Here is a 72,089-nt window from a genome sequence, read left to right as displayed (position 1 = left end):
AGTAATATTCTGCTGTTGTCTTTATTCAGGAATATTCTGCTGTAGTCTTTACACATTAATATTCTGCTGTTCTCTTTAGACAGTAAAATTCTGCTGTTGTCTTCAGACAGTAATATTCTGCTACTCTCTTTAGACAGTAATATTCTGCTGTTGTCTTTAGACAGTAATATTCTGCTGTTGTGTTCAGACATTAATATTCTGCTGTTGTCTTCAGATAGTAATATTCTGCTGTTGTCTTCAGACAATAATATTTTGCTGTTGTCTTCAGACAGTAATATTCTGCTGTTGTCTTTAGACAGTAATATTCTGCTGTTGTCTTTAGTTACTAATATTCTGTTGTTGTCTTCAGACAGTAATATTCTGCTGTTGTCTTTAGACATTAATATTCTGCTGTTGTCTACAGACAGTAATATGTTGCTGTTGTCTGTATTCAGCAATATTTTTCTGTTGTCTTCAGACAATAATATTCTGCTGTTGTCTTTAGTTACTAATATTCTGCTGTTGTCTTTAGTTACTAATATTCTGCTGTTGTCTTTAGTTACCGATATTCTGCTGTTGTCTTTAAACAGTAATATTCTGCTGTTGTCTTTAGTTACCAATATTCTGCTGTTGTCTTCAGACAGTAATATTCTGCTGTTGTCTTTATTCAGCAATATTTTTCTGTTGTCTTCATTCAGTAATATTCTGCTGTTGTCTTTAGACAGTAATATTCTGCTGTTGTCTATATACAGTAATATTCTGCTGTTGTCTTCAGAGAGTAATATTCTGCTGTTGTCTTTAGACAATAATATTCTGCTGTTGTCTATATACAGTAATATTCTGCTACTCTCTTTAGACAGTAATATTCTGCTGTTAACTTCAGACAGTAATATTCTGCTGTTGTCTTTATTCAGTAATATTCTGCTGTTGTCTTTAAACAGTAATATTCTGCTGTTGTCTTTAGACAGCAATATTCTGCTGTTGTCTTTAGACATTAAAATTCTCTGTTGTCTTTTATTCAGGAATATTCTGCTGTTGTCTTTACACATGAATATTCTGCTGTTGTCTTCAGACAGTAATCTTCTGCTGTTGTCTTTAGACAGTAATATTCTGCTGTTGTCTTTAGTTACTAATATTCTGCTGTTGTGTTCAGACATTACTATTCTGCTGATGTCTACAGACAGTAATATTCTGCTGTTGTCTTCAGACAATAATATTTTGCTGTTGTCTTCAGACAGTAATATTCTGCTGTTGTCTTCAGACAGTAATATTTTGCTGTTGTCTTTACACATTGATATTCTGCTGTTGTCTTCAGACAGTAATATTCTGCTGTTGTCTTTAGTTACTAATATTCTGCTGTTGTCTTCAGACAGTAATATTCTGCTGTTGTCTTTAGTTACTAATATTCTGCTGTTGTCTTCAGACAGTAATATTCTGCTGTTGTCTTTAGTTACTAATATTCTGCTGTTGTCTTCAGACAGTAATATTCTACTGTTGTCTTTAGTTGCTAATATTCTGCTGTTGTCTTTAGTTACTAATATTCTGCTGTTGTCTTTAGTTACCAATATTCTGCTGTTGTCTTCAGACAGTAATATTCTGCTGTTGTCTTTATTCAGCAATATTCTGCTGTTGTCTTTATTCAGTAATATTCTGCTGTTGTCTATATACAGTAATATTCTGCTGTTGTCTTAAGACAATAATATTCTGCTGTTGTCTTTACACATTAATATTCTGCTGTTGTCTTTAGACCGTAATATTCTGCTGTTGTCTTTTTTCAGGAATATTCTGCTGTTGTCTTTACACATTAATATTCTGCTGTTGTCTTTAGACAGTAAAATTCTGCTGTTGTCTTCAGACAGTAATATTCTGCTACTCTCTTTAGACAGTAATATTCTGCTGTTAACTTCAGACAGTAATATTCTGCTGTTGTCTTTATTCAGTAATATTCTGCTGTTGTCTTTAAACAGTAATATTCTGCTGTTGTCTTTAGACAGTAATATTCTGCTGTTGTCTTTAGTTACTAATATTCTGCTGTTGTGTTCAGACATTAATATTCTGCTGATGTCTACAGACAGTAATATTCTGCTGTTGTCTTCAGACAATAATATTTTGCTGTTGTCTTCAGACAGTAATATTCTGCTGTTGTCTTCAGACAGTAATATTTTGCTGTTGTCTTTACACATTGATATTCTGCTGTTGTCTTCAGACAGTAATATTCTGCTGTTGTCTTCAGACAGTAATATTCTGCTGTTGTCTTCAGATAGTAATATTCTGCTGTTGTCTTCAGACAATAATATTTTGCTGTTGTCTTCAGACAGTAATATTCTGCTGTTGTCTTCAGACAGTAATATTCTGCTGTTGTCTTTAGACAGTAATATTCTGCTGTTGTCTTCAGACAGTAATATTATGCTGTTGTCTTCAGACAGTAATATTCTGCTGTTGTCTTCAGACAGTAATATTCTGCTGTTGTCTTTAGACAGTAATATTCTGCTGTTGTCTTCAGACAGTATTATTCTGCTGTTGTCTTTAGACAGTAATATTCTGCTGTTGTCTTTAGACAGTAATATTCTGCTGTTGTCTTTATTCAGTAATATTCTGCTGTTGTCTTTAGACAGTAATATTCTGCTGTTGTCTTTATTCAGTAATATTCTGCTGTTGTCTTCAGACAGTATTATTCTGCTGTTGTCTTTAGACAGTAATATTCTGCTGTTGTCTTTAGACAGTAATATTCTGCTGTTGTCTTTATTCAGTAATATTCTGCTGTTGTCTTCAGACAGTAATATTCTGCTGTTGTCTTTACACATTAATGTTCTGCTGTTGTCTATAAACAGTAATATTCTGCTGTTGTCTTTATTCATTAATATTCTGCTGTTGTCTTCAGACAGTAATATTCTGCTGTTGTCTTTACACATTAATATTCTGCTGTTGTCTTTACACATTAATATTCTGCTGTTGTCTTTACACAGTAATATTCTGCTGTTGTCTATATACATTAATATTCTGCTGTTGTCTTCAGACAGTAATATTCTGCTGTTGTCTTCAGACAGTAATATTTTGCTGTTGTCTTTAGACAGTAATATTCTGGTGTTGTCTTTAAACAGTAATATTCTGCTGTTGTCTTTAGTTACCAATATTCTGCTGTTGTCTTTAAACAGCAATATTCTGCTGTTGTCTTTAGTTACCAATATTCTGCTGTTGTCTTTAAACAGCAATATTCTGCTGTTGTCTTCAGACAGTAATATTCTGCTGTTGTCTTCAGACAGTAATATTCTGCTGTTGTCTTTAGACAGTAATATTCTGCTGTTGTCTTTAGACAGTAATATTCTGCTGTTGTCTTCAGACTTTAATATTCTGCTGTTGTCTTTAGACAGTAATATTCTGCTGTTGTCTTTATTCAGAAATATTTTGCTGTTGTCTTTAGACCGTAATATTCTGCTGTTGTCTTTAGTGACCAATATTCTGCTGTTTTCTTTAGAGTCTGACACTCCTCTGCCTCTAACACAACACACTGTCTTTCCTTCTGTCGCATCTGTCTGAGAAAGTGCTGTTGGTTTGTGTCTCCAGCCACAGGAAGTTAGTTAGCAGACAGACATTCAGACCAGATCACATATCTCTTATCTTAACAGCCATCTTTGATGTTTATATAGTTCTGCTGTTTGTGGCTCCTTCTGCATTTCTGTTCGTCTTCATGCATGTCTGTCTGTTTCTCAATGTAACATGAATCCTGCCCTAGGCTGTTACTTCCTTTATGGACAGATAGCTCCTCAGTCAATACCATGGAACTCCTTTCATTCCACTGTTTAAACATGAAACTTGTTTTGTTACTAAATGTAATGAAGATGATACCTGTCAGTCCTGTTGGTTCACTCTACTGTGAACAGTACCTCTGATGGTGTTTAGTTTATGAATTAGAGTGTTTCATTTAGTTTCTGAGTTTCTCCCCTGCAGGTCATCTCTCTTTAGACTTCCTGCATTTGAGTGCAACTGAACAAAGATATTGTGCTTAAAAGTGTATATGATGTGACTATGTGTCTTGTATTAACTTGACTCAGATTCATGTCCTCAATGTGGAAATCCATTTTCCAGCAATCACAATACTTAGACAAAATGAAATATTAAAAAACAACATCACAATAGCAAAGGCTATTTACAAGCAAGAAAGCTGAATAAGTGCAATTTCATACAACGTTGGAGGGAGTGTATGATGGAGTGTATTGAGATTACAATATACATCTCTATCCTTACAGGGAGATGGGTAGACCAGAGAGCTACAGGAATGACAACGAAGATTTTCAGGGGAATCATGATGACTTCCAGTACACAACGCTCTGTAGTGACCAGATGGTCTGAACATGGATAGGCTGGGCTGGGATTCAATTCATAGCATAGTGCACTGGACAATGACAATACGCGTTTTTAAAAGGCATTTTCCCTGACTTTCATGGAGACGGCTTTCACGATAAACATTGTGGATGTCGGCTCAAATCGAAATAGCCTTTGTCAAGCACGCTGTAACAAATTTAGCTAATGCAAATGGTACTGAATCGCAGCCTAGAAGAGGTCATATTCAGGGATGGTAAATAAATGACGATACTGAATCCCAGCCTAGGAGAGGTCATATTAAGGGATGGCGTTTAATTAGACTTTCCTTCCTTACTCGCTCATCATTATGTAAATTACATTTACAAGGATGGAATCCCAAAATAAATGTGTAAAGTAGTCAAAATAAATGTAGCTAGTTTAATATGTTCAGATAAAGGATAAGTAGTGGATGGTTTAATATGTTCAGATAAAGGATAAGTAGTGGATGGTTTAATATGTTCAGATAAAGGATAAGTAGTGGATGGTTTAATATGTTCAGATAAAGGATAAGTAGTGGATGGTTTAATATGTTCAGATAAAGGATAAGTAGTGGATGGTTTAATATGTTCAGATAAAGGATAAGTAGTGGATGGTTTAATATGTTCAGATAAAGGATAAGTAGTGGATGATTTAATATGTTCAGATAAAGGATAAGTAGTGGATGGTTTAATATGTTCAGATAAAGGATAAGTAGTGGATGGTTTAATATGTTCAGATAAAGGATAAGTAGTGGATGGTTTAATATGTTCAGATAAACGATAAGTAGTGGATGGTTTAATATGTTTAGATAAAGGATAAGTAGTGGATGGTTTTAGTAGGTACCTGCTTTTCTCTTCCGAGTAAACAGCTGATTCAAAATGGGTTTTCAAAAACTCCACGGTAAAGGACTCATATTCTTGTGCTTCCTGGCAAGGAGGCGGCAAGAACACTCCTCCGTCCGCCTACTAACTAAATGGAACTCTCCTCGACCACGGTTCCAGTTAAGGGAGGAGAAGATGGAGGAGTTGAGAAGAGGACAGACTTTTGTGCAATTGAGAATCTCCCATAGCTCCCGCTAGAGATCCACAGAGACCTATAACACACTGTCTTCCGATGGAGTAAACCATTTCTACACTAATGATGTTAGTATAATAATTCTCATTACTGTAATGTTGCTGTTGGTCCTGGGTGCCAGTCAGCCTGAGTGTTAAGGCTCTCTCTCCCTACCTCAACCTCCCTGGGGTGTATAACGGTATAACATTTGTCGCTCTGTAAAACTGAGTTGTAACTGAATTACACTTTTCCTCTACAGGAAACTTTAATCTGGTTTCTCATTTCCTCTGTATATGCTACTCGGTTACCAACATCCTCTAACTACTGTAGCGAACAAAAAGCAACTCATTAAGAGAAATAGACAAAAAGAGGACAGAAGGTTGTGCTGGACCAAGCCCAGACGAGAAGGTTGTGTTGAACACACCAGGCCAGAAGATTGCGCTGTACCCGGCTCTGTCCAGAAGGTTGTGTTGCACAAGGCCAGGCGGTTGTGTTGCACAAGGCCAGGCGGTTGTGTTGCACAAGGCCAGAAGGTTGTGTTGCACAAGGCCAGAAGGTTGTGTTGCACAAGGCCAGAAGGTTGTGTTGCACAAGGCCAGAAGGTTGTGTTGTACCAGGTGTTACGCACGCCTCTGAAGAGGGAACACAACACCCTGCTACAACTCAACTCTCCGTGAAGTGAAAGAGGTATGGATTGTAGGTGTGAGTAAGGATGACAAAAGGCAGAGAATTTACTGTTTACTAGGAATTTATTCCTTTACACGGTAATATGGGGAAAAGGGGCTGGACAGAACCAAAGCAAAGAAAGTACATCCCAAAGCCCCCTCTCCTACCTTACCTTCCTACCCACTACTTACCTAACTAGCACAACCTGGTGCCCTAACCAAAATACAGGGGGTGATCCGCCCAGATCTTACCTAGTGTGCCTAGACAGTGAATATACTACGAGTATATGTATGCCCGCGGGCCTCTTGCCTAAGCACTCCCTGGTGCCTTCCCCTTCCCCCCTGGGAACAAATGAAACAGAATATAACAGAATATATATACTTCACAACAAAACTGAGAAAAAACTCAGGCCATTAAAGAAGCTCTGACAAAGCAACAAACACAGAACATACCAAAGCTGCTACCAACAACAACTAACATAGTACATACCAACGACCAACATGCTATACCCCTCAGCCATCAACCTTCTCTCTCAGCAATGATCTATATGACAATCAATCTCTCGCCTGAACAACAGAACACTGGCTTTTATAGATTCAGAAGGCCTTGGAAATTGGAGACAGCTGCGTCCTGACGAGGGGGCAGGGTCAGCTCTCCAATTAATCGTGGAGTTGACCAATCAGCTGCTGGGGGATTTCAGGAAGCCATCTCCTGAAACACACTCAAATACACAAACTACAACACAGAAACGTAACACCAGGTCAGAAGGTTGTGTTGTACCCGGACCAGGTCCGAAGGTTGTGTTGTACCCGGACCAGGCCCGACGGTTGTGTTGTACCCGGACCAGGCCCGAAGGTTGTGTTGTACCCGGACCAGGCCCGAAGGTTGTGTTGTACCCGGACCAGGCCAGAAGGTAAGTAGGATAAATACCATCTGAGCACAACACCATGTCAACAACATCACAGTCCTACAACGGCAAAGTGCAATAACTGCAAATCAAATCGTATTTGTCAAACACAACTGGTGTAGATCTTACTTTGAAATGATTCATTACAACCCCTTAACCAACAATGCAGTTCAAAAAAGAGCTAAGAAAATGTTTACTAAATAAGCTAAAGTAAAAAATGTACTTAAAAAGTAAGACAAAATACAACTTGTCTACTGTATACATGGGGTGCAGATTAGTCAATGTGCGGGTTACATGTTAGTCGAGGTAATTTGTACATGTAGGTAGGGGTGAAGTGAGTAGCAGCAGTGTAAAAACAAATGGGGATGGGGTCAATGTAAATTGTTGGGGTGGCCATTTGAATTGTTCAGCAGTTCTTATGGCTTTGTGGTAGAAGCTGTTAAGGAGCCTTTTTGGACCTAGACTTGGAGCTCTGGTATCGCTTGCTGTGTAGTAGCAGAGAGAATAGTCTATGACTTAGGTGGCTGGAGTCTGATAATTTTTTGGGCCTTCCCTCTGACACCGCCTGGTACAGAGGTCCTGGATGGCAGTGTTAGTTCTTACTCTGCTTATTTAGAACTCAACGGACTACTGGTAAAATCTCAAACCAAGTTTATTCACCCACAGGGTCAAACAGCTGTTACTGGCCCAACACTAACCACATCAATTATATTTATACCTTCCACTGGGCAGAGTCGACTCATTGCATATCTCGACATCCAATACATCTCCGTTGCTAGGCAGAAACTTAAGTTGTGTGTGTGACAAAATGTGGTGTGTGTTTCTCCCTTCATGTGACCTGACCTGATCTGACCTCGGCCCCCATTCCTCACTAATCCACAGCTATCCACCCTTATCTGTGATCTCAACCATGTGATTTCCTTTTCCCTTATTTAGTAACTTTTAGGCTCCTGGTTCTTTTCCAACCTCAATTGGCCCCAACATATATTCCTCATACAAGTATTTCAAACTAAAACCCAACAGCAGGAAGTTTGGCCCCAGTGATGTACTGGGACGTACACACTACCCTCTGTAGTACCTTACGGTTGGATGCCGAGCAGTTTCCATACCAAGCGGTGATGTAACTGGTCAGGATGCTCTCGATGGGTTTGATGTTCTTTGAAACAGGGCGGTATGACAGGGTGAAGTTGAATCTGTTAAAGAAAAGTGTCACGTAGAGTAGGCCAGAAGGCTATACTGGAAAACCTAACCTCTATCAAAATAAAAAGATGGCGGAGCCGCAAAAGTTCTTCACTTTTTATATACAAAGTGATTCTGGAACAAAAACCACAGTACTGCCATCAAACATATACCTTATGGGCCAGCTAAAAACAATGCTACCCCATCCACAGCTCAATCCAAAATGCCTCTCCATGAACCGAAAGAGAGGCACCTTTTGTAGGGCTAGGGCTTTTGTAGGGCTAGCCCCTCCCCTCAGAACAATTAACACTAATTAATTAAGCAATTACCTAGTCAAACCTACATTTTCCATTAACTAAACATACTGAAGGATATATATTGCAACACGTTTTTTATGAAACAATGTCCCAAGATAACATTTACAACATTACATCACTACTGACAGTGTATTTCAATATGACCATTTACATTAATGAACCATTCGGGACAGGCACTACAAAGTCAGCCCAATTCCCTTAGCTCGGGTCCTTATCCAGCATACCCGGAAGCTACAGAGATGGAGAGAGAGAGAGGAACAGAACAAACAAGCAACACGCTCATCCACAACATCGATAAGTATAATAAACATTGCTTAAATTAAATATGAACACTGACGTAAGTGTGAAATGTATGTACTAAGACAGAGTTAATTTGTATGTCGACCCACATTGTTATCTTATAAAGGAGCAGGGAGGAGTGATGAATGTGTGGGTGCGTTAAAGTACCAAATGCTGCCCGCGGCCAGTGACGGACTTCTACGTCACAAAAAGGAACCACCATGCTTGGTACAGGTTCAGCCACCTCACTTTCCGTGTGTACTCCAGGTTCCGATGGTCGGTAAGAATAAGAAAACTGGTCAGTCTCCACTCCTCTAATGCCAACTTCACCTCCATAGTTTCTTTCTGCAGGAGACAGTTTTTCAGGGTAGTATGCAGATGGCTAAAATTTTTGTGGATTGCCTTGACATTGTGACAGGATGGCCCCCACACCCACTTCTGAGGCATCCACCTCCACGATGAAGGGCAGCATAAGATCTGGGTGTTTCATCAATGGAGCGGTGGTGAAACACCCCTTGAGTAGGCGGAAGGCCTCATCGGCTGCAGAACTTGTAGTCCGTTTATGGTAGTTGGGACTGGCCATGACCTGACTGCTTCGACCTTCCTCTCCTCCAGAACCACTCACTTCAGGCTGATCCGATATCCCAAGGAGACGATGGCCTGATGAAACTGGCACTTCTTCTCCACTTTGACGTTCAGATGGTTCTCCAGGAAGTGTCCCAGGACTACCCGGATGTGGGCGACGTGCTCCTCCAAGATGGCCGAGTAGACCAGGATGTCATCGACGTCCACCTGACACTCAAGCATGTCCCAGAACTCCTCGAATGTTGAATGTCTGGAACACTGATGGAGCATTTGCTAATCCATAAGGCATCACCTAGTTCTCGTAAGGCCCAGACATTGTGCTGAAGGCCTTCTTCCATTCGTCCCCCTCCCAGGATGTGGATCAAATTGTAGGCACTCTGCAGGTCCAGCTTAGTAAAAAAGTGGAGCTGTTCGATGGAGGCCAGACACCAACTGGAGGGAGTAGTGGTACTTGGTGGTGATTGCATTGAGACCTCTGTAGTCAATACATGGGCGAAGACCCCACTCCCTCTTGGCGACAAAGAAGAAACCTGCCTACGCAGGGGAGGTGGATGGGCGAATTATACTCTGTTGGAGAGCCTCCTGGATGTACTTCTCCATAGGTTTCAGCCACCAACAGTCTTTTAGCAGGTCAATGGCACAGTCCCACGGCCGATGAGAAGGAAGCCAGGTGGCACAGGTCTTGGAGAAAGCCTCCCGGAGATCCTGGTAAACCTGTGGGATGTCAACCTGGAGGGCAACCACAGGACCCTCAACCAAAGTGGAACCAAAGGTAAAGGAAAGCAGTTCTTCCGACATCTGGGTGCCCAGGCAGTGATCTCAATCCTTGACCAGGAGATGGTGGGGTCGTGGCGCTGGAGCCACAGGAGGCAGAGGATGACGTTGTGTATTGGTGTCTGGATGATGAGGAATGGAAGGCTTTCTTGGTACAGGGGTCCTACGGTGATGGTGTGTGTGATTGTCCCAGATCCCAGTGGTTGGTTATCCAGCACTTCATCTGGAAACGGAGAGGAGAACTGGTATCATGTTATGTTCAAGGAAGAGGCAAGGGCCTGGTCAATAAACTTCCCAGCGGCACCGACCCCAGGAGAGGAATGATCATGTGGCTGTACCTCGAGTGACTCCTGGGTTGGGATGTAGCTGACCCTAATGACCACAACAGGGATCAGCTGTCTCCAACGGCGTCACTCAGCCACGGGGAGGCATGTGGCCCCTACCTGCATGGGTTCAGGCTCAGAACGGTCAACAAAGGATGGAGAGAGCAAAGCAGGTTATTCCGAAAGATGGCCAACGCGATGAGAGCGTCCAATGAGAGAGTGTCGTCTCGGCATGCCAACTCCGTCTGTACCTTCTCGTGCAATCCTCTTCTGAATAAGGTGCGGAGCGCTGGCTCATTCCATCCGCTGGATGCTGCCACTGTACAGAAGGTGAGGGCGACCACTGCAGCAGTCTGATACTCCTACCATAGTTGGAGTAGGCTCTCACCCCCCTCTCTGCCACCACTGATCGTGGCAACCTTGGACCTCTCGTGGTGGGGGCTCCCGTTTGATGAGAAAAACAGAGTGAGCACTGGAGGATGAAGCCACGGTATTTGGATGGAGTCCCGTCATATTTGTCTGGAAGGGACAAACAGGCATCGCTAACCTGGGTGGACTGCTGAATGGGCTGGGGTGCTGGCTCGCTGTGTCGACTTATGGTAGAGGATCCTCGCTCATTGGAGGTGACGCTCCTTGAAGAAGATCTTAAAGTTGAAGAATGCAGAGAACCTCCATCGCAGGCCACAGTTGCGCCAGCTGGTCGTGGTGTCAACCATCTGCGAGATGTCTCTGTTTGTCACGCCCTGATCTTTTTCACCTGTTCCTGTGATTGTCTCCCTCCAGGTGTCGCTTATTTTCCCCAGTGTATTTATTCTTGTATATGGCTTTCTCCTATAGAGCTCAATTTTTATGGAATGGTCTGCCTACCCATGTGAGAGACTCAGACTCTGTCTCAACCTTTAAGTCTATATTGAAGACTCAGCTCTTCAGTTTTTTCAGTCTAAAAAAGTTAACAGGGAAAGACCATAGTAACACTGCAAAAAGACTAGAAATCATGGTGAATAACAATCTAACACAGGATGCAGTCGAAATAGCAATAGCCTTCAATTCCTACTTTATTGACTCTGTCAGGGCACTGACACAGAACCCCTCCACTTGTTTCCTGGGCCCAGTGCTAGTAAATGACACTCAACCTGTCTTCATCATAAGGGAGGTTTCTGAGTCAAAGGTGAACAAGGTGATTAGCTCACTAAAGAACTCTAAAGCCAAAGATGTGTTTGGGATGGACTCTACCTTTCTTAAAAACTACAAAGAGTCACTCATTGGCCCCATTACTAAGGTCACCAACACATCTATTGGTCTCGGTGTGTTTCCAAGGGTATGGAAGTCGGCCATAATAACGGCCATCTTTAAATCAGGCGACCCTGCTGACGTGAGTAACTACAGGCCCATTAGTATACTACCTGTGGTGTCAAAGGTTGTTGAAAAGTGTGTAGCAGAACAACTGATTGCCCACCTCAACAACAGCCCCTTCACATTACACTCCATGCAGTTTGGCTTCAGAGCGAAACACTCCACAGAAACGGCCAACTGCTTTCTTCTGGAAAATGTGAAGTCCAAGATGGACAAAGGGGGTGTTGTGGGGGCTGTGTTTCTGGACCTAAGGAAGGTTTTTGATACTGTTAACCATGAGATTCTCATCACAAAATTGTCCAAGTTCAACTTTTCCCCTGATGCCTTGAGATGGATGAAATCATACCTTGAAGGCAGAACTCAGTGTGTCAGAGTGAGCAATGAGCTGTCGCCCACTCGTAGCTATGATGTGGGCGTGCCCCAAGGGTCAATACTGGGGCCCCTCCTGTTCAGCCTGTACATTAATGATCTGCCTTCTGTCTGTACTGGGTCTGAAGTTCAAATGTATGCAGATGATACAGTGATATATGTGCATGCAAAGAGCAAACAACAAGCTGCACAAGAACTCACTACTGTAATGGTCCAGGTTACAAAGTGGCTCAGTGACTCGTGTTTGCATCTCAATGTGAAAAAAACTGTTTGCATGTTCTTCACAAAGAGGGCAACAGATGCTACTGAGCCAGATGTCTATGTGTCAGGGGAGAAGCTCCAGGTGGTATCCGATTTTAAGTACCTTGGCATCATACTTGATTCCAACCTCTCTTTTTAAAAAGCATGTGAAAAAAGTAATTCAAATAACCAAATTCAACCTAGCTAATTTCCGATTTGTACGAAATTGTTTGACTACAGAGGTAGCAAAACTGTACTTCGAAACTATGATACTCCCCCACTTAACATACTGCTTGACTAGTTGGGCCCAAGCTTGCTGTACAACATTAAAACCTATTCAGTCTGTCTACAAACAGGCTCTCAAAGTGCTTGATAGGAAGCCCAATAGCCATCATCATTGTCACATTCTTAGAAAGCATGAGCTCTTGAGTTGGGAAAATCTTGTGCAATACACCGACGCATGTCTTGTATTCAAGATCCTTAATGGCCTGGCTCCCCATCCACTCAATATTTTTGTTAAACAGAAAACCCAGACATATGGCAGCAGATCCACAAGGTCTGCCATGAGAGGTGACTGTATAGTTCCCTTAAGGAAAAGCACCTTTAGTAAATCTGCATTCTCTGTGAGAGCTTCCCATGTCTGGAATACACTGCCATCAGACACACATAACTGCACCACATATCACACTTTCACAAAATGCTTGAAGACATGGCTAAAGGTCAATCAGATTTGTGAACATGGTCCCTAGCTGTGTGTTGCCGCTTTCCATGTTGTCTGTTGTCTGTAGCTTGTGAGGTGTGGAAACACTTTATTGCTTTTATGAATTTTGTCTTGCTGCTTTTTGTTTTATGTTGCTCTGTCTGTATGCTACGTCTTGCTTGTCCTATGTTGCTCTGTATGCTATGTCTTGCTTGTCCTATGTTGCTATGTCTTGCTTGTTCTATGCTGCTATTGTCTATATTGTAATTGTTTTTAATAACCTGCCCAGGGACTGCGGTTGAAAATTAGCCGGCTGGCTAAAACCGGCACTTTTACTGAAACGTTGATTAATGTGCACTGTCCCTGTAAAAATAAAAAAAAACTCAAACTCAGTAGGTCATATGATTGAGTGTAGTCTGGCCCAGGAGTGTGAAGGTGAACGGAAAGGCACTGGAGCAACGAACCGCCCCTGCTGTCTCTGCCTGGCCGGTTCCCCTCTTTCCACTGGGATTCTCTGCCTCTAACCCTATTACAGGGGCTGAGTCATTGGCTTACTGGTTGGTGCTCTTCCATGCCATCCCTAGGAGGGGTGCGTCACTTGAGTGGGTTGAGTCACTGACGTGATCTTCCTGTCTGGGTTGGTGACCCCCCCTTGGGTTGTGCTGTGTCGGAGATCTTTGTGGGCTATACTCGGCCTTGTCTCAGGATGGTAAGTTGGTGGTTGAAGATATTCCTCTAGTGGTGTGGGGGCTGTGCTTTGGCAAAGTGGGTGGGGTTATATCCTGCCTGTTTGGCCCTGTCCGGGGGTATCATCGGATGGGTCCACAGTGTCTCCTGACCCCTCCTGTCTCAGCCTCCAGTATTTATGCTGCAGTAGTTTATGTGTCGGGGGACTAGGGTCAGTCTGTTATATCTGGAGTACTTCTCCTGTCTTATTCAGTGTCCTGTGTGAATTTAACCTCTTGAATCTAGGGGGCAGTATTTTCATTTTTGGAAAAATAACGTCCCAAAGTAAACGGCTATTTTGTCAGGACAAGATGCTAGAATATGCATATAATTGACAGCTTAGGATAGAAAAGACTAAAGTTTCCAAAACTGTAGAAATATTGTCTGTGAGTATAACAGAACTGATATTGCATGCGAAAGCCTGAGAAAAATCCAAACAGGAAGGGACTCTTATTTAGAAGGCTCTGCGTTCCTATGCGTCCCTATTGAGCAGTGAATGAGATATCAACCAGATTCCTTTTTCTATGGCTTCCCTAATGTGTCTAGTGTCACAATACATAGTTTCAGGCTTTTATTTTGAAAAATGAGCCTGAACGTCAACATTGCGTCAGTGGTCAGCTGAAGTCTCTCAGAGTGTTTTGTGCGTAAAGGACAAATGCGGCCATTGTTTCTCTATCCTACTAAGAAGCCACCAGTTCCAGTTGATATATTATCGAATAGATATTTGAAAAACACCTTGAGGTTTGATTATAAACCATGTTTGCCATGTTTCTGTCGATATTATGGAGCTAATTTGGAATATTTTTCGACGTCAAACGTGAAGAACAAATGGAGCTATTTCGCTTACAAAAAATATTATTTTTAGAAAAAAGGAACATTTGCTACCTAACTGGGAGTCTCTTGAGTGGAAACATCCGAAGCTCATCAAAGGTAAACGATTTAATTTGATTGCTTTTCTGATTTTCGTAACCAGGTTGCCTGCTGCTAGCTAGTCATAATGCTATGCTAGACTATCGATAAACTTACACAAATAATTGTCTTGCTTTGGCTGTAAAGCATATTTTCAACATCTGAGATGACAGGGTGATTAACAAAAGGCTAAGCTGTGTTTCAATATATTTCACTTGTGATTTCATGAATAGGAATATTTTCTAGTAATATTTATGTCCGTTAAGTTATGCTAATTAGTGTCAGTTGATGATTACGCTCCCGGACCCGGGATGGGAAGTATAAGTATGCTCTCTCTAATTCTTTCTTTCTCTTTCCTTCTTTTGGAGGACCTGAGCCCTAGGACCATGCCTCAGTACTACCTGGCATGATGACTCCTTGCTGTCCCCAGTCCACCTTGCCGTGCTGCTGCTCCAGTTTCAACTGTTCTGCCTGCGGCTATGGAACCCTGACCTGTTCACCGGACGTGCTACCTGTCCCAGACCTGCTGTTTTCAACTCTCTTAATATACTCTTAAGATACTCTTAAGATCAGCGTCAACTCACCATCAGTACGACCAAGAATATGTTTTTCGCGACGCGGATCCTGTCCTGCCTTACAAACAGGACAACGGAGTGGATCCCATGCAGCGACCCAAAAAAACGACTCCGAAAAAGAGGGAAACGAGGCGGTCTTCTGGTCAGACTCCGGAGACGGGCACACCGTGCACCACTCCCTAGCATTGTTCTTGCCAATGTCCAGTCTCTTGACAACAAGGTTGATGAAATCCGAGCAAGGGTAGCATTCCGGAGGGACATCAGAGACTGTAACGTTCTTTGCTTCACGGAAACGTGGCTCACTGGAGAGACGCTATCCGAGGCGGTGCAGCCAACGGGTTTCTCCACGCATCGCGCAGACAGAAACAAACATCTTCCAGACTGTTAAACAGCCACCACTAACATTGAGTGGCTGCTGCCAACACACTGACACTGACTCAACTCCAGCCACTTTAATAATGGGAATTGATGGGAAATGATGTAAATATATCACTAGCCACTTTAAACAATGCTACCTTATATAATGTTACTTAACCTACATTATTCATCTCATATGTATACGTATATACTGTACTCTATATCATCTACTGCATCTTTATGTAATACATGTATCACTAGCCACTTTAAACTATGCCACTTTGTTTACATACTCATCTCAAATGTATATACTGCACTCAATACCATCTACTGTATCTTGCCTATGCTGCTCTGTACCATCACTCATTCATATATCCTTATGTACATATTATTTATCCCCTTACACTGTGTACAAGACAGTAGTTTTGGAATTGTTAGTTAGATTACTTGTTGGTTATTACTGCATTGTCGGAACTAGAAGCACAAGCATTTCGCTACACTCGCATTAACATCTGCTAACCATGTGTATGTGACAAATAAAATTTGATTTGATGATCGGCTATGAAAAGCCAACTGACATTTAGTCCTGAGGTGCTGACTTGTTGCACCCTCAACAACTACTGCGATTATCATTATTTGACCATGCTGGTCATTTATGAACATTTGAACATCTTGGCCATGTTCTGTTATAATCTCCACCCGGCACAGCCAGAAGAGGACTGGCCACCCCTCATAGCCTGGTTCCTCTCTACGTTTCTTGCTAGGTTTTGGCCTTTCTAGGGAGTTTTTCTTAGCCACCGTGCTTCTACACCTGCATTGCTTGCTGTTTGGGGTTTTAGGCTGGGTTTCTGTACAGCACTTTGAGATATCAGCTGATGTAAGAAGGGCTATATAAATACATTTGCTTTGATTAGTTTCCTGTCTCTCTGTGCCAGTTCGTCTTGTATGTTTGTCAAGTCGACTTGCGTGTTCTTCCCGTACTCCTTTTGCTATTCTCTTTTTGATAGTCTTCCCGGTTTTGACCCCTGCCAGACTCTGGACTACTTTCCCGCCTGCCTGGTCATCCTGCCTGCCCTGACCTTGATTCTGCCTACCCTTCGGTACTTTTGCCCGTCCACGACCAATCTCTTGCTTTACCCCATTGTATTAATAAATATTGTACGACTCCAACCATCTGCCTCCTGTGTCTGCATCTGGGTCTCGCATTGTGTCATGATATTGTTGACTGCTGCTTCCATTTTTTTTCCTTGTATTGCCACTGATATATCATCAAATGAATTATCTAAGTGAGTCTCAGAAATGGCTAATATATAAATGTTATCTTAAATTAGCAAGTTATTGATTTCATGAACCTTATTTCAAAGGCTACATATATTAATATGGGCTATTTTCAGCCCTTTCCTGGGTAGCTTATCAGAGATAGACATAATATGGAAAAGAGCAAACAAAGCAAGGGAAAGACATATACATTCAGCAGTCCATTAATCAGTTGGTGTGTGTGTGTGTGTGTGTGTGTGTGTGTGTGTGTGTGTGTGTGATGCAAGGGTTGAAGCTACAAACTCATAGAGAGGGAGAGAGAGAGAGAGAGAGAAGGTATGAGTAAGAGAGGGAGAGAGTAAGAAAAAGAGGGAGAGTAAGATAAATATTAAGAGAGCGATAGAGAATAAGAGAGGGAGAAAGGTAAAGAGAGAGTAAGAGATAGAAAGTGTGTGTGTGTGAGAGAAAGAGTCAGAGAGGAAGTGGAAGAGAGAGAGACCTAGGAGGTGCAGCAGAAGTTGTGTGATTGTATCAGTGTGTCCCAAAGCAACAGTACTCTGAGGCTGAAGCAGAGCAGCAGGTTCTATCATCTGTCAGGCAACAGTCTGCAGGTTACGGTAAGAAACTCTATGTATATATGAACAAACCTCTGGATACTGAATGGTATTAAATTAGTTACTTTATATTTACCATTGATTTAGCTGCCCTTCTTGAACAGGGCTCCCTTGTGGTCTGCTGACTTCAATAGGAAACCCTTAATCTACTGTTTGATAATGCCATCCCTCAGTCACTGTTTAAACTGGAACAACTTCTTATTAGGTAAAGTGTCTGAGCAAAGATGACATGTCTAAGGCCATAAATATGTCAACACCTAGGGAGCAATGCTTACTGGTTCACACTGTGTTAGTAAATCAATAGGTTTGGATTTTTTTTATTTAAATAGGCTAAGTCAGTTAAGAACAAATTCTTATTTACAATGACAGCCTACAGGGGACTGCCTTGTTCAGGGGCAGAACAACAGATTGTTTTACCTGGTCAGCTCGGGATTCAATCCAGCAACCTTTCAGTTTCTGGCCCAACACTCCAACCACTAGGCTACCTGCCACCCCAGGTGTTTGGCTGAGCTGCGTGTGTGAGATTAGAAACTTAAGGTGTGTGAGTCTGACCTAGGACAGACAGACAGGCCGGCACACCTATATAGAGATAGGCAGACAGACAGACTGCTAAGTTGCAGAACTGAGATGTGTTCAGATGATGATATCTGATTGGTGGTTTTACAGCAGTGTAGAAACCTATCATTTTAATGTCATATGTTGAACAATGTTGAACATCCTTTTACCCTCTGTATATAATGCTGAACTGTTATGGACTACGGAGTTTCTCTAAGCTCTCAATTCGGGGCGGCATGATGAGTTTCATGCCAAAATTTTCATACAAGGGACTTCCGCACCAAAAATTATTTTATGATGCTGCATAAATGATGTAATATGCCTGGGAGATATGTATACTGTAGCTAAGAAAGTAATACTAAGTGTATGTTGTGTAGTAAGCTTGTCACGCCCTGACCTTAGTATTCTTTGTTTTCTTTATTATTTTGGTTAGGTCAGGGTGTGACATGGGTGATATGTGTGTTTTTGTCTCATCTAGGGTGTTTGCACTGTCCAGGTTTTTTTTAGATTTATTGGGTTGTTTCCATCTAGGTGTTTATGTAGGTCTATGGTTGCCTAGATTGGTTCTCAATTAGAGGCAGGTGTTTATCGTTGTCTCTGATTGGGAACCATATTTAGGCAGCCTTCCTCTTTGGGTATTTTGTGGGTTATTGTCTATGTTATGTTGCACCTTAGCACATTGTTTATATAGTGGTCACGCTCGTCTTATCGTTTTGTTGTTTTTGTTTAAGTGTTCTTCGTGTTCTTCCTACAATAAAGAGGAATGTATTCTAATCACGCTGCGCTTTGGTCCACTCCATACGACGATCGTGACAGAACAACCCACCAACCAAGGACCAAACAGCGTGGTAACGGACAGCAACAACTTCCGGCGCCGACAGAGATGGCCGCCTCGCTTCGCGTTCCTAGGAAACTATGCAGTGTTTTGTTTTTTTACGTGTTATTTCTTACATTGGTACCCCAGGTCATCTTAGGTTTCATTACATACAGTCGAGAAGAACTACTGAACATAAGAGCAGCGTCAACTCACCATCAGTACTACCAAGAATATGACTTTCGCGAAGCGAATCCTGTGCTCTGCCTTTCACCCAGGACAACGGAATGGATCCCAGCCGGCGACCCAAAAAAACGAAGCGGTCTTCTGGTCAGACTCCGGAGACGGGCACATCGTGTACCACTCCCTAGCATTCTTCTCGCCAATGTCCAGTCTCTTGACAACAAGGTTGATGAAATCCGAGCAAGGGTAGCATTCCAGAGGGACATCAGAGACTGTAATGTTCTTTGCTTCACGGAAACATGGCTCACTGGAGAGACGCTATCGGAGTCGGTGCAGCCAACTGGTTTCTCCACGCATCGCGCCGACAGAAACAAACATCTTCCTGGTAAGAAGAGGGGCTATGCTTCATGGTTAACGTGACGTGGTGTGATCATAACAACATAGAGGTACTCAAGTCCTTCTGTTCACCTGATTTAGAATTCCTCACAATCAAATGTCGACCGCATTATCTACCAAGGGAATTCTCTTCGATTATAATCACAGCCGTATATATTCCCCCCCCAAGCAGACACATCGATGGCTCTGAACAAACTTTATTTGACTCTTTGGAAACTGGAATCCATTTATCCGGAGGCTGCATTCATTGTAGCTGGGGATTTTAACAAGGCTAATCTGAAAACAAGACTCCCTAAATTTTATCAGCATATCAATTGCGCAACCAGGGCTGGAAAAAACTTGGATCATTGCTATTCTAACTTCCGCGACGCATATAAGGCCCTGCCCCGCCCTCCTTTCGGAAAAGCTGACCACGACTCCATTTTGTTGATCCCTGCCTACAGACAGAAACTAAAACAAGAAGCTCCCGCGCTGAGGTCTGTTCAACGCTGGTCCGACCAATCTGATTCCACACTCCAAGACTGCTTCCATCACGTGGACTGGGATATGTTTCGTATTCCGTCAGACAACAACATTGACGAATACGCTGATTCGGTGAGCGAGTTCATTAGAACGTGCGTTGAAGATGTCGTTCCCATAGCAACGATTAAAACATTCCCAAACCAGAAACCGTGGATTGATGGCAGCATTCGCGTGAAACTGAAAGCCCGAACCACTGCTTTTCATCAGGGCAAGGTGACTGGAAACATGACCGAATACAAACAGTGTAACTATTCCCTCCGCAAGGCAATCAAACAAGCTAAGCGTCAGTATAGAGACAAAGTAGAATCTCAATTCAACGGCTCAGACACAAGAGGTATGTGGCAGGGTCTACCGTCAACCACGAATTACAAAAAGAAAACCAGCCCTGTCACGGACCAGGATGTCTTGTTCCCAGGCAGACTAAATCACTTTTTTGCCCGCTTTGAGGACAATACAGTGCCACTGACACGGCCCGCAACTAAAACATCCGGACTCTCCTTCACTGCAGCCGACGTGAGGAAAACATTTAAACGTGTCAACCCTCTGAAGGCTGCAGGCCCAGACGGCATCCCCAGCCGCGCCCTCGGAGCATGCGCAGACCAGCTGGCTGGTGTGTTTACGGACATATTCAATCAATCCCTATCCTAGTCTGTTGTTCCCACATGCTTCAAGAGGGCCTCCATTGTTCCTGTTCCCAAGAAAGCTAAGGTAACTGAGCTAAACGACTACCACCCCGTAGCACTCACTTCCGTCATCATGAAGTGCTTTGAGAGGCTAGTCAAGGACCATATCACCTCCACCCTACCTGACACGCTAGACCCACTCCAATTTGCTTACCGCCCAAATAGGTCCACAGACGATGCAATCTCAACCACACTGCACACTGCCCTAACCCATCTGGACAAGAGGAATACCTATGTGAGAATGCTGTTCATCGACTACAGCTCGGCATTTAACACCATAGTGCCCTCCAAGATCGTCATCAAGCTCAAGACACTGGGTCTCGACCCCGCCCTGTGCAACTGGGTACTGGACTTCCTGACGGGCCGCCCCCAGGTGGTGAGGGTAGGCAACAACATTTCCACCCCGCTGATCCTCAACACTGGGGCCCCACAAGGGTGCGTTCTGAGCCCTCTCCTGTACCTCCTATTCACCCACGACTGCGTGGCCATGCACGCCTCCAACTCAATCATCAAGTTTGCGGACGACACAACAGTGGTAGGCTTGATTACCAACAACGACGAGACGGCTTACAGGGAGGAGGTGAGGGCCCTCGGAGTGTGGTGTCAGGAAAATAACCTCACACTCAACGTCAACAAAATTAAGGAGATGATTGTGGACTTCAGGAAACAGCAGAGGGAACACCCCCCTATCCACATCGATGGAACAGTAGTGGAGAGGGTAGTAAGTTTTAAGTTCCTCGGCGTACACATCACAGACAAACTGAAATGGTCCACCCACACAGACAGCATCGTGAAGAATGCGCAGCAGTGCCTCTTCAACCTCAGGAGGCTGAAGAAATTTGGCTTGTCACCAAAAGCACTCACAAACTTCTACAGATGCACAATCGAGAACATCCTGTCGGGCTGTATCACCGCCTGGTACGGCAACTGCTCCGCCCACAACCGTAAGGCTCTCCAGAGGTTAGTGAGGTCTGCACAACGCATCACCGGGGGCAAACTACCTGTCCTCCAGGATACCTACACCACCCGATGTCACAGGAAGGCCATAAAGATCATCAAGGACAACAACCACCCGAGCAACTGCCTGTTCACCCCGCTATCATCCAGAAGGCGAGGTCAGTACAGGTGCATCAAAGCTGGGACCGAGAGACTGAAAACAGCTTCTATCTCAAGGCCATCAGACTGTTAAACAGCCACCACTAACATTGAGTGGCTGCTGCCAACACACTCAACTCCAGCCACTTTAATAATGGGAATTGATGGGAAATTATATAAAATATATCACTAGCCACTTTATACAATGCTACCTAATATAAGGTTTACATAACCTACATTATTAATCTCATATGTATATGTATATACTGTACTCTATATCATCTACTGCATCTTTATGTAATACATGTATCACTAGCCACTTTAACTATGCCACTTTGTTTACATACTCATCTCATATGTATATACTGCACTCAATACCATCTACTGTATCTTGCCTATGCCGCTCTGTACCATCACTCATTCATATATCTTTATGTACATATTCTTTATCCCCTTACACTTGTTTCTATAAGGTAGTAGTTTTGGAATTGTTAGCTAGATTACTTGTTGGTTATTACTGCATTGTCGGAACTAGAAGCACAAGCATTTCACTACACTCGCATTAACATCTGCCAACCATGTGTATGTGACAAATAAAATTTGATTTGATTTGATCAAAGGACTTCTGGACTTGGGAGGACATTCTGGACGGCAAAGGACCCTGGGCACAGCCAGGGGAATATCGTCATCCCAAAGCAGAGCTTGAGGCAGCGAAAGCAGAGAGGCGCCGGTATGAGGAGGCAGCATGGCGGCGCGGCTGAAAGCCCGAGTGGCAGCCCCAAAAATGTATTGGGGGAGGGCGAAGTCAGGTAGGAGACCTGCTCCAGCTCCCCATGTTTACCTTAGAGAGAGAGGGCATTGTACCGGGCAGGCAACGTGTTATGCGGTGGAGCGCACGGTGTGCATAGCCCGGTGCGGTACATTCCAGCTCCTCGTATCGGCAAGGCTAGAGTGGGCATCGAGCCAGGTGCCATAAAGCCGGCTCTACGCATCTGGTCTCCAGTGCGTCTCGGACAAGCATACATGGCACCAGCCTTATGCATGGGGTCCCCGGTTTGCCTGCACAGCCCAGTGCGGGCTATTCCACCTCGCCGCACTGGCCTGACTACGGGGAGCATTCAACCAGGTAAAGTTGGGCAGGCTTGGTGCTTCAGATCTCCAGTGCGCCTTCTTGGTCCGGTCTATCCGGTGCCATCTCCACGCCAAGCCCTCCAGAGGCAGCCCCCCGTACCGGGCTTCCTGTGCGTCGCCAGAGCCCAGTTCCTCCTGTTCTTCCTCGCCGCACTCGCCCTGAGGTGCGTGTCCTCGGCCCAGTACCACAAGTGCCGGCTGTCCTGAGCTGCCAGAGTCTCCCGTCTGTCCTGAGCCGCCAGAGTCTCCCGTCTGTCCTGAGCCGCCAGAGTCTCCCGTCTGTCCTGAGCCGCCAGAGTCTCCCGTCTGTCCTGAGCCGCCAGAGTCTCCCGTCTGTCCTGAGCCGCCAGAGTCTCCCGTCTGTCCTGAGCCGCCAGAGTCTCCCGTCTGTCCTGAGCCGCCAGAGTCTCCCGTCTGTCCTGAGCCGCCAGAGTCTCCCGTCTGTCCTGAGCCGCCAGAGTCTCCCGTCTGTCCTGAGCCGCCAGAGTCTCCCGTCTGTCCTGAGCCGCCAGAGTCTCCCGTCTGTCCTGAGCCGCCAGAGTCTCCCGTCTGTCCTGAGCCGCCAGAGTCTCCCGTCTGTCCTGAGCCGCCAGAGTCTCCCGTCTGTCCTGAGCCGCCAGAGTCTCCCGTCTGCCCTGAGCCGCCATAGTCTCCCGTCTGCCCTGAGCCGCCATAGTCTCCCAGTCAGCCCTGAGCCGCCAGAGTCTCCCAGTCAGCCCTGAGCCGCCAGAGTCTCCCAGTCAGCCCTGAGCCGCCAGAGTCTCCAAGTCAGCCCTGAGCCGCCAGAGTCTCCCAGTCAGCCGTGAGCCGCCAGAGTCTCCCAGTCAGCCGTGAGTCGCCAGAGTCTCCCAGTCAGCCCTGAGCCGCCAGAGTCTCCCAGTCAGCCCTGAGCCGCCAGAGTCTCCCAGTCAGCCCTGAGCCGCCAGAGTCTCCCAGTCAGCCCTGAGCCGCCAGAGTCTCCCAGTCAGCCCTGAGCCGCCAGAGTCTCCCGTCTGCCCTGAGCCGCCAGAGTCTCCCAGTATTTACCCCTCTTAATTTCGCATACTGTTCTAGCTTGGTGGTGCACATGTAGCCTATAACCTGTTTTAGAGAAATGTAATCATTGAATATTGTAAGAGCTTTAATTTTCTGCTTATATGCCCCCTTTATTTATCCTACGGTTCTGACTTGGTGTACAGGGAGAACACTGTAAGAATGGCCCATGTTCTGAATTCTGTCACTATACATTTCAAAAGTGCTGAACAAATAGCTATATTGACTACGTCCGTTCTCGCTTGCTCATTAATGTCTTAATCGAAATTTCGGATTGCCTCTTATCCGTTTGTCGTAGCCTTATGCCATAGTTTGTACATCTCAATTGTCAGTAGAAACCACATTTGTTAAAGCAAGTCAGCCATATCAGCTATTTTTTTAAGGCAGTAAATGAGGCTGAATGAAGTGTTTGGCTGCCAGACAAGGATCCGCTGAAAGCCAGGTGTGACAGTGATAAGGTGTTGGGACTCTGCTGTTGGGACTCTGCTGATAGCCAGGTGTAGCAGTGGTAAGGTGTTGGGACTCTGCTGTTGGGACTTTATGTTGGCCCTAACAGTTTGTGGGCTTTGCTGGCATGCATCCCAAATTTTTTTTTTTGGGGGGGGGGGCGCACCAAGATATACATGCTAAAATTACCACTGCTCTGATTTCAGATCTCCACATAGTTTTGCCAGCAGGTGTGAGCACGCTGGATGTGGTTTGATGTAGTTTACAATCAAAGTTACCTGCTGCAGTAGATCTGAGTTCTGTGCTCAGCTCTTTTGCCGCCAGTTGCTCTCGGTTTATCATACAATGCATCCAGTCTGGGGTCAGTCTGGGGTCAGGTGTATCATACAATGTATCCATTCTGGGGTCAAGTTTATCATACAATGCATCCAGTCTGGGGTCAGTCTGGGGTCAGATTTATCATACAATGCATCCAGTCTGGGGTCAGGTGTATCATACAATGCATCCAGTCTGGGGTCAGGTTTATCATACAATGCATCCAGTCTGGGGTCAGTCTGGGGTCAGGTTTATCATACAATGCATCCAGTCTGGGGTCAGTCTGGGGTCAGGTGTATCATACAATGCATCCAGTCTGGGGTCAGTCTGGGGTCAGGTTTATCATACAATGCTTCCAGTATGGGGTCAGTCTGGGGTCAGATTTATCATACAATGCATCCAGTCTGGGGTCAGGTTTATCATACAATGCATCCATATGGCAGAGGGAGACAAATTCATAACTAGAGTGCAGAACAACACCACAAAAGGATTTACTATAACACTACAGGTGTTATTTAACTACAAGTTAAATAAAATAAAACAATTCAAAGGACTTTATTGGCATGGTGATCATGTTGACATTGTCAAACCAAGAGAAAGTGTCATAAATCTTAATCTTACTGCCATATCAGCTATTTTTTAAGGCAGTAAATGAGGCTGAATGAAGTGTTTGGCTGCCAGACAAGGATCCGCTGAAAGCCAGGTGTGACAGTGGTAAGGTGTTGGGACTCTGCTGTTGGGACTCTGCTGATAGCCAGGTGTAGCAGTGGTAAGGTGTTGGGACTCTGCTGTTGGGACTTTATGTTGGCCCTAACAGTTTGTGGGCTTTGCTGGCATGCATCCCAAAATTTTTTTTTTTGGGGGGGGGGGGGGCGCACCAAGATATACATGCTAAAATTACCACTGCTCTGATTTCAGATCTCCACATAGTTTTGCCAGCAGGTGTGAGCACGCTGGATGTGGTTTGATGTAGTTTACAATCAAAGTTACCTGCTGCAGTAGATCTGAGTTCTGTGCTCAGCTCTTTTGCCGCCAGTTGCTCTCGGTTTATCATACAATGCATCCAGTCTGGGGTCAGTCTGGGGTCAGGTGTATCATACAATGCATCCATTCTGGGGTCAGGTTTATCATACAATGCATCCAGTCTGGGGTCAGTCTGGGGTCAGGTGTATCATACAATGCATCCAGTCTGGGGTCAGTCTGGGGTCAGTCTGGGGTCAGATTTATCATACAATGCATCCAGTCTGGGGTCAGGTTTATCATACAATGCATCCAGTCTGGGGTCAGTCTGGGGTCAGGTGTATCATACAATGCATCCAGTCTGGGGTCAGTCTGGGGTCAGGTTTATCATACAATGCTTCCAGTATGGGGTCAGTCTGGGGTCAGATTTATCATACAATGCATCCAGTCTGGGGTCAGGTTTATCATACAATGCATCCATAAGGCAGAGGGAGACAAATTCATAACTAGAGTGCAGAAAAACACCACAAAAGGATTTATAACACTACAGGTGTTCATTTAATATTTTTGGGGCGGCAGGTAGCCTGGTGGTTAGAGCGTTGGGCCAGTAACCAGAAGGTTGCTGGATCGAATCCCCCAGTGCTGACAAGGTAAAAATATGTTGTACTGCCCCTGAACAAGGCAGTTAACCCACTGTTCCTAGGCCGTCATTGTAAATAAAAATGTATTCTTAACTGACTTGCCAAGTTAAATAAAACAATTCAAAGGACTTTATTGGCATGGTGATCATGTTGACATTGTCAAACGAAGAGAAAGTGTCATAAATCTTAATCTTACTGCCTTTGCTGTACATAGATTTTTCTATTGTGTTATTGATTTGTTTGTTTATCCAATGTGTAACTCTGTGTTGTTTTTGTCGCACTGCTTTGCTTTATCTTGGTCAGGTCGCAGTTGCAAATGATAACCTGTTCTCAACTGGCCTACCTGGTTAAATAAAGGTGAAATAAAATAATAATAAAAGTGGCCCTTCACACGATACCATCTGACCTCACTGGACTAGAAAATCACGTCTCTCTCTCTCTCCCTCTCTCTCGCTCTCTCCCTCTGTATCTCTCTCTCTCTCTCTCTCTCTCTCTCTCTCTCTCTCTCCCCCATCTAGCTTCAGAGTTTGTTATGTTAGGTGACCTAAACTGGGATATGCTTAACACCCCGGCAGTCCTACAATCTAAGCTAGATGCCCTCAATCTCACACAAATCATCAAGGAACCCACCAGGTACAACCCTAAATCTGTAAACAAGGGCACCCTCATAGACATTATACTGACCAACTGGCCCTCCAAATAAACCTCTGCTGTCTTCAACCAGGATCTCAGCGATCACTGCCTCATTGCCTGTATCCGCTACGGATCCGCAGTCAAACGACCACCCCTCATCACTGTCAAACGCTCCCTAAAACACCTGGCCCGGGTATCCTGGAAGGATATTGACCTCATCCCGTCAGTTGAGGATGCCTGGTAATTCTTTAAAAGTAACTTCCTCACCATCTTAGATAAGCATGCTCCGTTCAAAAAATGCAGAACGAAGAACAGATATAGCCCTTGGTTCACTCCAGACCTGATCGAAAACTTCAAGTATTTCTCTCGATTGTGCATCTGTAAAAGTTTGTGAGGGTTTTAGGTGACAGGCCAAATTTCTTCAGCCTCCTGAGGTCGAAGAGGCGCTATTGCGCCTTCTTCACCACGATATCTGTGTGGGTGGACCATTTCAGTTTGTCCGTGATGTGTACGCCAAGGAACTTAAAACTTTACACCTTCTCCACTACTGTCCCGCCAATGTGTATAGGAGGGGGTGGACCCTCTGCTGTTTCCTGAAGTCCACGATCATCTCCTTTGTTTTGTTGACATTGGGTGAGAGGTTATTTTCCTGACCCTCACCTCCTCCTGTCTCGTTGTTGGTAATCAAGCCTATCACTGTAGTGTAATCTGCAAACTTGATGATTTGAGTTGGAGGTGTGCATGGCCACGCAGTCATGGTTGAACAGGGAGTACAGGAGATGGCTGAGAACGCACCCTTGTGGGGCCCCAGTGTTGAGGATCAGTGGGGTGGAGATGTTGTTTCCTACCTTCACCACCTGGGAGTGGTCCGTCGAAAAAGTCCAGGACCCAGTTGCACATGGCGGGGCCAAGACCCAGGGACTCAAGCTTGATGAGTTTGGAGGGTACTATGGTTTTAAATACTGAGCTGTGGTCAATGAACAGCATTCTTACATAGGTATTCTTCTTGTCCAGATGGGATAGGGCAGTGTGCAGCCGATTGCATCGTCTGTGGACCTTTTGGGGCGGTAATCAAATTGGAGTGGGTCGAGGGTATCAGGTAGGGTGGAGGTGATATGATCCTTGACTAGTCTCTCAAAGCACTTCATGATGACAGAAGTGAGTGCTATCCCCATAGCACACGATAGTCATTTAGTTCAGTTACGTTTGCTTTCTGGGAACAGGAACAATGGTGGCCCTCTTGAAGCATGTGGGGACAACAGACCGGGATAGCGATTGATTGAAAATGTCCATAAACACACCAGCCAGCTGGTCTGCGCATGCTCTGAGGACGCGGTTAGGGATGCCGTCTTCCCCGGCAGCCTTCAGAGGGTTAACACGTTTAAATGTTTTACTCACGTCGGCCATGGAGAAGGAGAGCCCACAGTCTTTGGTCGCGGGCCATGTCGGTGGCACTGTATTGTCCTCAAAGCGTGCAAAGAAGTTGTTTAATTTGTCTGGGAGCAAGACGTCGGTGTCCACGATGGGCCTGGTTTTCTTTTTGTTATTTGTTAAGAAAAAGTTTCAGCTTTTCTAGTAAGATGTTAGGGGACAAGCAGACACGTCTGGAAGTCATGTGTATTGTAAGAGCCTTCACAAAAGCTCACAAGGTACCGATGGACCTCAGACATATTCTTCATCAAGAGGTCGAGCTATACCCCTTGGGGCAACGTTACAGGGAACAAGGGCACAAATTAAATGGGGCCAAACAATCAATTGTAGTTGAACTACCAGGAGGACCAGTGTTCTGGACTACAGCTAACATTGTAGTTAAACTACCAGGAGGACCAGTGTTCTGGACGACAGCTTACATTGTAGTTAAACTACCAGGAGGACCAGTGTTCTGGACGACAGCTTACATTGTAGTTAAAATACCAGGAGGACCAGTGTTCTGGACTACAGCTAACATACTAGTTAAACTACCAGGAGGACAAGTGTTCTGGACTACAGCTAACATTGTAGTTAAACTACCAGGAGGACCAGTGTTCTGGACTACAGCTAACATTGTAGTTAAACTACCAGGAGGACCACGGTTCTGGCCTCCAGCTAACATTGTAGTTAAACTACCAGGAGGACCAGTGTTCTGGCCTACAGCTTACATTGTAGTTAAACTACCAGGAGGACCAGTGTTCTGGACTACAGCTAACATTGTAGTTAAACTACCAGGAGGACCAGTGTTCTGGACTACAGCTAACATTGTAGTTAAACTACCAGGAGGACCAGTGTTCTGGACTACAGCTAACATTGTAGTTAAACTACCAGGAGGACCAGTGTTCTGGACTACAGCTAACATTGTAGTTAAACTACCAGGAGGACCACTGTTCTGGCCTACAGCTAACATTGTAGTTAAACTACCAGGAGGACCAGTGGGCACCAGGAGGACTAGTGGGCTGGACTGCAGCTAACATTGAATTTAAACTACCAGGAGGACCAGTGGTCTGGCCTCCAGCTAACATTGTAGTTGAACCACCAGGAGGTATATAGTTTATATTGTTTAAATGTAGTTTATATTGTTTGAATTACTTGTATAGCTTATTTAGTGGACAGATGATCATGAATGACAACATCTATCTAGATGTATTGTACATGTCCTCTGCCTACAAACATCTTAAGTGTGTCCCAAATGGCACCCTGGAAAACACTAGTCTACTATGAAGAGAATGGGCACTCTATTCAACCTGGGGCCTGGACAAACACACTAACACACGCACACGCACACACACACTTCCTTGTACCTGAGCAGGATGTTTGTCTATGTCTTATATTTCCCAGCTGTTTACTGAAAAACTGTAATCTCAGAGGTGAAACAAAATGAAAAGTGAGGTGTCAGGTGTTTAACATAGCTACTAACAGGATGTCTGTCAGGTCAGGTGTTTAACATAGCTACTAGCAGGATGTCTGTCAGGTGTTTAACATAGCTACTAACAGGATGTCAGGTCAGGTTAGGTGTTTAACATAGCTACTAACAGGATGTCTGTCAGGTGTTTAACATAGCTACTAGCAGGATGTCTGTCAGGTGTTTAACATAGCTACTAACAGGATGTCAGGTCAGGTTAGGTGTTTAACATAGCTACTAGAAGGATGTCTGTCAGGTGTTTAACATAGCTACTAACAGGATGTCTGTCAGGTCAGGTGTTTAACATAGCTACTAGCAGGATGTCTGTCAGGTGTTTAACATAGCTACTAACAGGATGTCTGTCAGGTGTTTAACATAGCTACTAGCAGGATGTCAGGTCAGGTTAGGTGTTTAACATAGCTACTAGAAGGATGTCTGTCAGGTCAGGTGTTTAACATAGCTACTAGCAGGATGTCTGTCAGGTGTTTAACATAGCTACTAGCAGGATATCTGTCAGGTCAGGTGTTTAACATAGCTACTAGCAGGATGTCTGTCAGGTGTTCAACATAGCTACTATCAGGATGTCTGTCAGGTGTTTAATATAGCTACTAGCAGGATGTCTGTCAGGTGTTTAACATAGCTACTAACAGGATGTCTGTCAGGTGTTTAACATAGCTACTAGCAGGATGTCAGGTCAGGTTAGGTGTTTAACATAGCTACTAGAAGGATGTCTGTCAGGTCAGGTGTTTAACATAGCTACTAACAGGATGTCTGTCAGGTGTTTAACATAGCTACTAGCAGGATGTCTGTCAGGTCAGGTGTTTAACATAGCTACTAGCAGGATGTCTGTCAGGTCAGGTGTTTAACATAGATACTAGCAGGATGTCTGTCAGGTGTTTAACATAGCTACTATCAGGATGTCTGTCAGGTGTTTATTATAGCTACTAGCAGGATGTCTGTCAGGTGTTTAACATAGCTACTAACAGGATGTCTGTCAGGTGTTTAACATAGCTACTAACAGGATGTCTGTCAGGTGTTTAACATAGCTACTAGCAGGATGTCTGTCAGGTCAGGTGTTTAACATAGCTACTAGCAGGATGTCTGTCAGGTCAGGTGTTTAACATAGATACTAGCAGGATGTCTGTCAGGTGTTTAACATAGCTACTAACAGGATGTCTGTCAGGTGTTTAACATAGCTACTAACAGGATGTCTGTCAGGTCAGGTGTTGAACATAGCTACTAACAGGATGTCTGTCAGGTCAGGTGTTTAACATAGATACTAGCAGGATGTCTGTCAGGTGTTTAACTTAGCTACTAACAGGATGTCTGTCAGGTCAGGTGTTGAACATAGCTACTAACAGGATGTCTGTCAGGTCACGTGTTTAACAAATAGCATTCTAGTTTGCTCAGTTTTTTTTGTTGATTCTATCCAATATGTCAAGTAATTCTCTTTTTGTTTTCTCATGATTTGGTTGGGTCTAACTGTGTTGCTGTCCTGGGGCTCTGTGGGGTCTGTTTGTGTTTGTGAACAGAGCCCCAGGATCAGCTTGCTTAGGGGCCTCTTCTCCAGGTTCATCTCTCTGTAGGTGATAGCTTTGTTGTGTTTTTTGCCAAATATAACCACACACTTGTTTGTGTACATTAATTTTATAGGTTTGTCCCCCAACAACACTTTCCATCAATTTGTATTACAGACCCTTATGACAAATTGAGTCAAAATATTTTTTGAAATCAACAAAGCATGAGAAGAATTTGCCTTGGCTTTGGTTTGTTTGTCAGTTAGGGTGCACATGGTGAATATGTGGGCTGTCATACGGTAATTTGGTAAAAAGCCCATTTGACATTTGCTCAATACATTATTTTCATGAGGAAATGTACGAGTCTGCTGTTAATTATAAAGCAGAGGATTTTCGCAAGGTTGCTGTTGATGCATATCCCACAGTAATTATTGGGGTCAAATTTGTCTCCACTTTTGTGGAGTTGGGTGATCAGTCCTTGGTTCCAAACATTGGGGAACATGCCAGAGCTAAAGTAAAAATTAAACAGTTAAATTATAGCCAATTGGAATTTGTGGTTTGTATATTTAATCATGTCATTGACGATACCATCAACACCACAGTTATTTTGGGGTTGGGTTTGTATTTTGTCCTGTTACCAGGACTCAGTCTAAGATGCAAGAGGTGGATAGTACGAGTCTCAGAAGCAGGAGTTGTGACCCATTTTTGTGTCTAGGGGGACATATGGGGGAGGGAATGATGTCACCTCCAGGTAGGTGTTTGTTCCACTGTGTGCTGAGGGTGTCGTGTTCTTGTCCAGTTCTGGCATTTCAATCGCCACAGACTAGTGCATGTCCCTGGGCCTGGAAATTATTGATTTCCCCCTCCAGGATGGAGAAGCTGTCTTCATTAAAGTATGGGGATTCTAGTGGTGGGATATAGGTAGTACAGAGGAGGACATTTTTCTCTTTTGAGATCATCGCCTTTTAATTTTCTAGCCAAATGTAAAATGCTCCTGTTTTGACTAATTTAATAGAGTGAGTTAGGTCTGCTCTATACCAAATTAGCATACCACCTGAGTCCCTTCCCTGTTTCACACTTGGTAGTTTGGTGGATGGGACTACCTGAGAGCCCAGTTTCCGTCTGGGTCATTTGTGTGTTTTATTATGTGGCTGATGGGGGGTACTCAGGGGTGAGTGGGATCCCCTGGGCTTGGGGTTCTTCATTTGTCTGTCCTGCTGTGATGTGGAGGCTATGGTCAGAGTTTGGATTGGGCTGTTCTGCTGGCTTTTCTGTGGGGGTGGCCAGCTCTCTAATGGGTTGTTCTGTCACACGTAGGTGTTCTAACCTTCTCCTCGATCACTTTCACCTGCTCTGTCCAGAGTGCAGACATGTCTCTCTCCAGCTCCAGCTCTGCAGGTCTGGTTGAAAGGATGATGTTTAGCTGGACTAATTGTTTTGGTGCTGACTGGAGTGTGTTCACCTGCTGGTCCAGCTCCACCTGCCTTACCTCCAGCTGGGTGAATGTATCCTTAATTTCAATGAGGTAGTAGTGCTCTGTGCTGGGAGGTTGACTCATCTTTGGAGTTGTATAATGAAGAGGTCTGGTCTGATATGCTCAGGATGTGTGTATCTTTCTCAATAGAGAGCATATCCTGCTGAGCTCTCTCTTTGATTATGTGAAAGTCTAGATGAAAATGTTTGGGGTTCCCCAATACCATTACTGTTACAGAATTGTACAGGATTGTCCCATTTCTATGGCAGTCATCAAGAAGTGTCTTGATTTTTCCATAAGGAGCTTATTATTTTTTACTATTTCCATGACTCAACAACAGACCTGACTCAATAGATGTTACTGTCAGAACAGAACAGACCTGACTCAATAGATGTTACTGTCAGAACAGAACAGACCTGACTCAGTAGATGTTACTGTCAGAACAGAACAGTACTGACCCAATAGATGTTACTGTCAGAACAGAAAATACCTGACTCAATAGATGTTACTGCCAGAACAGAACAGACCTGACTCAATAGATGTTACTGTCAGAACAGAACATACCTGACTCAGTAGATGTTACTGTCAGAACAGAACAGTACTGACCCAATAGATGTTACTGTCAGAACAGAAAATACCTGACTCAATAGATGTTACTGCCAGAACAGAACAGACCTGACTCAATAGATGTTACTGTCAGAACAGAACATACCTGACTCAGTAGATGTTACTGTCAGAACAGAACAGTACTGACCCAATAGATGTTACTGTCAGAACAGAACAGACCTTACTCAATAGATGTTACTGTCAGAACAGAACAGACCTGACTCAATAGATGGTACTGTCAGAACATAACAGACCTTACTCAATAGATGTTACTGTCAGAACAGAACAGACCTGACTCAATAGATGGTACTGTCAGAACATAACAGTACTGACCCAATAGATGTTACTGTCAGAACAGAACAGTACTGACCCAATAGATGTTACTCTCAGAACAGAACAGACCTGACTCAATAGATGTTACTGTCAGAACAGAACAGTACTGACCCAATAGATGTTACTGTCAGAACAGAACATTACTGACCCAATAGATGTTACTGTTAGAACAGAACAGTACTGACTAAATAGATGTTACTGTCAGAACAGAACAGTACTGACTCAATAGATGTTACTGTCAGAACAGAACAGTACTGACTCAATAGATGTTACTGTCAGAACAGAACAGTACTGACCCAATAAATGTTACTGTCAGAACAGAACAGTCCTGACTCAATAGCTGTTCTCTTCTCCTCGGAACTGACACAATGCCAAGCGTCGTCTGGAGTGGTGTAAAGCTTACGCCATTGGACTCTTGAGCTGTGGAAACACTTTCTCTGGTATGATGAATAAACGCTTCACCATCTGGCAGTCTGATGGACAATTCTGGGATTTGCAGATGCCAGGAGAACGCTACCTGCTCCAATGCATAGTGCCAACTGTAAAGTTTGGTGGGGCTGTTTTTCATGGTTTGGGCCCCTTAGTTCCAGTGAAGGGAAATATTAACACTAAAGCATACAATTACATTGTAAACAATTATGTGCTTCTGTAACGGATGTGAAATGGCTAGCTTAGTTAGCGGTGGTGCGCGCTAAATAGCGTTTCAATCGGTGACGTCACTTGCTCTGAGACCTTGAAGTAGTAGTTCCCCTTGCTCTGCAAGGGCCGCGGCTTTTGTGGAGCGATGGGTAACGATGCTTCGTGGGTGACTGTTGTTGATGTGTGCAGAGGGTCCCTGGTTTGAGCCCGGGTATGGGTGAGGGGACGGTTTAAAGTTATACTGTTTAAAGTTATACACTTCCAACTTTGTGGCAACAGTTTGGATTAGGCCCTTTCCTGTTTCAGCATGACAATGCCCCTGTGCACGAAGCGAGGTCCATACAGAAATAGTTTGTCGAGATCAGTGTGGAAGAACTTGACTGGTCTGCACAGAGTCCTGACCTCAACCCCATCAAACACCTTTTGGATGAATTGGAACGCTGTCTGTGAACCAGGCCTTATCAGTGCCCGACCTCACTAATGCTCTTGTCGCTGAATGGAAGCAAGAGCCTGCAGCAACGTTCCGACAACTAGACAGTGGGGGCTGTTATAGCAGCAAAGGTGGGGACCAAATTCATATTAATGATTGTGGAATGAGATATTTGATGAGCAGGTTTCCACATACTTTTGGTCTTGTGTATCTACTTCAAAATCACCAGAGCTTTTAAATATCACATTTGTTATTTTACCAGGTAAATTGACTGAGAACACATTCTCATTTACAGCAACAACCTGGGAATAGTTACAGGGGAGAGGAGGGGGATGAATGAGCCAAATGTAAACTGGGGATTATTAGGTGACCGTGATGGTTTGAGGGCCAGATTGGGAATTTAACCAGGACACCAGGGTTAACACCCTTACTCTACTCTTACCTCTATTCTAATGATAAGTGCCATGGGATCTTTAATGACCTTAGAGAGTCAGAACACCCATTTAACATCCCCCTACACAGGGCAGTGTCCCGAATCATTGCCTTGGGGCATTGGAATATTTTTTTAGACCAGAGGAAAGAGTGCTTCCTACTGGCCTTCCAACACCACTTCCAGCAGCATCTGGTCTCCCATTCAGGGACTGACCAGGACCAAACCTGCTTCAGAAGCAAGCCAGCAGTGGTATGCAGGGTGGTATGCAGCTGGCTCCATTTGGTCAAAGCAAACATAAAACCACTGAATATGACTGGAAAACTGAAAGTGTTTCCTGGTTATGCCCTAGTATGGGATTCCTGTCATTGTTGAAAACACCTCCAACTTTCTTTCATGATGTGCGGAGGCCTACCTGAACTCTGTAGAAACATGTTTTCTCATACTGTCTGTCTTCCTCTCTCTTTATGCTCTCTGTCTGTGTTACAGATATGGATCTAGAGGAGTTTGACAACGTGACTCTGAGGTACAACGTCACCAACTGTCCATCTATCGATGAATTCCGTAACCAGGTAACCATCTGTCTCCCTATCTGACCCCCCCCCCCCCCATGCATAGGCCAGATGCCCACTCATTGATATGCTTCTATTCTATGGCTGTGCAATGAGAGATACCACTAGCCAATCAATCTAACAGAAGCAGCATGTTCAGAGTAACCATGGTCCATGGGTCTATACACATATATATAAATATATATATATATATATATATATATATATATATAAAGGAACTGTACAGTATTTGGAATGAGGATGACTGTACATCGCTTTGCATAAGTGTCTGCAAAATGACATAGCTACCATATAGTCATTACATGGAGAAAAATCAGACCTCTTATCTGAAAATGGATGACCCTCACTGAAACCCTTAACAAAGAGTTGATCTGTTTTGGAATGGGTGGCCAGTAATAAACTGGCCCTGGACATCTCTGATACGTACGCCTCTTGGCGGAGGGAACGCAACACCCTGCTACAACTCAACTCTCCATTGAGTGGAAAAGGTATGTGATCGTAGGTTTTATTAGGATTTATTTTACCTTTATTTATCCAGGTTTTTCTCATTGAGATAACATCTCTTTTCCAAGAGAGACCTGGTCCAATAGCAGCAGGGGGAACAACGTTTCAGACAAAACTATTTACATAAACTAACACAACATTAAACAAAACTATAAACACACATACAGTACAACAATAACATTTTACATTAAAAACACAAACGTCTTGACTAAAAACAGCTGGCCTAAAAACAAATACAATCTTCTATGATATATACATCGATCAAGTGTTTAAACTCCACCAACGAAACTAGATCATCACATTTTAAAATGTTCAGGAGAGAATTCCAGGACCACGGCACTAAGTAACTAAAACTACCATGACCTGTCCTAATTTTTGGTACTGTTAGAAGCAAATGAGAATGGGACCGTAATAGATATGTATTTACTGACCTGACTAAAAAAGAACAGAAATAAAATGGCATTTTACCCAATATGGCCTTATAAATCAGTGTATACAAGTGTTTAAGCCTACAATATGGCCTTATAAATCAGTGTATACCAGTGTTTAAGCCTACAATATGGCCTTAAATCAGTGTATACCAGAGTTTAAGCCTACAATATGGCCTTATAAATCAGTGTATACCAGTGTTTAAGACAACGCAAGGTCAATGACGACCAGCCAATAGGGCTATAGAAATCACAATGATGTGTTAGACGTTTCTGATTTGTAATGAACCTGAGGGCTGCATGATACACTGAATCAAGTGCTCTCAGGGTAGTGGCTGAGGCCTGCATATATATAACATCACTAAAATCTAAAACCGACAGTAATGTACATCATACCAGCTCCTTCCTGGCCTCAAAAGAAAAAGAAGCCTTATGCCGGTAATAAAATCCTATTTTCAGCTTGAGCTTCCTTATCAAGTTCTCTACATACACAGTGAAGCTCAGCTTATCATCAACCCACACACCCAAATATGTGTACACTTTAACTTGCTCTATAGTATGTCCAGCCAATGTGGTAATGACATGATTTGTAACATGCCTGGCATGTGAAAATGCCATGCATTTTGTTTTACCCGAATTTAGAATCAGCTTTAAATCATACAGATTCTGTTGTATGATGTTAAATGCTCGTTGGGTATTTTCAAAGCTAAAGATAAATTACTACCACTTGAATAAAGAACAGTATCATCTGCATAAAAATGAACATCCGCTGTTTCAATTAGATCCCCAATGTTGTTGATATACAAAATGAACAACAGTGGACCCAAAATAGAACCTTGCGGAACACCTGAGCACATCTCTATGGACTCAGATTTATAACCATCCACCATTACACATTGTGTACAATTGTATAGGTTATTTATAAACCAATCTAGTGCAAGTAATTCAACAACATTTTAACTTTTGCACTAACACAGCATGGTCCACGGTGTCAAAAGCCTTTGACAAATCAATAAAAACAGACACACAATGTAACTTCTTATCAAGAGCACAGTGGATGTTATTTAAAACCTTCAATGTTGCTGAAACAGTGCTGTGGCCAGACCTAAAACCTGATTGCATTCCATTTAAGATGTTGTTTTCTCAGAAGAAGACCTTTAGCTGCCTACTAACTAAGGACTCCAGTACCTTTAACAGTACAGACAATTTTGATATGGGTCAATAGTTGTCAAGTAGCGAAGGATCTCCACCTTTCAGGAGAGGCCGTACAAAAGCAGATTTCCATAACTTGGGGATTTCCTTTACATCAAGCGTGAGGTTAAAAATACATGTTAAGGGGGAGCAATGATGTCTGCAGCTAGGTGTAGGGTCTAGATCATCAGGACCAGGGGATTATTTTTTATCAATTTCTTTCAGGGCTTTACACACTTCTGAAACAGAGAAAGATGAAAAAGAGAACCTGGTGAAGGAGTACACAGGGGTGTCAGGTAAATTCATAGGTGGCTCAATTATACCTTTGACCTTTTCAAAAAAACTGCCTGCATCTAAGAAATGCGTATTCAAGGCTTTCAGAATGGAGGTTCTCTCAGTTACAATCTGTGTGTCTACCAACAATTGTTTGGGAAGCTGTGTATCTTTTTTGCACTCCAAACCCTTCATTACTTGCCAAAATTTGGATGGATTATTTACATTTTGTGAAATAGATTTCAGGTAGTGGTCTGCTTTCAATTTACGGATCATAGCCACACCCATATTTCGAAGACGTTTAAAAGTAATTCAATCATCTGCCAATCTAGTCCCTCTATGATTTTTTGTAAGTTCCTTAGTAAACCATGGGTTCTCTCTGCCCTTAATCCTGAATCTATTTAAAGGGGCCTATTGCATGCATCCTGGAATGCGTTGTGGAAGTAAGAAAAGGATAGTTCAACATCAGGGATTAATTCCATTCTATTCCATTCAATGCTTGATACATCATGTAAAAAACCTGGAATGTCAAACCGCTTCCAGTTTCTTTTCGTACAAGTGGAGATTTCTTAGGAATTTTACCATCTCTCACTTATGTAATTTGATATTTTGTATTCAACCTCGTTACACTGTTGACAATCTGAGTGAGATTATAGATATTGCACAGAATTTAAGTTGATCAGCGCTAGATGTTAACCAGTCCTGATTCAGATCACCCATCAGGACAAACTCAGAATTGACATTCTGTGATAACAATTTAAAAATGCAATCCAGAGAGCCAACAGTAGCAGATGGAGGTCTATAACAACAAGATACAACAATATTTAAAGTTGAGCCAAGGTTTAGGTTCAAAGACAGATACTCTATAACAACAAGATACAACAATATTTACATATACAGCACCACCACCCTTAGACTTACGATCTGTACGAAACACATTGTAACCATTTATGACAATATTTTTGTCAGTAATAGATTTTTTAAGCAAGGTTTCAGAAAGCATAAATACTGTACATCAGGGTCGGCAGTTTTTATCCATATATTCACAAAATCAAGCTTCGGCAGAAGAATTTTTACATTTATATGCAAAAACTTCAGGCCACTCTGACTACTTATTTCGAGTAAGAATGTCAGGACCTGGTTTAGACTGGACATTTCCAGACAATAGAAGCAGAAAGATAATGGCAAGTCTAGATTGAGGGTTACAACATATGGATTTACAGACAGCAGTTGAACGCGAATCCAGAGTCACCAGAGTCTTTAACGCCACATATTTCAGGAGATGTATGAAGTCCAGAGACATGGTTAAGTACCAAGAGAACAGTCCTGACACGTAAGCGCAAGAGTCCGATTTCTCCCATATTGTTCGGAGAAACTATTTTAGCTGTTCAAATCAAATCAAAATCAAATCAAATTTATTTATATAGCCCTTCTTTCATCAGCAGATTTCTCAAAGTGCTGTACAGAAACCCAGCCTAAAACCCCAAACAGCAAGCAATGCAGGTGTAGGTGGCACGGTGGCTTGGAAAAACTCCCTAGAAAGGCCAAAACCTAGGAAGAAACCTAGAGAGGAACCAGGCTATGAGGGGTGGCCAGTCCTCTTCTGGCTGTGGAACTAACAAGGGTTTCAAGTATTTTCACCAGGGGTGACAGCTTTGCGATTGGCCTATAATTATTCCAAACAGTTGGATCTCCCCCTTTTTAAAAACGTTTTTGGGATAGGAGGCAGCATTCAGAATTTTAGATGAAAAGCGTGCCCAAAGTAAACTGCCTGCTACTCAGGCCCAGAAGCTAGGATATGCATATAATTTGGATAGAAAACACTCTGAAGTTTCCAAAACTGTTAAAATAATGTCTGTGAGTATAACAGGACTGATATGGCAGGCAAAAACCTGAGGAAAATCTATCCAGGAAATGCTATTATATTGAAATGGCTGTTTTTCCATTGAAAGCCTATCCACCATACAAAGCCTTATGACCCAGTTCAAGAGCTCTGTGGCTTCCACTACATGTGACCAGCCTTTAGGCATTGTTTCAGGCTTTTACTCTGAAAACTGAGGGCGAAACACCACTTTCAGGACAGTGGAAATTTCCAGACATGAGTCCTGCGTGTGACCGAGAGCACGCCTTTCTTTTTTTTTATTTTCTATTGACGAAGCTATTGTCCGGTTGAAATATGATCGATTATTTATGACATAAACAACCCGAGGATTGATTATAAACATCGTTTGACATGTTTCTACAAACTTTTATGGTACTTTTTTAGATTTTTCTTCTGCCTGGTTACTACATGATTCCATATGTGTTATTTGATAGTTTTGATGTCTTCACTATTATTCTACAATATAGAAAATAGTCAAAATAAAGAAAAACCCTTGAATGAGTCGGTGTGTCCAAAACTATGACTGGTACTGTAAGTATTCAGACCCTTTGCTATGAGACTCAATCGAGCTCAGGAGCATCATGTTTCCATTGATCATCCTTGAGATGTTTCTACAACTTGGAGTCCACCTGTGGTAAATTCAGTTGATTTGATATGATTTGGAAAGGCACACACCTGTCTCTTAAAGGCCCCACAGTTTACAGTGCATGTCAGTGCAAAAACAAAGACATGAGGTCAAACGAATTGCCTGTAGAACTCCTGAGACAGGCTTGTGTAGAGGCACAAAAACATTTTTGTTACCAGGTGATTCTCTCTCCAGGTTTATCTATTTGTTACCAGGTGTTTGTCTCTCCAGGTGCATCTATTTGTGTATCTGTTTGTTACCAGGTGTTTGTCTCTCCAGGTGCATCTATTTGTGTATCTATTTGTTACCAGGTGTTTGTCTCTCCAGGTGCATCTATTTGTTACCAGGTGTTTGTCTCACCAGGTGTATCTATTTGTGTATCTGTTTGTTACCAGGTGTTTGTCTCACCAGGTGTATCTATTTGTGTATCTGTTTGTTACCAGGTGTTTGTCTCTCCAGGTGCATCTATTTATGTATCTATTTGTTACCAGGTGTTTCTGTCTCTCCAGGTGCATCTATTTGTTACCAGGTGTTTGTCTCTACAGGTGTATCAATTTGTTTATCTGTTTGTTACCAGGTGTTTGTCTCTCCAGGTGCATCTATTTGTGTATATATTTGTTACCAGGTGTTTCTGTCTCTCCAGGTGTATCTATTTGTGTATCTATTTCTTACCAGGTGTTTCTGTCTCTCCAGGTGTATCTATTTGTGTATATATTTGTTACCAGGTGTTTGTCTCTCCAGGTGTATCTATTTGTGTATATATTTGTTACCAGGTGTTTCTGTCTCTCATGGTGCATCTATTTGTGTATATATTTGTTACCAGGTGTTTCTGTCTCTCCAGGTGTATCTATTTGTGTATCTATTTGTTACCAGGTGTTTCTGTCTCTCCAGGTGTATCTATTTGTGTATATATTTGTTACCAGGTGTTTGTCTCTCCAGGTGTATCTATTTGTTACCAGGTGTTTGTCTCTCCAGGTGTATATATTTGTTACCAGGTGTTTGTCTCTCCAGGTGTATCTATTTGTTACCAGGTGTTTGTCTCTCCAGGTGTATCTATTTGTTACCAGGTGTTTGTCTCTCCAGATGCATCTATTTGTGTATCTATTTGTTACCAGGTGTTTGTCTCTCCAGGTGCATCTATTTGTGTATATATTTGTTACCAGGTGTTTGTCTCTCCAGGTTTATCTATTTGTTACCAGGTGTTTGTCTCTCCAGATGCATCTATTTGTGTATATATTTGTTACCAGGTGTTTCTGTCTCTCCAGTTGTATCTATTTGTGTATCTATTTGTTACCAGGTGTTTCTGTCTCTCCAGGTGTATCTATTCGTGTATATATTTGTTACCAGGTGTTTGTCTCTCCAGGTGTATCTATTTGTGTATATATTTGTTACCAGGTGTTTCTGTCTCTCCAGGTGCATCTATTTGTGTATATATTTGTTACCAGGTGTTTCTGTCTCTCCAGGTGTATCTATTTGTGTATCTATTTGTTACCAGGTGTTTCTGTCTCTCCAGGTGTATCTATTTCTTACCAGGTGTTTGTCTCTCCAGGTGTATATATTTGTTACCAGGTGTTTGTCTCTCCAGGTGTATCTATTTGTTACCAGGTGTTTGTCTCTCCAGGTGTATCTATTTGTTACCAGGTGTTTGTCTCTCCTCAGATGCATCTATTTGTGTATCTATTTGTTACCAGGTGTTTGTCTCTCCAGGTGCATCTATTTGTGTATATATTTGTTACCAGGTGTTTGTCTCTCCAGGTTTATCTATTTGTTACCAGGTGTTTGTCTCTCCAGGTGTATCTATTTGTGTATATATTTGTTACCAGGTGTTTGTCTCTCCAGGTTTATCTATTTGTTACCAGGTGTTTGTCTCTCCAGGTGTATATATTTGTGACCAGGTGTTTCTGTCTCTCCAGATGCATCTATTTGTGTATATATTTGTTACCAGGTGTTTGTCTCTCCAGATGCATCTATTTGTGTATCTATTTGTTACCAGGTGTTTGTCTCTCCAGATGCATCTATTTGTGTATATATTTGTTACCAGGTGTTTGTCTCTCCAGATGCATCTATTTGTGTATCTATTTGTTACCAGGTGTTTGTCTCTCCAGATGCATCTATTTGTGTATCTGTTTGTTACCAAGTGTTTCTGTCTCTCCAGATGCATCTATTTGTGTATATATTTGTTACCAGGTGTTTGTCTCTCCAGATGCATCTATTTGTGTATCTATTTGTTACCAGGTGTTTGTCTCTCCAGGTGTATCTATTTGTGTATATATTTGTTACCAGGTGTTTGTCTCTCCAGGTTTATCTATTTGTTACCAGGTGTTTGTCTCTCCAGGTGTATCTATTTGTTACCAGGTGTTTTTCTCTCCAGGTGTATCTATTTGTTACCAGGTGTTTGTCTCTCCAGATGCATCTATTTGTGTATATATTTGTTAACAGGTGTTTGTCTCTCCAGGTGCATCTATTTGTGTATATATTTGTTACCAGGTGTTTTTCTCTCCAGGTGCATCTATTTGTGTATCTGTTTGTTACCAGGTGTTTGTCACTCCAGGTGCATCTATTTGTGTATCTGTTTGTTACCAGGTGTTTCTGTCTCTCCAGGTGTATCTGTTTGTGTATCTGTTTGTTACCAGGTGTTTGTCTCTCCAGGTGCATCTAATTGTGTATCTGTTTGTTACCAGGTGTTTGTCTCTCCAGGTGTATCTATTTGTGTATCTGTTTGTTACCAGGTGTTTGTCACTCCAGGTGCATCTATTTGTGTATCTGTTTGTTACCAGGTGTTTGTCTCTCCAGGTGCATCTAATTGTGTATCTGTTTGTTACCAGGTGTTTGTCACTCCAGGTGCATCTATTTGTGTATCTGTTTGTTACCAGGTGTTTCTGTCTCTCCAGGTTTATCTATTTGTTACCAGGTGTTTGTCTCTCCAGGTGCATCTATTTGTGTATCTGTTTGTTACCAGGTGTTTGTCTCTCCAGGTGCATCTAATTGTGTATCTGTTTGTTACCAGGTGTTTGTCACTCCAGGTGCATCTATTTGTGTATCTGTTTGTTACCAGGTGTTTCTGTCTCTCCAGGTGTATCTGTTTGTGTATCTGTTTGTTACCAGGTGTTTCTGTCTCTCCAGGTGTACTCTACGGTGTACTCTATCATCACTGTGTTCGGCCTGGCCGGTAATGGGTTCGCCTTGTTGGTTCTGGTTAAAACGTTCCGTCAGCGTTCTGCGTTCCACATCTACATGTTGAACCTGGCCGTGTCCGACCTGCTGTGTGTCTCCACCCTGCCCCTACGGGTCCTCTACTACGTTAATAAGGTAGGACTATTTCTACCTCTTGTTTCCGGGGGGGGGGGGGGGGGGGGGGGTTGTGCTCTGTAACATAGTTTTGGCCAAACTTAATCAAAGGTGAGTTGTCGACATGCGCATTTCACTTGACTTTTACAGGTATTTTACTTCGGGGAAACATTGTCAACAATGCACCTTTGAATGAATCCCGGTCTTTAAGATGCTATTAAAATAAATGATTGTTGTGGTTGACCCTCTCCCTCAGGGTCATTGGAACCTGGGAGACTTCCTGTGCAGACTTTCGTCCTATGCCCTCTACGTGAACCTCTACTGCAGCGTGTTCTTCATGACTGCCATGTCCGTCACACGCTTCCTCGCCATCGTGTTCCCCGTGCAGAACCTGCGCCTGGTCTCAGAGCGTCGTGCCCGTCTGGTGTGTGTCTGTATCTGGGTGTTCATCTGCACTGTCTCCTCCCCCTTCCTCATGACTGGTCAACACCTCCACCCAGCCACCAATAAGACCAAGTGCTTCGAGCCTCCAGAGCGCAGAACAGGGGGCGGGCTTAAGAAGCTCATCATGCTCAACTACTTATCATTGGCTGTGGGCTTCGTCCTTCCCTTCCTGGTCATCCTGCTGTGCTACGTCGGGATCATTCGGGCCCTGCTGTCACGGCAACATACTGCACAGCGCCAGAAGGGGGCGGGGTCTAAGGCTATCCGAATGATCGTCATTGTGATGCTGGCGTTCCTGCTGTGCTTCATGCCGTACCACATCCAGCGCTCCGTCCACCTCAGCTTCCTGTCCCAGACTGCCACTTCCTGTTCAGAGCTGGTGTACATGCAGAAGAGTGTGGTGGTGACACTCTGTCTGGCTGCCTCCAACTCCTGTTTCGACCCCCTGCTCTACTTCTTCTCTGGAGAGGGCTTCAGACGACGCCTGTCAAGCTTCAGGTCCACTATCAGGACACAGAGACAACCGCAGAGACAGGGGGCACAGCCACCGCTGGGGAGGGGAACAAAGAGAGAGAGAGAACCGGTCCTACCCAGCACAGCAGAGACAAAGCGCACAGCCACTCCTGGGGAGGGGAACAAGCTATAGGGGAGAAAGAAAGAGAGTTAATCTGTCCAGTGTCTGTGTTCTTTTGCCCATCTTAATATTTTATTTTTATTGGCCAGTCTGAGATATGGCTTTTTCTTTGCAACTCTGCCTAGAAGGCCAGCATCCCGGAGTCGCCTCTTCACTGTTGACATTGAGACTGGTGTTTTGTGGGTACTATTTAACTTCTTATGGTTTAGGGGACGCTTGCGTCCCACTTGGCCAAAAGCCAGGGAAAATGCAGAGCGGCAAATTCAATTAAAATTATATAAAAATCTAACATTAAATCACACATGTAAGATACTAAATTAAAGCTACACTCGTTGTGAATCCAGCCAACATGTCAGATTTTAAAATGGCTTTTCCGCGAAAGCATAAGAAGCTATTATCTGATGATAGTACAACAGTAAACAAAGAGGGTAGCATATTTCAACCCTGCAGGCGCTACACAAAAAGCAGAAATAAAATATAAAACATGCCTTACCTTTGAGGGGCTTCTTTTGTTGGCACTCCAATATGTCCCATAAACATCACAAATTGTCCTTTTGATTGATTAATTCCCGTCCATATATATCCAAAATGTCAATTTTATTTGGCGCATTTGATCCAGAAAAAAACTGCTTCCAAATTAGCGCAACATCACTACAAAATATTAAAAAAGTTGCCTGTAAACTTTGCCAAAACATTTCAAACTACTTTTGTAATACAACTTTAGGTATTAATAATCGTTAATAATCGATCAAATTGAAGACAGGTCTATCGGTGTTCAATACAGGAAGACAACAAACCAAGCTACTTTTCAAGTCTTGCGCAACTCTCAACAGTGTTACGCAGTTCCTAGATGGCCGTACTTCTTCATTGCACAAAGGAATAACCTCAACCAAATTCCAAAGACTGGTGACATCCAGTGGAAGCGGTAGGAACTGAAAACAAGTTCCTAAGAAATATCGTTTCCCAATGAGAAAATCACTGGACAGAGACCTACTCCTTGTGAAGGGAGTAGTACATGGCGTTGTACGAGATCGTCAGTTTCTTGGCAATTTCTCACATGGAATAGCCTTCATTTCTCAGAACAAGTATAGACTGACAAGTTTCAGTAGAAAGGTCTTTGATTCTGGCCATTTTTTGTCTGTAATCGAACCCAAAAATGCTGATGCTACAGATACTCAACTAGTCTAAAGAAACCCAGTTTTATTGCTTCTTTAATCAGAACAACAGTTTTCAGCTGTGCTAACAGAATTGCAAAACGGTTTTCTAATGATCAATTAGCCATTTAAAATTATACGCTTGGATTAGCTAACACAATGTGCCATTGGAACACAGGAGTGATGGTTGCTGATAATGGGCCTCTGTACGCCTATGTAGATATTCCATAAAAAATCTGCCATTTCCAGCTACAATAGTCATTTACAACATTAACAATGTCTACATTGTATTTCCGATCAATTTGATGTTTACTTTAATGGTAAAAAAAGTTATTTTATTTAAAAAACAAGGACATTTCTAAGTGACCCCAAACTTTTGAATGGTGGTGTATTGTAACGTCTGCTTCCAACTCACATTCTGCAACACATAGATGCCCTGAAAGCAGCTCACTCTCCAACACCTAGATCCCCTGAACGCAGGACACTCTCCAACACACAGATCCCCTGAACGCAGCTCACTCTGCAACACAAAGATCCCCCGAACGCAGCTCACTCTCCAACACACAGATCCCCTGAACGCAGCTAACTCTGCAACAGAAAGATCCCCCGAACGCAGCTCACTCTGCAACACATAGATCCCCTGAACGCAGCTCACTCTCCAACACATAGATCCTCTGAACGCAGCTCACTCTCCAACACATAGATCCCCTGAACGAAGCTCAGTCTGCAACACATAGATTTCCTGAACGCAGCTCACTCTCCAACACATAGATCCCCTGAATGAAGCTCACTCTCAAACAAAGATCCCCTGAACGCAGCTCACTCTGCAACACATAGATCGCCTGAACGCAGATCACTCTGCAACACATAGATCCCCTGAACGCAGCTCACTCTCCAACACATAGATCTCCTGAACACAGCTCAGTCTGCAACACATAGATCTCCTGAACGCAGCTCACTCTCAAACACATAGATCACCTGAACGCAGCTCACTCTCCAACACATAGATCCCCTGAACGCAGCTCACTCTCCAACACATAGATCCCCTGAACGCAGCTCACTCTCCAACACCTAGATCCCCTGAACGCAGCTCACTCTCCAACACCTAGATCCCCTGAACGCAGCTCACTCTGCAACACATAGATTCCATGAACGCAGATCGCTCTGCAACACATAGATCCCCTGAACGCAGATCACTCTGCAACACATAGATCCCCTGAACGCAGCTCACTCTCCAACACATAGATCCCCTGAACACAGCTCACTCTCAAACACATAGATCCTCTGAACGCAGCTCACTCCGCAACACATAGATCCCCTGAACGCAGCTTACTCTCCAACACATAGATCCCCTGAACACAGCTCACTCTCAAACACATAGATCCTCTGAACGCAGCTCACTCTACAACACATAGATCCCATGAACGCAGCTCACTCTGCAACACAGATCCCCCTGAACATAGCTCACTCTGCAACACATAGATCCCCCGAACGCAGCTCACTCTCCAACACACAGATCCCCTGAACATAGCTCAGTCTGCAACACACAGATCCCCTGAACATAGCTCACTCCGCAACACATAGATCCCCTGAACATAGCTCACTCTGCAACACATAGATCCCCTGAACGCAGCTAACTCTACAACACCTAGATCCCCTGAACGCAGCTCACTCTCCAACACCTAGATCCCCTGAACGCAGCTCTCTCTGCAACACATAGATCGCCTGAACGCAGATCACTCTGCAACACATAGATCTCCTGAACACAGCTCAGTCTGCAACACATAGATCTCCTAAACGCAGCTCACTCTCAAACACATAGATCACCTGAACGCAGCTCACTCTCAACACATAGATCCCCTGAACGCAGCTCACTTTCCAACACATAGATCCCCTGAACGCAGCTCACTCTCCAACACATAGATCTCCTGAACGCAGCTTAGTCTGCAACACATAGATCTCCTGAACGCAGCTCACTCTCGAACACATAGATCACCTGAACGCAGCTCACTCTCAAACACATAGATCCCTAGAAAGCAGCTCACTCTGCAACACATAGATCCCCTGAAAGCAGCTCACTCTGCAACACATATATCCCCTGAACGCAGGTCACTCTCCAACACCTAGATCCCCTGAACGCAGCTCACTCTCCAACACCTAGATCCCCTGAACGCAGCTCACTCTGCAACACACAGATCCCCTGAACGCAGATCGCTCTGCAACACATAGATCCCCTGAACGCAGATCACTCTGCAACACATAGATCCCCTGAACGCAGCTCACTCTCCAACACATAGATCTCCTGAACGCAGCTCACTCTGCAACACATATATCCCCTGAACGCAGCTCACTCTCCAACACATAGATCTCCTGAACGCAGCTCACTCTCCAACACATAGATCCCCTGAACACAGCTCACTCTCAAACACATAGATCCTCTGAACGCAGCTCACTCCGCAACACATAGATCCCCTGAACGCAGCTCACTCCCCAACACATAGATCCCCTGAACGCAGCTAACTCTACAACACACAGATCCCCTGAACATAGCTCAGTCTGCAACACACAGATCCCCTGAACATAGCTCACTCCGCAACACATAGATCCCCTGAACATAGCTCACTCTGCAACACATAGATCCCCTGAACGCAGCTAACTCTACAACACATAGATCCCATGAACGCAGCTCACTCTGCAACACAGATCCCCTGAACACAGCTCACTCTCAAACACATAGATCCTCTGAACGCAGCTCACTCCGCAACACACAGATCTCCTGAACGCAGCTCACTCTCAAACACATAGATCCTCTGAACGCAGCTCACTCCGCCACACATAGATCCCCTGAACGCAGCTCACTCCCCAACACATAGATCCCCTGAACGCAGCTCACTCTCCAACACATAGATCCCCTGAATGCAGCTCACTCTCCAACACATAGATCCCCTGAACGCAGCTCACTCTGCAACAAATAGATCTCCTGAACGCAGCTCACTCTCCAACACATAGATCCCCTGAACGCAGCTCACTCTCCAGCACCTAGATCCCCTGAAAGCAGCTCTCTCTGCAACACATAGATCCCCGGATCACGGCTCACTCTGCAACACATAGATCCCCTGAACGCAGCTCACTCTCCAACACATAGATCCTCTGAACGCAGCTCACTCTCCAACACATAGATCCCCTGAACGAAGCTCAGTCTGCAACACATAGATTTCCTGAACGCAGCTCACTCTCCAACACATAGATCCCCTGAATGAAGCTCACTCTCAAACAAAGATCCCCTGAACGCAGCTCACTCTGCAACACATAGATCGCCTGAACGCAGATCACTCTGCAACACATAGATCCCCCAACGCAGCTCACTCTCCAACACATAGATCTCCTGAACACAGCTCACTCTCCAACACCTAGATCCCCTGAACGCAGCTCACTCTGCAACACATAGATCCCCTGAACGCAGATCGCTCTGCAACACATAGATCCCCTGAACGCAGCTCACTCTGCAACACATAGATCCCCTGAACGCAGCTCACTCTGCAACACATAGATCCCCTGAACACAGCTCACTCTCAAACACATAGATCCTCTGAACGCAGCTCACTCCGCAACACATAGATCCCCTGAACGCAGCTTACTCTCCAACACATAGATCCCCTGAACACAGCTCACACTCAAACACATAGATCCTCTGAACGCAGCTCACTCCGCAACACATAGATCCCCTGAACGCAGCTCACTCCCCAACACATAGATCCCCTGAACGCAGCTAACTCTACAACACATAGATCCCATGAACGCAGCTCACTCTGCAACACAGATCCCCCGAACTTAGCTCACTCTGCAACACATAGATCCCCCGAACGCAGCTCACTCTCCAACACACAGATCCCCTGAACTTAGCTCAGTCTGCAACACACAGATCCCCTGAACATAGCTCACTCCGCAACACATAGATCCCCTGAACATAGCTCACTCTGCAACACATAGATCCCCTGAACGCAGCTAACTCTACAACACCTAGATCCCCTGAACGCAGCTCACTCTCCAACACCTAGATCCCCTAAACGCAGCTCTCTCTGCAACACATAGATCGCCTGAACGCAGATCACTCTGCAACACATAGATCCCCTGAACGCAGCTCACTCTCCAACACATAGATCTCCTGAACACAGCTCAGTCTGCAACACATAGATCTCCTAAACGCAGCTCACTCTCAAACACATAGATCACCTGAACGCAGCTCACTCTCCAACACATAGATCCCCTGAACGCAGCTCACTCTCCAACACATAGATCCCCTGAACGCAGCTCACTTTGCAGATCCCAATCACTTGAATTCTGATCACCTGTTCACACACCTGTATGTCATTATCACACACTATTTACTTCAGTTCTTTGCACCCCATCACTGTGAGGTATTATTTGTTTTGTGACACATGGCTTTCAGAGCACTGGGTTTCCTGTGATTTACTCCTCCCGTGTATGATAGTTTTTACCTGCCTCACTAACGATGCCTGTTGCCTACTTCCTGCCTGTACTTTAGCCTATTGGATTTCCTGTTATCAACCTATGACCTGATCTCCCGGACTACATTACTAACATTTTTCCCTGCCTGTACTGTTGCCTGTTTGGACCCCCTGTGTATGACCTTCTGACTGCCCCTGGACCCAGCTACCTGCCTCCTCCTGTGGTCCTTTGCAATAAACACCTGCTGCACCCTGGGCTTGAAACCAGCTCTCTGTCACCCATCGTGTTCATTACATGTATATATCAGTAATTTGGCTGTACGTATTTTTAGATATCGGCCTATTGTAAATGTTGTTGCGTCACTCTCTTTATTTCAACAATAAATACAAGTACAAACAATTTTAAGCTAAGTATTATTTTGACAGGAAGTAATGGACTGTCCATTGGTCAGCACAGCAGTTGATAAAACAGGACCATGTTTGAAACACAAGTGGACCATGTTTGAAACAAGTGGTTCTGAGCTTATGTCAATATTCCACAGCTACCAGTTCCATAAATCAGGCTCTTTATCTGAGCTACTGTGTCCAACACATGTTGTTACTTACTGACCCCAGAAATATATGTTATTCTGATCATTTTTCTCAATTACATATTTTTTTTTAAAGTCAAGTTTTAAGGAAATTACAGGCATGCACTGCGTTACAAGACAAATACAGATCAATCAAGCCTGATGGTATTGTAAGTACAAAAGCAAAAGTTGCTTTCATTTAATACAAAAGACGCATGACAAGGTTTTGAAAGGCGTAATGGGATACTGTTTTACTGTGGTGTGTAAAAAATCCATCAATTTGGTTTGCACACACAGTACAAATCTGCCGCTGACTCTATGCTGTTTTTGCCCTCCGGACTGACTCTATGCTGTTTTTGCCCTCCGGACTGACTCTATGCTGTTTTTGCCCTCCGTACTGACTCTATGCTGTTTTTGCCCTCCAGACTGACTCTATGCTGTTTTTGCCCTCCGGACTGACTCTATGCTGTTTTTGCCCTCCGGACTGACTCTATGCTGTTTTTACCCTCCGGACTGACTCTATGCTGTTTTTACCCTCCAGACTGACTCTATGCTGTTTTTGCCCTCCAGACTGACTCTATGCTGTTTTTGCCCTCCAGACTGACTCTATGCTGTTTTTGCCCTCCAGACTGCCTCTATGCTGTTTTTGCCCTCCGGACTGACTCTATGCTGTTTTTACCCTCCAGACTGACTCTATGCTGTTTTTGCCCTCCAGACTGACTCTATGCTGTTTTTACCCTCCAGACTGACTCTATGCTGTTTTTACCCTCCAGACTGACTCTATGCTGTTTTTACCCTCCAGACTGACTCTATGCTGTTTTTGCCCTCCAGACTGACTCTATGCTGTTTTTGCCCTCCAGACTGACTCTATGCTGTTTTTGCCCTCCAGACTGCCTCTATGCTGTTTTTGCCCTCCGGACTGACTCTATGCTGTTTTTGCCCTCCGGACTGACTCTATGCTGTTTTTACCCTCCAGACTGCCGCTGACTCTATGCTGTTTTTGCCCTCCGGACTGACTCTATGCTGTTTTTGCCCTCCAGACTGACTCTATGCTGTTTTTGCCCTCCAGACTGACTCTATGCTGTTTTTGCCCTCCGGACTGCCGCTGCCTCTATGCTGTTTTTGCCCTCCAGACTGCCTCTATGCTGTTTTTGCCCTCCGGACTGACTCTATGCTGTTTTTACCCTCCAGACTGACTCTATGCTGTTTTTGCCCTCCGGACTGACTCTATGCGGTTTTTGCCCTCCAGACTGACTCTATGCTGTTTTTGTCCTCCTGACTGCCGCTGACTCTGTGCTGTTTTTGCCCTCCGGACTGACTCTATGCTGTTTTTGCCCTCCGGACTGACTCTATGCTGTTTTTGCCCTCCAGACAGACTCTATGCTGTTTTTGCCCTCCAGACTGACTCTATGCTGTTTTTGCCCTCCAGACTGACTCTATGCTGTTTTTGCCCTCCGGACTGACTCTATGCTGTTTTTGCCCTCCAGACTGACTCTATGCTGTTTTTGCCCTCCGGACTGACTCTATGCTGTTTTTGCCCTCCGGACTGACTCTATGCTGTTTTTGCCCTCCAGACTGACTCTATGCTGTTTTTACCCTCCGGACTGACTCTATGCTGTTTTTGCCCTCCGGACTGACTCTATGCTGTTTTTACCCTCCGGACTGACTCTATGCTGTTTTTGCCCTCCGGACTGACTCTATGCTGTTTTTGCCCTCCAGACTGACTCTATGCTGTTTTTGCCCTCCGGACTGACTCTATGCTGTTTTTACCCTCCGGACTGACTCTATGCTGTTTTTGCCCTCCGGACTGACTCTATGCTGTTTTTGCCCTCCAGACTGACTCTATGCTGTTTTTACCCTCCGGACTGACTCTATGCAGTTTTTGCCCTCCAGACTGACTCTATGCTGTTTTTACCCTCCGGACTGACTCTATGCTGTTTTTGCCCTCCGGACTGACTCTATGCTGTTTTTACCCTCCGGACTGACTCTATGCTGTTTTTGCCCTCCGGACTGACTCTATGCTGTTTTTGCCCCCCGGACTGCCGCTGACTCTATGCTGTTTTTTGTTTGTCGCACCCTTCTCTGTAAACCCTAGACGCTGGCGTGCCTGAAAATCCCAAGAGGTCGGAAACTGGAACCTGCACGCATGGCACCGACAATCATACCACGCTCAAAATCGCTTAGGTCACCTCAATCGAACAGTAACTGAATGCCTCAATGCCTGCCTGCTTTATATAGCAAGCCACGACCACGTGACTCACTGTCTGTAGCAGCAATTTCATTATCGTGAAATGAAATCGTGAAAGGGGTGGTGTACCTAATAAACTGAGTATGTATACTGTATATAATGGAGGTGTGTGTGTGTGTGTGTGTGTGTGTGTGTGTGTGTGTGTGTGTGTGTGTGTGTGTGTGTGTGTGTGTGTGTGTGTGTGTGTGTGTGTGTGTGTGTGTGTGTGTGTGTGTGTGTGTGTGTGTGCGCGTTCTGATGATATGTATTTATTATTGGACAGTGTCTTATACCAGTATGTGAATAAAGTTTGACCTGAACTGTCTGGTAACTATCATCATATGAATGTTTGGGGACACCCAGTGGCCAGCGTATGACACTGCATGTAACAACCACTAACTCATAGTAGTCTACAGTGTACACACCAGTCAGTCAGCATATAGAAGTCTTTAATTCCCTCAGTGGTCAGAGAACACGGTGAGTACAGAAGAATGGGTCGGAGGTCAAAGGTCATGGTGAGGACAGAAGAATGGGTCAGAGGTCACGGTGAGGAGAGCAGGTATAGATGGATAGAGGAAGACTACAGCAGGATCATACACAGCATAATGCTCTCACATTATTTAACATGTTTTTTTACAAAAGGATAGATTTAGATTTTTTGGGGCAGGGACATATGCAGGATGCTACCCTCCACAGCATGGCCGCTCCAGATCAAAACTCCAAACCAACAACCTGATTTTGACCAAAATTATCAGGAGAGATTACTGCTACCAATATTTTATTTTTCCAAGTTACATGAAGGGTGCTCTAGCAAACAACAAAGCAGAGACCTGAGGACACCATCCAACCTGGAACTGAGTGAGTAGTGTTTGGTCTGATGCTATTTTGAAAGAAAAGAAGAAAAAGCTAAATGAAAGTACATTACAATGATATATTTTACTTAATGGGGACTGAATGCTGAGTTGAGGCTGCCAGGCTTGCAAGGACATGCCAGATAAAATTTTATTTTGCACTAAGGTGTGACGTAAAAGGCCTTTGGGCCCAACTAGTGTCAGGAGTATTTGAAGCGTCCTCTGAAGCCCCCCTCCTGCTGTTCAAAGACCAGTCACTGTCATTTTCTATAAGAAATCTGCCTCCAGAAATAAAAGCTTCTCCCAAGTGGGTGTGACACCTGCTCCTGTTGCCTGCTGAACTGCTGCTTGGATTCCATCTGGTGATCTGTTCACCGTCTGGCCTGGCCTGTCTCCCCCTGTCTGGTACAGGTACCTCCACCACACTCACCCCTCTCTCCCTGGCCTGTCTCCCCCTGTCTGGTACAGGTACCTCCACTACACTCCCCCTCTCTCTCCCTGGTCTGTCTTCCTCTGTCTGGTACAGGTACCTCCACCACACTCCCCCCTCTCTCCCTGGCCTGTCTCCCCCTGTCTGGTACAGGTACCTCCACCACACTCCCCCCTCTCTCCCTGGCCTGTCTCCCCCTGTCTGGTACAGGTACATCCACCACACTCCCCCCTCTCTCCCTGGCCTGTCTCCCCCTGTCTGGTACAGGTACATCCACCACACTCCCTGACCCTGTCCACAACCATGGCGATCCTGTTTGCAGTGGTTGCCCGCAGCAGCACCATCCTGGCGAAACATGCGTGGTGTGGCGGTAATTTCCTGGAGGTGACAGAACAGATCCTAGCTAAGATACCATCCGAGAACAACAAGCTCACCTACAGCCATGGCAGGTAGGGAAAACACTCAGACAGCCACACACATATCCGCCTGGAGTTGGATAGTCCTGTTCTACTTGTAGTGTATGTATGTTAATGTGACCGTGAAGATCAAATCAGACTGAGTATCTATCTGACTGAGCATGTTGTCTTCTCCTTCAGCTATCTCTTCCACTACATCTGCCATGACAGAATCATATATATCTGTATCACTGACGACGTGAGTATACAGGCTTTAGTTTTAATGTGTGAGTATGTAGTGTGCTTTGGTGTATCTCTGTATCTGAGTAATTTGCAATTCTATATGGATGTGCTGCAAGATCTTTTTGTTGTCAACCGTTAACCCCCTAGAGTTGATGTCTGCGCACCCACTGACATCTAGTTAGCATAATACATCACATCAACATCAGGCTTTAAGTTGCGGCCTTCCGCATCTGCGGTGAAAGGTGGCAAAGCCACAGTGGTGTTTGTCAGTGCATGAGACTTCCTGAAAATCAGTTTTCTTACAAAAACGTCTGTAGCATCCCAACGGTTTGGCCTAGAAAATAATGACCACAATATGGAAAGATGAGACTCTTACAAACACTATAGTGTTCTCCATTTTACTCTACGACCCCCATGTCTGAAGTCGGTACCACCGATCTGCAACTTCAATCTGTAGCGTCAGAACAGTTTGCACTACACAATAATATGACCCCACTATGGAAAGGTGATATTCTCACGAACACGTTGGTTGGTTTGATCTAGAACACCCACAAGCCTCGTCTGAAGGTAGCTCGGAATGGAAGTATAAACTGAGTGTACAAGACATGAGGAAAACCTTCCTAATATTGAGTTGCACCCCCTTGTACCCTCAGAACAGCCTCAATTTGTTGAGGGCATGCACTCTACAAGGTGTCGAAAGTGCTCCACAGGGATGCTGGCCCATGTTGACTCCAATGCTTCCCATAGTTGTGTCAAGTTGGTTGGTAGTGGATCTCTACTCCAAATAGCTCGTTCCATCTCATCCCACAGATGATCAATTGTATTGACATCTGGTGACTGGGCAGGCCACTGCTGTAAGCAGAATTCACTGTCATGCTTGTGGAACCATTCCTGTATAGTCCTCACCTTGTGGCATGGGGCATTATCCTGTTGAAAAAATCTATTTGCAGATGGATACACTGCTGCCATGAAGGGACGCAGCTGATTGGCATTGATCAGATATCTTGTGTCATTCAAAGGTTGCTCCACTTTTATCAAGGGGCCCAATGTGTGCCATGAAAACACACCACCAGCCTGCAATGTTGACACGCGGCATGATGGATACATGTACTCATGGCATTCTCCATAACCTAGACCTCCCATAACAACGTGATGTACTCATGGTATTCTCCATACCCTAGTCCTCCCATCACAACATGATGGATACATGTACTCATGGTATTCTCCATACCCTAGTCCTCCCATAACAACGTGATGTACTCATGGTATTCTCCATACCCTAGTCCTCCCATAACAACATGATGGATACATGTACTCGTGGTATTCTCCATACCCTAATCCTCCCATAACAACATGATGTACTCATGGTATTCTCCATACCCTAGTCCTCCCATCACAACATGATGGATACATGTACTCATGGTATTCTCCATACCCTAGTCCTCCCATAACAACGTGATGTACTCATGGTATTCTCCAAACCCTAGTCCTCCCATCACAACATGATGGATACATGTACTCGTGGTATTCTCCATACCCTAGTCCTCCCATAACAACATGATGCACTCATGGTATTCTCCGTACCCTAGTCCTCCCATAACAACATGATGTACTCATGGTATTCTCCATACCCTAGTCCTCCCATCACAACATGATGGATAAATGTACTCATGGTATTCTCCATACCCTAGTCCTCCCATAACAACATGATGTACTCATGGTATTCTCCATACCCTAGTCCTCCCATCACAACATGATGGATACATGTACTCATGGTATTCTCCATACCTTAGTCCTCCCATAACAACATGATGTGCTCATGGTATTCTCTATACCCTAGTCCTCCCATCAGAGTGAACAACATGATGGATACATGTACTCATGGTATTCTCCATACCCTAGTCCTCCCATCAGAGTGAAACCACTGCCCTCCCTAGAGTCCTAAACGGGCTAAATTAACCACTGCCCCCCCTAGAGTCCTAAAGGGGCTAAATTAATCACCGCCTCCCACCCCCTAGAGTCATAAAGGGGCTACATTTACCACCCCCCCCCCCCCCCCCAGAGTCCTAAAGGGTCTAAATTAACCCCCGCCGCCCCCTAGAGTCCTAAAGGATCTAAGTTAACCCATGCCCCCTTGTGTCCTAAAGGGTCTAAATTAACCACCGCCCCCTAGAGTCCTAAAGGGTCTAAAATTAACCACCGCCCACCCCTAGAGTCCTAACGGGTATAAATTAACCAGCGCTCCCCCTAGAGTCCTAAAGGGTCTAAATTAACCACCGCTCCCCCTAGAGTCGTAAAGGGTCTAAATTAACCACCGCTCCCCCTAGAGTCCTAAAGGGTCTAAATTAACCACCGCTCCCTAGAGTCAAAAGGGTCTAAATTAACCACTGCCCCCCCTAGAGTCCTAAAGGGTCTAAATTGACCACCGCTCCCCCTAGAATCCTAAAGGGTCTAAATTAACCACTGCTCCCCCTAGATTCCTAAAGGGTCTAAATTAACCACCGCTCCCCCTTGAGTCCTAAAGGGTCTAAATTAACCACCGCTCCCTAGAGTCAAAAAGGGTCCACATTAACCACCGCCCCCCCCCCCCCTAGAGTCCTAAAGGGGCTAAATGAATCACCGCCCCCCCTAGAGTCCTACAGGGGCTAAGTTTACCACCGCCCCCCCCCCCCCAGAGTCCTAAAAGGGCTAAATTTACCACCGCCCCCCCCCAGAGTCCTAAAGGGGTACTAAATTAACCACCTCCCCCCTAGAGTCCTAAAGGGTCTACATTAACCACCGTTCCCTAGAGTCCTAAAGTGCCTAAATTAACCACCGCTCCCCCTAGAATCCTAAAGGGTCTAAATTAACCACCGCTCCCCCTAGAGTCCTAAAGGGTCTAAATTAACCACCGCCTCCCTAGAGTGTTTAACCACCGCCCCCTAGAGTCCTAAAGGGTGTAAATTAACCCCCAACCCCCCTAGAGTCCTAAAGGGTCTAAATTAACCACCGCTCCCCCTAGAGTCCTAAAGGGTCTAAATTAACCCCCGTCCCCCCTAGAGTCCTAAAGGGTCTAAATTAACCACCGCTCCCCCTAGAGTCCTAAAGGGTCTACATTAACCACCACTCCCTAGAGTCCTAAAGGGTCTAAATTAACCACCGTCCCCTAGAGTCCTAAGGGTCTAAATTAACCCCCAACCCCCCTGGAGTCCTAAAGGGTCTAAATTAACAACCGCCCCTAGAGTCCTAAAGGCTCCAAAATTAACCACCGACACCCCAGAGTCCTAAAGGGGTACTAAATTAACTACCTCCCCATAGAGTACTAAAGGGTCTACATTATCCACCCCCTCCCCCCCCTAGAGTCCTAAAGGGTCTAAATTAACCACCGCTCCCCCTAGAGTCCTAAAGGGTCTACATTAACCACCGCTCCCTAGAGTCCTAAAGGGTCTAAATTAACCACTGCCCCCCCTAGAGACCTAAAGGGGCTAAATTAATCACTGCCCCCCCCCCCCCCCCAGAGTCCTAAAGGGGCTAAATTAATCACCGCCCCCACCCCCCAGAGTCCTAAAGGGGTACTAAATTAACCACCGCACCCCTAGAGTCCTAAAGGGTCTACATTAACCACCGCTCCCTAGAGTCCTTAAGGGTCTAAATTAACCACTGCCCCCCCTAGAGTCCTAAAGGGGCTAAATTAATCACTGCCCCCCCCCCTAGAGTCCTAAAGGGGCTAAATTAATCACCACCCCCCCCCCCCCAGAGTCCTAAAGGGGTACTAAATTAACCACCGCCCCCTAGAGTCCTAAAGGGTCTACATTAACCACCGCTCCCTAGAGTCCTTAAGGGTCTAAATTAACCACCGCACCCCTAGAGTCCTAAAGGGTGTACATTAACCACCGCCCCCTAGAGTCCTAAAGGGTCTAAATGAACCACCGCCCCCCTAGAGTCCTAAAGGGTCTAAATTAACCACCGCCCCCCTAGAGTGTTTAAATTAACCACCGCCCCCTAGAGTCCTAAAGGGTCTAAATTAAACCCCGCCCCCCCCCTAGAGTCGAAAAGGGTCTACATTAACCACCGCCCCCTAGAGTCCTAAAGGGTCAAAATTAACCACCACCCCCCTAGAGTGTTTAAATTAACCACCGCCCGCTAGAGTCCAAAAGGGTCTAAATTAACCACCACCCCCCTAGAGTGTTTAAATTAACCACCGCCCGCTAGAGTCCAAAAGGGTCTAAATTAACCACCGCTCCCCCTAGAGTACTAAAGGGTCTAAATTAACCACCGCTCCCGCTAGAGTCCTAAAGGGTCTAAATTAACCACTGCCCTCCCTAGAGTCCTAAAGGGGCTAAATTAATCACTGCCCCCCCCCTAGAGTCCTAAAAGGGGCTAAATTAATCACTGCCCCCCCCCCCCCCCTAGAGTCCTAAAGGGGCTAAATTTACCACCTCCCCCCCCCCCAGAGTCCTAAAGGGGCTAAATTTACCTAAATCTAAATTAACCCCCGCCCCCCCTAGAGTCATAAAGGGTCTAAATTAACCACCGCTCCCCCTAGAGTCCTAAGGGGCCTAAATTAACCACCGCCCCCTAGAGTCCTAAAGGGTCTAAATTAACCACCGCTCCCCCTAGAGTACTAAAGGGTCTAAATTAACCACCGCCCCCTAGAGTCCTAAAGGGTCTAAATTATCCACCGCCCCCCTAGTCCTAAAGGGTCTAAATTAACCACCGCCCCCCTAGAGTCCTAAAGGGTCTAAATTAACCACCGCTCCCCCTAGAGTCCTAAAGGGTCTAAATTAACCACCGCTCCCCCTAGAGTCCTAAAGGGTCTAAATTAACCACCGCTCCCCCTAGTGTACAAAAGGGTCTAAATTAACCACCGCTCCCTAGAGTCCTAAAGTGCCTAAATTAACCACCGCTCCCCCTAGAATCCTAAATGGTCTAAATTAACCACCGCACCCCCTAGAGTCCTAAAGGGTCTACATTAACCACCGCTCCCCCTTGAGTCCTAAAGGGTCTAAATTAACCACCGCTCCCCCTAGAGTCCTAAAGGGTCTAAATTAACCACCGCTCCCTAGAGTCCTAAAGGGTATAAATTAACCACCGCTCCCTAGAGTCCTAAAGGGTCTAAATTAACCACTGCCCCCTAGAGTCCTAAAGGGGCTAAATGAATCCCCCCCACTTAGAGTCCTAAAGGGTCTAAATTAACCACCGCCCCCCATAGAGTCCTAAAGGGCCTAAATTAACCACCGCTCCCCCTAGAGTCCAAAAGGGTCTAAATTAATCACTGCCCCCCCCACTAGAGTCCTAAAGGGGCTAAATTTACCACCTCCCCCCCCAGAGTCCTAAAGGGGCTAAATTTACCACCACCCCCCTAGAGTCCTAAAGGGTCTGCATTAACCACCGCCCCCTAGAGTCCTAAAGGGTCCAAATTGACCACCACCCCCCTAGAGTGTTTAAATTAACAACCGCCCGCTAGAGTCCTAAACGGTCTAAATTAACCAATGCCCCCTAGAGTCCTAAAGGGTCTAAATTAACCAGAGTCCTAAAGGGTCTAAATTAACCAGAGTCCTAAAGGGTCTAAATTAACCATCGCTCCCCCTAGAGTCCTAAAGGGTCTAAATTAACAACTCCCCCCCCCCAGAGTCCTAAAGGGGCTAAATTAATCACTGCCCCCCCCCCTCCTAGAGTCCTAAAGGGGCTAAATTTACCATCTCCCCCCACCAGAGTCCTAAAGGGGATACATTTACCACCACCCCCCCAGAGTTCTAAAGGGGTACTAAATTAACCACCGCCCCCCTAGAGTCCTAAAGGGTCTGCATTAACCACCGCCCCCTAGAGTCCTAAAGGGTCCAAATTGACCACCACCCCCCTAGCCTAGAGTGTTTAAATTAACAACCGCCCGCTAGAGTCCTAAACGGTCTAAATTAACCAATGCCCCCTAGAGTTCTAAAGGGTCTAAATTAACCATCGCTCCCCCTAGAGTCAGAAAGGGTCTAAATTAACCACCGCTCCCCCTAGAGTCATAAGGGGCCTAAATTAACCACCTCCCCCTAGAGTCCTAAAGGGTCTAAATTAACCACCGCTCCCCCTAGAGTACAAAAGGGTCTAAATTAACCACCGCCCCCTAGAGTCCTAAAGGGTCCAAATTGACCACCACCCCCCTAAAGTGTTTGAATTAACAACCGCCCGCTAGAGTCCTAAACGGTCTAAATTAACCAATGCCCCCTAGAGTCCTAAAGGGTCTAAATTAACCAGAGTCCTAAAGGGTCTAATTTAACCAGAGTCCTAAAGGGTCTAAATTAACCACCGCTCCCCCTAGAGTCCTAAGGGGCTTAAATTAACCACCGCCCCCTAGAGTCCTAAAGGGTCTAAATTAACCACCGCCCCCTAGAGTCCTAAAGGGTCTAAATTAACCACCGCCCCCCTAGAGTCCTAAAGGGTCTAAATTAACCACCGCTCCCCCTAGAATCCTAAAGGGTCTAAATTAACCACCGCTTCCCCTAGAATCCTAAAGGGTCTAAATTAACAACCGCTCCCCCTAGAGTCCTAAAGGGTCTAAATTAACCACCGCTCCCTAGAGTCCTAAAGGGTCTAAATTAACCCCTGTCCCCCCTAGAGTCCTAAAGGGTATAAATTAACGACTGCCCTCCCTAGAGTCCTAAAGGGTCTAAATGAACAACTCACCCCCCCCCCTAGAGTCCTAAAGGGTCTAAATTAACCACTGCCCTCCCTAGAGTCCTAAAGGGTCCAAATTAACCACCACCCCCCTAGAGTGTTTAAATTAACCACCGCCCCCTAGAGTCCTAAAGGGTCTAAATGAACCCCTGCCCCCCCAGAGTCCTAAAGGTTCTCAATTAACCAGAGTACTAAAGGGTCTAAATTAACCACCCCCCCCCCCCCCCTAGAGTCCTAAAGGGTCTAAATTAACCACCGCTCCCTAGAGTCCTAAAGGGTCTAAATTAACCACCGCTCCCTAGAGTCCTAAAGGGTCTAAATTAACCACAGCTCCCTAGAGTCCTAAAGGGTCTAAATTAACCACTGCCCCCTAGAGTCCTAAAGGGGCTAAATGAATCCCCCCCCCCCCCCTAGAGTCCTAAAGGGTCTAAATTAACCACCGCCCCCCCAGAGTCCTAAAGGGCCTAAATTAACCACCGCTCCCCCTAGAGTCCAAAAGGGTCTAAATTAACCACCGCTCCCCCTAGAGTACTAAAGGGTCTAAATTAACCACTGCCCTCCCTAGAGTCCTAAAGGGTCTGACTTAACAATCCCCCCCCCCCCCATAGTCCTAAAGGGGCTAAATTAATCACTGCCCCCCCCCTCCTAGAGTCCTAAAGGAGCTAAATTTAACACCTCCCCCCCCCAGAGTCCTAAAGGGGATACATTTACCACCACCCCCCCAGAGTCCTAAAGGGGTACTAAATTAACCACCGCCCCCCTAGAGTCCTAAAGGGTCTGCATTAACCACCGCCCCCTAGAGTCCTAAAGGGTCCAAATTGACCACCACCCCCCTAGCCTAGAGTGTTTAAATTAACAACCGCCCGCTAGAGTCCTAAACGGTCTAAATTAACCAATGCCCCCTAGAGTCCTAAAGGGTCTAAATTAACCAGAGTCCTAAAGGGTCTAAATTAACCAGAGTCCTAAAGGGTCTAAATTAACCATCGCTCCCCCTAGAGTCATAAAGGGTCTAAATTAACCACCGCTCCCCCTAGAGTCCTAAGGGGCCTAATTTAACCACCTCCCCCTAGACTCCTAAAGGGTCTAAATTAACCACCGCTCCCCCTAGAGTACAAAAGGGTCTAAATTAACCACCGCCCCCTAGAGTCCTAAAGGGTGTAAATTAACCACCGCCCCCTAGAGTCCTAAAGGATCTAAATTAACCACCGCCCCCCTAGAGTCCTAAAGGGTCTAAATTAACCACCGCTCCCTAGAGTCCTAAAGGGTCTAAATTAACCACCGCTCCCCTTAGAATCCTAAAGGGTCTAAATTAACCACCGCTTCCCCTAGAATCCTAAAGGATCTAAATTAACCACCGCCCCCTAGAGTCCTAAAGGGTCTAAATTAACCACCGCTCCCCCTAGTGTACAAAAGGGTCTAAATTAACCACCGCTCCCTAGAGTCCTAAAGTGCCTAAATTAACCACCGCTCCCCCTAGAATCCTAAAGGGTCTAAATTAACCACCGCTCCCCCTAGAGTCCTAAAGGGTCTACATTAACCACCGCTCCCCCTTGAGTCCTAAAGGGTCTAAATTAACCACCGCTCCCTAGAGAACTAAAGGGTCTAAATTAACCACTGCCCCCTAGAGTCCTAAAGGGGCTAAATGAATCCCCTCCCCCCCCTTAGAGTCCTAAAGGGTCTAAATTAACCACCGCCCCCCTAGAGTCCTAAAGGGCCTAAATTAACCACCGCTCCCCCTAGAGTCCAAAAGGGTCTAAATTAACCACCGCTCCCCCTAGAGTACTAAAGGGTCTGAATTAACCACTGCCCTCCCTAGAGTCCTAAAGGGTCTAACTTAACAACCCCCCCCCCCCCATAGTCCTAAAGGGGCTAAATTTAACACCTCCCCCCCCCCCAGAGTCCTAAAGGGGATACATTTACCACCACCCCCCCAGAGTCCTAAAGGGGTACTAAATTAACCACCGCCCCCCTAGAGTCCTAAAGGGTCTGCATTAACCACCGCCCCCTAGAGTCCTAAAGGGTCCAAATTGACCACCACCCCCCTAGCCTAGAGTGTTTAAATTAACAACCGCCCGCTAGAGTCCTAAACGGTCTAAATTAACCAATGCCCCCTAGAGTCCTAAAGGGTCTAAATTAACCAGAGTCCTAAAGGGTCTAAATTAACCACCGCTCCCCCTAGAGTCCTAAGGGGCCTAAATTAACCACCGCCCCCTAGAGTCCTAAAGGGGCTAAATTAATCTCTGCCCCTCCCCCCCCTAGGGTCCTAAAGGGGCTAAATTTACCACCTCCTCCCCCCAGAGTCCTAAAGGGGCTAAATTTACCACCGCCCCCCCCCCAGAGTCCTAAAGGGGTACTAAATTAACCACCGCCCCCCTAGAGTCCTAAAGGGTCTACATTAACCACCGCCCCCTAGAGTCCTAAAGGGTCCAAATTGATCACCACCCGCCTAGAGTGTTTAAATTAACAACCGCCCGCTAGAGTCCTAAACGGTCTAAATTAACCAATGCCCCCTAGAGTCCTAAAGGGTCTAAATTAACCATCGCTCCCCCTAGAGTCATAAAGGGTCTAAATTAACCACCACTACCCCTAGAGTCCTAAGGGGCCTAATTTAACCACCTCCCCCTAGAGTCCTAAAGGGTCTAAATTAACCACCGCTCCCCCTAGAGTACAAAAGGGTCTAAATTAACCACCGCCCCCTAGAGTCCTAAAGGGTGTAAATTAACCACCGCCCCCTAGAGTCCTAAAGGGTCTAAATGATCCACCGCTCCCCCTAGAGTACTAAAGGGTCTAAATTAACCAAAGCCCCCTAGAGTCCTAAAGGGTCTAAATTAACCACCGCCCCCCTAGAGTCCTAAAGGGTCTAAATTAACCACCGCTCCCCCTAGAGTCCTAAAGGGTCTAAATTAAGCACCGCTCCCCCAAGAGTCCTAAAGGGTCTAAATTAACCACCGCTCCCTAGAGTCCTAAAGGGTCTAAATTAACCACTGCCCCCTAGAGTCCTAAAGGGTCTAAATTAACCACTGCCCCCCTCTAGAGTCCTAAAAGGGCTACATTAATCACAGCACCCCCCCCCCTAGAGTCCTAAAGGGTCTAAATTAACCACTGCCCTCCCTAGAGTCCTAAAGTGGTACTAAATTAACCACCGCCCCCCTAGAGTCCTAAAGGGTCCAAATTAACCACCACCCCCCTAGAGTGTTTAAATTAACCACCGCCCCCTAGAGTCCTACAGGGTCTAAATGAACCCCTGCCCCCCCCCCCCCCAGAGTCCTAAAGGGTCTAAATTAACCACCGCTCCTTAGAGTCCTAAAGGTTCTAAATTAACCAGAGTACTAAAGGGTCTAAATTAACCACCGCCCCCCTAGAGTCCTAAAGTGTCTAAATTAACCACCGCTCCCCCAAGAGTCCTAAAGGGTCTAAATTAACCACCGCCCCCTAGAGTCCTAAAGGGTCTAAATTAACCTCCGCCCCCCTAGAGTCCTAAAGGGTCTAAATTAACCACCGCTCCCCCTAGAGTCCTAAAGGGTCTAAATTAACCACCGCTCCCCCAAGAGTCCTAAAGGGTCTAAATTAACCACCGCTCCCTAGAGTCTTAAAGGGTCTAAATTAACCACTGCCCCCTAGAGTCCTAAAGGGTCTAAATTAACCACTGCCCCCCTCTAGAGTCCTAAAAGGGCTACATTAATCACGCCCCCCCCCCCCCCCCTAGAGTCTTAAAGGGTCTAAATTAACCACTGCCCTCCCTAGAGTCCTAAAGTTGTACTAAATTAACCACCGCCCCCCTAGAGTCCTAAAGGGTCCAAATTAACCACCACCCCCCTAGAGTGTTTAAATTAACCACCCCCCCCAGAGTCCTAAAGGGTCTAAATTAACCACCGCTCCTTAGAGTCCTAAAGGTTCTAAATTAACCAGAGTACTAAAGGGTCTAAATTAACCACCGCCCCCCTAGAGTCCTAAAGTGTCTAAATTAACCACCGCTCCCCCAAGAGTCCTAAAGGGTCTAAATTAACCACCGCTCCCTAGAGTCCTAAAGGGTCTAAATTAACCACCGCTCCCCTTAGAATCCTAAAGGGTCTAAATTAACCACCGCTCCCTAGAGTCCTAAAGGGTCTAAATTAACCACCGCTCCCTAGAGTCCTAAAGGGTCTAAATTAAACACTGCCCCCTAGAGTCCTAAAGGGGCTAAATGAACCCCCCCCCCCCCTTAGAGTCCTAAAGGGTCTAAATCAACCACCGCTCCCCCAAGAGTCCTAAAGGGTCTAAATTAACCACCGCTCCCTAGAGAACTAAAGGGTCTAAATTAACCACCGCTCCCCCTAGAATCCTAAAGGGTCTAAATTAACCACCGCTTACCCTAGAATCCTAAAGGGTCTAAATTAACAACCGCTCCCCCTAGAGTCCTAAAGGGTCTAAATTAACCACCGCTCCCTAGAGTCCTAAAGGGTCTAAATTAACCACCGCTCCCTAGAGTCCTAAAGGGTCTAAATTAACCACAGCTCCCTACAGTCCTAAAGGGTATAAATTAACGACTGCCCTCCCCCTAGAGTCCTAAAGGGTCTAAATGAACAACTTCCCCCCCCCCCTAGAGTCCTAAAGGGTCTAAATTAACCACTGCCCTCCCTAGAGTCCTAAAGGGTCCAAATTAACCACCACCCCCCTAGAGTGTTTAAATTAACCACCGCCCCCTAGAGTCCTAAAGGGTCTAAATGAACCCCTGCCCCCCCAGAGTCCTAAAGGTTCTCAATTAACCAGAGTACTAAAGGGTCTATATTAACCACCGCCCCCTAGAGTCCTAAAGGGTCTAAATTAACCACTGCCCCCCTAGAGTCCTAAAGGGTCTAAATTAACCACCGATCCCCCAAGAGTCCTAAAGGGTCTAAATTAACCACCGCTCCCTAGAGTCCTAAAGGGTCTAAATTAACCACTGCCCCCTAGAGTCCTAAAGGGTCTAAATTAACCACTGCCCCCCTCTAGAGTCCTAAAAGGGCTACATTAATCACGCCCCCCCCCCCTAGAGTCCTAAAGGGTCTAAATTAACCACTGCCCTCCCTAGAGTCCTAAAGTGGTACTAAATTAACCACCGCCCCCCTAGAGTCCTAAAGGGTCCAAATTAACCACCACCCCCCTAGAGTGTTTAAATTAACCACCGCCCCCTAGAGTCCTACAGGGTCTAAATGACCCCCCCCCGCCCCCCCCCCCCCAGAGTCCTAAAGGGTCTAAATTAACCACCGCTCCTTAGAGTCCTAAAGGTTCTAAATTAACCAGAGTACTAAAGGGTCTAAATTAACCACCGCCCCCCTAGAGTCCTAAAGTGTCTAAATTAACCACCGCTCCCCCAAGAGTCCTAAAGGGTCTAAATTAACCACCGCTCCCTAGAGTCCTAAAGGGTCTAAATTAACCACCGCTCCCCTTAGAATCCTAAAGGGTCTAAATTAACAACCGCTTCCCCTAGAATCCTAAAGGATCTAAATTAACCACCGCTCCCCCTAGAGTCCTAAAGGGTCTAAATTAACCACCGCTCCCTAGAGTCCTAAAGGGTCTAAATTAACCACCGCTCCCTAGAGTCCTAAAGGGTCTAAATTAACCACTGCCCCCTAGAGTCCTAAAGGGGCTAAATGAACCCCCCCCCCCTTAGAGTCCTAAAGGGTCTAAATTAACCACCGCTCCCCCTAGTGTACAAAAGGGTCTAAATTAACCACCGCTCCCTAGAGTCCTAAAGTGCCTAAATTAACCACCGCTCCCCCTAGAATCCTAAAGGGTCTAAATTAACCACTGCTCCCCCTAGAGTCCTAAAGGGTCTACATTAACCACCGCTCCCCCTTGAGTCCTAAAGGGTCTAAATTAACCACCGCTCCCCCAAGAGTCCTAAAGGGTCTAAATTAACCACCGCTCCCTAGAGAACTAAAGGGTCTAAATTAACCACCGCTCCCCCTAGAATCCTAAAGGGTCTAAATTAACCACCGCTTCCCCTAGAATCCTAAAGGGTCTAAATTAACAACCGCTCCCCCTAGAGTCCTAAAGGGTCTAAATTAACCACCGCTCCCTAGAGTCCTAAAGGGTCTAAATTAACCACCGCTCCCTAGAGTCCTAAAGGGTCTAAATTAACCACAGCTCCCTAGAGTCCTAAAGGGTATAAATTAACGACTGCCCTCCCTAGAGTCCTACAGGGTCTAAATGAACAACTTCCCCCCCCTAGAGTCCTAAAGGGTCTAAATAAACCACTGCCCTCCCTAGAGTCCTAAAGGGTCCAAATTAACCACCACTCCCCTAGAGTGTTTAAACTAACCACCGGCCCCTAGAGTCCTAAAGGGTCTAAATGAACCCCTGCCCCCCCAGAGTCCTAAAGGTTCTCAATTAACCAGAGTACTAAAGGGTCTAAATTAACCACCCCCCCCCCCCCCCCTAGAGTCCTAAAGGGTCTAAATTAACCACCGCTCCCTAGAGTCCTAAAGGGTCTAAATTAACCACCGCTCCCCCTAGAGTCCTAAAGGGTCTAAATTAACCACCGCTCCCCCAAGAGTCCTAAAGGGTCTAAATTAACCACCGCTCCCTAGAGTCCTAAAGGGTCTAAATTAACCACTGCCCCCTAGAGTCCTAAAGGGTCTAAATTAACCACTGCCCCCCTCTAGAGTCCTAAAAGGGCTACATTAATCACGGCCCCACCCCCCCCCCTAGAGTCCTAAAGGGTCCAAATTAACCACCACCCCCCTAGAGTGTTTAAATTAACCACCCCCCCCAGAGTCCTAAAGGGTCTAAATTAACCACCGCTCCCTAGAGTCCTAAAGGGTCTAAATTAACCACAGCTCCCTAGAGTCCTAAAGGGTATAAATTAACGACTGCCCTTCCCCCTAGAGTCCTAAAGGGTCTAAATGAACAACTTCCCCCCCCCTAGAGTCCTAAAGGGTCTAAATTAACCACTGCCCTCACTAGAGTCCTAAAGGGTCCAAATTAACCACCACCCCCCTAGAGTGTTTAAATTAACCACCGCCCCCTAGAGTCCTAAAGGGTCTAAATGAACCCCTGCCCCCCCAGAGTCCTAAAGGTTCTCAATTAACCAGAGTACTAAAGGGTCTAAATTAACCACCGCCCCCTAGAGTCCTAAAGGGTCTAAATTAACCACCGCCCCCCTAGAGTCCTAAAGGGTCTAAATTAACCACCGCTCCCTAGAGTCCTAAAGGGTCTAAATTAACCACTGCCCCCTAGAGTCCTAAAGGGGCTAAATGAATCCCCCCCCCTTAGAGTCCTAAAGGGTCTAAATCAACCACCGCTCACGCTAGAGTCCTAAAGGGTCTAAATTAACCACCGCTCCCCCTAGTGTACAAAAGGGTCTAAATTAACCACCGCTCCCTAGAGTCCTAAAGTGCCTAAATTAACCACCGCTCCCCCTAGAATCCTAAAGGGTCTAAATTAACCACCGCTCCCCCTAGAGTCCTAAAGGGTCTACATTAACCACCGCTCCCCCTTGAGTCCTAAAGGGTCTAAATTAACCACCGCTCCCTAGAGTCCTAAAGGGTCTAAATTAACCACCGCTCCCCTTAGAATCCTAAAGGGTCTAAATTAACAACCGCTTCCCCTAGAATCCTAAAGGATCTAAATTAACCACCGCTCCCCCAGGAGTCCTAAAGGGTCTAAATTAACCACCGCTCCCTAGAGTCCTAAAGGGTCTAAATTAACCACCGCTCCCTAGAGTCCTAAAGGGTCTAAATTAACCACTGCCCCCTAGAGTCCTAAAGGGGCTAAATGAATCCCCCCCCCCTTAGAGTCCTAAAGGGTCTAAATTAACCACCGCTCCCCCTAGTGTACAAAAGGGTCTAAATTAACCACCGCTCCCTAGAGTCCTAAAGTGCCTAAATTAACCACCGCTCCCCCTAGAATCCTAAAGGGTCTAAATTAACCACTGCTCCCCCTAGAGTCCTAAAGGGTCTACATTAACCACCGCTCCCCCTTGAGTCCTAAAGGGTCTAAATTAACCACCGCTCCCCCAAGAGTCCTAAAGGGTCTAAATTAACCACCGCTCCCTAGAGAACTAAAGGGTCTAAATTAACCACCGCTCCCCCTAGAATCCTAAAGGGTCTAAATTAACCACCGCTTCCCCTAGAATCCTAAAGGGTCTAAATTAACAACCGCTCCCCCTAGAGTCCTAAAGGGTCTAAATTAACCACCGCTCCCTAGAGTCCTAAAGGGTCTAAATTAACCACAGCTCCCTAGAGTCCTAAAGGGTATAAATTAACGACTGCCCTCCCTAGAGTCCTACAGGGTCTAAATGAACAACTTCCCCCCCCTAGAGTCCTAAAGGGTCTAAATAAACCACTGCCCTCCCTAGAGTCCTAAAGGGTCCAAATTAACCACCACTCCCCTAGAGTGTTTAAACTAACCACCGGCCCCTAGAGTCCTAAAGGGTCTAAATGAACCCCTGCCCCCCCAGAGTCCTAAAGGTTCTCAATTAACCAGAGTACTAAAGGGTCTAAATTAACCACCCCCCCCCCCCCCTAGAGTCCTAAAGGGTCTAAATTAACCACCGCTCCCTAGAGTCCTAAAGGGTCTAAATTAACCACCGCTCCCCCTAGAGTCCTAAAGGGTCTAAATTAACCACCGCTCCCCCAAGAGTCCTAAAGGGTCTAAATTAACCACCGCTCCCTAGAGTCCTAAAGGGTCTAAATTAACCACTGCCCCCTAGAGTCCTAAAGGGTCTAAATTAACCACTGCCCCCCTCTAGAGTCCTAAAAGGGCTACATTAATCACGGCCCCACCCCCCCCCCTAGAGTCCTAAAGGGTCCAAATTAACCACCACCCCCCTAGAGTGTTTAAATTAACCACCCCCCCCAGAGTCCTAAAGGGTCTAAATTAACCACCGCTCCCTAGAGTCCTAAAGGGTCTAAATTAACCACAGCTCCCTAGAGTCCTAAAGGGTATAAATTAACGACTGCCCTTCCCCCTAGAGTCCTAAAGGGTCTAAATGAACAACTTCCCCCCCCCCTAGAGTCCTAAAGGGTCTAAATTAACCACTGCCCTCACTAGAGTCCTAAAGGGTCCAAATTAACCACCACCCCCCTAGAGTGTTTAAATTAACCACTCCCCCTAGAGTCCTAAAGGGTCTAAATGAACCCCTGCCCCCCCAGAGTCCTAAAGGTTCTCAATTAACCAGAGTACTAAAGGGTCTAAATTAACCACCGCCCCCTAGAGTCCTAAAGGGTCTAAATTAACCACCGCCCCCCTAGAGTCCTAAAGGGTCTAAATTAACCACCGCTCCCTAGAGTCCTAAAGGGTCTAAATTAACCACTGCCCCCTAGAGTCCTAAAGGGGCTAAATGAATCCCCCCCCCTTAGAGTCCTAAAGGGTCTAAATCAACCACCGCTCACGCTAGAGTCCTAAAGGGTCTAAATTAACCACCGCTCCCCCTAGTGGACAAAAGGGTCTAAATTAACCACCGCTCCCTAGAGTCCTAAAGTGCCTAAATTAACCACCGCTCCCCCTAGAATCCTAAAGGGTCTAAATTAACCACCGCTCCCCCTTGAGTCCTAAAGGGTCTAAATTAACCACCGCTCCCCCAAGAGTCCTAAAGGGTCTAAATTAACCACCGCTCCCTAGAGAACTAAAGGGTCTAAATTAACCACCGCTCCCCCTAGAATCCTACAGGGTCTAAATTAACCACCGCTTCCCCTAGAATCCTAAAGGGTCTAAATTAACAACCGCTCCCCCTAGAGTCCTAAAGGGTCTAAATTAACCACCGCTCCCTAGAGTCCTAAAGGGTCTAAATTAACCACCGCTCCCTAGAGTCCTAAAGGGTCTAAATTAACCACAGCTCCCTAGAGTCCTAAAGGGTATAAATTAATGACTGCCCTCCCTAGAGTCCTAAAGGGTCTAAATGAACAACTTCCCCCCCCCCTAGAGTCCTAAAGGGTCTAAATTAACCACTGCCCTCCCTAGAGTCCTAAAGGGTCCAAATTAACCACCACCCCCCTAGAGTGTTTAAATTAACTACCGCCCCCTAGAGTCCTAAAGGGTCTAAATGAACCCCTGCCCCCCCAGAGTCCTAAAGGTTCTCAATTAACCA

At 45.1% G+C, this 72,089-nt stretch overlaps 1 protein-coding gene across 1 annotated transcript; it reads left to right on the top strand.

Annotated features, from left to right (window-relative positions):
- Positions 1-17,194: 17,194 nt before the first annotated feature.
- On the top strand, positions 17,195-47,570 carry LOC110504460 (cysteinyl leukotriene receptor 1-like). Its single transcript, XM_021583218.3, has 4 exons — positions 17,195-17,506; positions 35,704-35,786; positions 43,813-43,998; positions 44,234-47,570. Exons 2-4 carry the CDS (start codon positions 35,706-35,708, stop codon positions 45,065-45,067), a joined length of 1,101 nt encoding a protein of 366 aa, XP_021438893.2. The 5' UTR covers positions 17,195-17,506; positions 35,704-35,705; the 3' UTR covers positions 45,068-47,570.
- The last annotated feature ends 24,519 nt before the right edge of the window (positions 47,571-72,089 follow it).

The sequence above is a fragment of the Oncorhynchus mykiss genome, chromosome 25 (genome assembly GCF_057628025.1).
Source record: "Oncorhynchus mykiss isolate SJ-2025 chromosome 25, ASM5762802v1, whole genome shotgun sequence".
Taxonomy (NCBI): Eukaryota; Metazoa; Chordata; class Actinopteri; order Salmoniformes; family Salmonidae; genus Oncorhynchus; species Oncorhynchus mykiss.
This window is presented reverse-complemented; position numbering and strand designations above follow the sequence as displayed.

Excerpts from the sequence above, each read along its gene's own strand:
- LOC110504460 (XM_021583218.3), top strand. The coding sequence starts at position 35,706 with ATGGATCTAGAGGAGTTTGACAACGTGACTCTGAGGTACAACGTCACC. Across the intron at positions 35,787-43,812 it reads TCGATGAATTCCGTAACCAG|GTGTACTCTACGGTGTACTC; the intron begins GTAACCATCTGT and ends CTGTCTCTCCAG. Across the intron at positions 43,999-44,233 it reads TCCTCTACTACGTTAATAAG|GGTCATTGGAACCTGGGAGA; the intron begins GTAGGACTATTT and ends CCTCTCCCTCAG.